The sequence below is a fragment of the Dendropsophus ebraccatus genome, chromosome 4 (genome assembly GCF_027789765.1).
Source record: "Dendropsophus ebraccatus isolate aDenEbr1 chromosome 4, aDenEbr1.pat, whole genome shotgun sequence".
In the NCBI taxonomy this organism is placed as follows: Eukaryota; Metazoa; Chordata; class Amphibia; order Anura; family Hylidae; genus Dendropsophus; species Dendropsophus ebraccatus.
This window is the reverse complement of record NC_091457.1, coordinates 55,776,022-55,848,110: the sequence shown is the minus strand read 5'-3', so window position 1 is coordinate 55,848,110 and position 72,089 is coordinate 55,776,022. Positions and strand designations below refer to the sequence as shown.

Sequence of the window (72,089 nt, the reverse complement as noted above, 5' to 3'; positions counted from 1 at the left end):
GGGTTCGTACGAACCTGAACTTTCGGCTTCTGATTCCCGCTGTCTGCCTGCTCTGTGGAGAGGGTGGATACAGCCTGAGGACCGCCTAGAAAACTGGGATACAGCCTATGGCTATGGCTTTATCCCAGTTTTCCAGGCGGTCCTCAGGCTGTATCTACCCTCTCCACGGAGTGGGCATACAGCGGGAATCAGAAGCCAAGAGTTCAGGTTCATACGAACCCGAACCTCGGCCGTTTCGCTCATCTCTACTCCTGCAGCGTCCCCCACTAAATGCTGCCACCACCACTTCTGAGACAAACTGGTCTTGGCAGTCACAGCATGCTTAACCAATCACTGGCCCTGCCCTGTCCCATCTCGGTCAATCTTTGGCTGAGCAAGCTGTCACTGCTGAGATGAGTGCATCACAGAGGTGGTGGAAGCAGCAGTTACCGGGGGACCCAAAGAGGAACACAAGGAGGAACCCAGGGGAGTTTAGTAAGGTTAGAATAAGATGTCTGTTATGTTTTATATAAAGGCACTGTATAAAAAGTTTTTAAGTGTCGGACTACCCGTCTAAATAACAGATCTATTACACACACAGATTTATCTAGCAGATTATTGAAACCAAAGCCAGAAACAGACTATATACAGAGAACAGTTTATAAAGGAAAGACTGATTTCACGGAACGATTATCGTTCATACACTCGCTCCAATGACCACTCCAACTATAACACATAATACGTGTGGGAACGTGAACGATATCTGTAGTGTAACGATTTTTTTGAGGTCGTTACATCGTTACATGGTCGTTTAAAACGTGGGGAAATGTAGGTAGACATTTCAAGAACGACTGAAAGATTTTTTATTCAACGAAAAGATTAGCAAATTATTGTTGAAAGACCAACGATTTTTTTTCGACATGTTGAAAAAAAATAGTGAACGACTCAACGACGATTTCGCTGTTGTCGTTCGCTCATTTACAGCTATTCCACAGAACGAACATCGTTAACGAGCGGTCGTTTGAACGATTTTATAAACGATAATCGTTCGAAAAAGTTCCGTGGAATAGGGCCTTGAGATTTCTCCTCTTTTCAGATCCATTCCTGACCTGTCAGATAGAACTCTAAGCTATAGTGATATTTGATCTCCGAGAATAGACTGACTCAACCTATGGAGTAAAACATTTTCCACTTCTTACACCCACTGAAATCAGCTGGTATGTTCAGGGGAAGTGCCATGTGACCACTGCAGGGGAATATCAGTATTACATGGTGCACATTTAAATAAATAGTTGTCATGCAAAGATTGCTTAGTTATATTCTGCCAGAAACAGAGATAATCTTTGCAGCATCTTTCTACTGTACTTTGGTTTGAACAGGGGGGGATGTGAAGCACACATTGAATGGAGATATTCATACCTACGCCTAATGCATAAGATATAGTCCTGACTTTGAGAAGCAGTGACCTTGTCTTTTCCTGAATTATCATGTGACCAGTTTTTTGCTAAATATAATTTCATATAGAATAAAATACCTTCAGTATATAAAAACATTTGAAGAATTTTTGTTAAGGCAATAGCTATCATGCCATGTGGACACTTTTTGAACGCTAGGGGTGCTGTGTCAAAGCATGTAGTGTCTATGTTTCTCTTGAGATGCCTGTTACCAGGATACATTATGTTACATCGATATAGTCATCCATCCATGAGATTACCTTTCCCATGACTATAAATAGCTCTGTATCCAGCACAGCATAGAAATGCTTTCTACATGTGACTAGAAACTACTGACTGCCAGAACTGTGTTATATGCTGTGGTGTGGAAACATCCTTATTTTTCCCTATTGGTTTATAGCTCAACTTACCATAACCTTTTAGGCTATGTTCACACTACGTAAGTTTCCGGCCGTAGCGCGTTCCGTGAATAAGCGGCCGGAGACTTACGTAGTTTGCGTACAATGAAAAGTATACGATGTACGGCTGCACAGTTCGCACTACGTACGAACTTACGCCCGGATCATACGCGGCGCCATAAAAAATTAACCAGACCATTGTTTGCGGACGAAAATGCCGTAATTTACGCCCGTAGCGTTACATGCGGTCCCGTACGTAGTGGTGATTTCTTCATTTTTGCAGCTTTTTGTGCCGATCCAAAAGGTTCTGTGGTATGTCCGGGGCTAGGCGAAGATTTCCAAGTAAAAGACCGCTGTCAGATCGCTACGTAGGGCGCTCAAGAAGCGTAAGTAAACTACGGGCGTAAGTCTGCTTTCTTCCAGAAACAGCACCACTCATGTCCTCAATTTCGGTGTAGTTTTGCAGCTGACTTCCATTGAACCTTAAAACCCCTCCCACCTTCCCAGCAACATCCAAAGCCTTTTGAGGCCCCTCCAGGCCGGGTTCATCTGCCTCTCTTTACAGGGATTTGTAAGTGCAGCCTCTAGTAAGGACACCAGGGGGATGGTGTGTTGGCAGAGTGAGCTCCCTGCGGTGCGGTCAGTGGGCCCACCTCCGAATCCTGTCAATTTTACTCTGCGTGAACTGGCCCTTACAAGAGAGGATGAACAGAGGAGTGAATTGCTCATGGCTCCTTTGTCTGTCAGAGTCAGTGTTTTACAGTTAGTTGAGAGCGCAGAGGGGCCCCCTCTATGAGTCGACTACACTCCTAATGGGAATTATGGTTCTGGTAATAAAATAGTTATATGTTTTTACAATTCTTGTGGAACCGTGTACAATTCCTCTCTGCAATGTAATCTGGACTTTCTAGTTTTGTGTTGTCATTTGTAAATGCAGAATGGAGGACGAGGCATCACAGTAAGGTCAGTGCAAATTATTCAGATTCCAAAGTAAAACTGCATCTAAGGTATAGGGTAAATGTATGAGGGTAGCAGAGTCAACAAATGACATACTAAAAAACTAGTATGGTGTCGGAAAAGCATTATTTTTATGCTTTATATAACTGTATTTAGGTAAGATATGCCACTCTGCAGATGCTATTTGACACTATACACACTAGACACAACAACATCATATCGGAAAAAGAGGGAATAGTCTAGTAATTGGTTGTCAATAGGTGGCATCAGTTAGGCTCCTTGGTTGAATGCTTCTGTGGTGTCCCACAGTTAAGTGCTTTAGAAAGTTATCCCTTCAGTGGTAATGAAGGTGCATTCTCAGGTTTTACCACACGATGTCACTGTATATATTTATGTATGTCGCTGTTATGTTTATGTATGTAAACACTTAAAGGAGGACAAGTCAGAGAACACCTTAACCCACGCCGTGAACTTCTCTATACAGTGCAGGACAGTATCCTAAGCAGAGTAACTGATCTGGAAAGAGCAAAGCAGCCATATTTAAGGCCTACGTACTCTATCTCGCAGCATAGGTGACACCGGGACAGATTCGGACATTCTGCTCAACGCAGGTAATCAGGACTGGGGCTTGTGTCACCCATGTAGGACGGGTACCACGACACTACAGGGCATAAGGTGGTCTATAGCGACAAAGATTGAAACACAGGCACAAGTATTCTTCTTTCAAGTATTCCTTCTTCAAATTTTTCTCTTCACAAGTTACGGCAGAGCACACTACTAAATTGGGTTGGGGCTCTCCCGACAAACTCCTCTCCACTCTTCTCTACTCTACTCAGCCCTCAACTAAACCAGCACTACAATTCTACCTCAGCACTTCAGCATCTCTCAGCACAGATTGCCACAAATACGCCGGACGTAGGTAGGGAACAGAACGAGACAGTGAGCCCTAACCACTAGAACCCACCTTCTGACCCTACCTACTTGCCTCAACGGCCCTAAACGGCCGTTGACAACCACAGTGTCAGTCCCTGTCCTACACCAGGTGATACACAAAACAAGACAGACGAAACAAACACAATAATGCAAAGTCTACGGTCCGGGTCAGCAACGGCGGTCAGCGAGGTACAAAAACGTAAGGCAGAAGAAGAGTCAGGGACAGGCAAGGAGGTCAGGGCAGGCAGCAGACAAAGCAGGTTGGGAGATCAAGCAATAGGTCAGGCAACAGAAGTAACAGAACCAGGAGAGATGAAGCGCTTAGCTGAGTAACACTCAATAGCCAGCAGGGAAATGAAGAGGCTGCTGCTTTTTATCTGGAATCAGGGACTGGGTCCAGCACTTGATTCTATCAGCCCTGATCCCAGCACCCAGCTCAGCTGGACAGGTCTTATAAGGAGTAACCCCTGCACTGCCAGAGTGTAACAGGCAATGCGGGTTTGGCTGGGAAACTAAGACAGCATTCAGACAGAACTGCAAACAAAAAACAACCAGAGACTCAGCGCTTCCTCGGTCGCCCAGCACGGACCGAGGAGCGCAAAGTCACATTCCTGACACAGATTCAGTGAAAACTGTCTGTACCAGTTATCTCTTATCCTATCATCCTATATTACCACAGACTTGTAAGTAAAGATCAGTTGATAATTGCACCAGCACCCATATACACCGGCTACACCGTCCTTGGTTCACTTCCCCTTTCTGTGGGTGTCAGTACCGACAGTCTGGGTGGGTCATCTCCACTCCGGACCACTGTGATAAGAGCCCAAGGGATCCATCACAACCCGGCAGGTTACCGACCATTAGGGGTCAATACAGCCAGCCACAAAAAACTAAAAGCAGGTACAACACCAAACCTGTGTGCTGATTTAGCACTGGCGTCACAACTATACAACCATTAACTGAGCTGTATTCCACCCACTGACATAACATCATCCTGGTGGTTGAGCACCTGGTGCACACAACAAACATGTGCACATGTTGGCACACTATGGTATGCCTGTCATTCCGTTAAATGACTTTAAAGGTAGTGTGGTACCTTCTAAACACTTTTTGCTCCAAGTGGGTACTGTTTTGAAATATTGGGTCACTGTATGGACAAAATATGTCATTTTATCATTTGATCTAGTTGTGCACTTCACTTCATTGGTGTCAGTCTTTCCTTACTCGTCCCAGAAACTTTAGAGGTATTCATCTAATCCTATTCAGAAAGTGAGTGAAAGCAGAAGCCTAGCTTCTGTAGAAGAGGCATATAAATGCAGCTGCAACTTCCCCAGAAGGAGAAGGGACCCATCTTTAGACAGCTGTTTCTAGGCTCCTGCCCCTCCTCAGTGCAGAGCAGGGTGCTGCAGAGAGACCTGTGCCATTTACTGAAGCTTCTTAAAGGAACATAAACATTGACCTAAAGGGAAAGCTACCTCTAAAGACTGGAGATCTGCTTTGCATATGCTTCACAGAATTCTTAGTGGAGTATGGATGGCCTATAATAATAATAATATTATGCCTTTATTTGTATAGTGCCAATTGATTCTGCAGCACTTTACATAGCTTGACAATTTTGGTCCCTATCCCCATTAGGGCTCACAATCTAAATTCGCCTATCAGCCCCATAGGCTGAAAAATAAAGTTATAGTGGTCAGAATAGAACAATTTTAAGTAATGATTTTTTTTTGTATTGTAATAATACAATTTTAGGCAATTTTATTTTTTGTAATGTACTAACTCACAGACTACAGTTAACATGTCCTTTGTAGTTTGAAGTGCACCACAAAGAAATGAAAACCCAAAAGTAAAAAAAAAAAAGAAGTTGGTAATAAATTAAAAGCAGTATTGGAAAAAAGTTGGAAAAAAAAGGAAAAGCAGAAAACAAAATTGGCTGTGACATTAGGATGACCCCTTGGGTCCCTAGTTTCTGTAGAACACAAGGTTATATACTTCACTTTCTAATATGGAGACATAGACAGTCCATTTCAATCACTTATAAAATACACAACATAATTGGTAGACATCTCTGTTCATGACTCTGTTGGACACTACGGCCACGGAGCAAGGTTCAGCAACTCATATTCTACTTGCTGCATGCTAAAGGACAACTTACTAAAAATAACCTCCACATTTCATAGATGCCCAGGGCCTCAGGTAAGTAAATCTTTTACAGCTGTATATCATTGCAAATTGTACCTTCAAAACTTACTGTGTCTGAGGGGGTAATGTGTTTCCTTCAGGAGACCACCAATCTGGTGTGGGGAGTGATGACGCCTGGGAAATGAAGCAGGGAAAGGTGCTCTCCTTTGGAGGAAAGCTACTTTGCAAACCTAGCAGTAGAAATCATTGTGTATGCTTGTGTCTACACTAGTATGCAGACAGGTAACGGAATAAAGGGAGAATAGTGACTCCTGCAGGCAGCCCTGAGACAGTACAGCAGAGAGAAGTAAATAATATTAATAACCAGGATTTATTCCCATGTTAGCAATTATATGAATTATGCTGCTACATCATATAGGAATACACATTGGCAACTAGATAATAATAATAATAATGTCACATGATATATGGCAGTATTTCCTAACCAGTATTCCCTGAAATATTTGGTTTCCTGGAGCACAAGACCTTTCACATTTACAAACATGACACAAAAGAGATTAAAGCATGCCAAAAGAAAGAAATATATCCTAGCCACCATGCAAAAATTATAGTAATATTGTCATTTTTAATGTTGTTTGTGGATTATCCATTGACTACAGCAATGCTGCGTTTACACGGAACACTAATTTGCCCAATCGAACGATTAACGATTTCGAAATAACGATTTTTTTTTTTATATAACGATCAGCTATTAGACGAAACGATATATCGTTTGGAAAAAATCATTATTGCGATCGTTTTAAGATCGCTTAAGCCTGTCTCACGCATAGGGTAAAATGGTGAAAGACTGTTTACATGAAGCAATCTGCGAATTTTTAGCAAACGACCAACGATGATTTGAGAACATGTTGAAAGATCAAAATGAACAAATTCTCGCTCGTCGCTTGATTGTTCGCTGTGTTTACACGAACCGATTATTGCTCAAAAGCACTTGTAAATCCTCACATGTAGTGTACATAATATCCTGAACCTGCGGTTGATACTACATAGGGAACTCTATTCACCAAATGAATGTTTGATTCAGGGGGCACTGTAGTTCCATTAGGATGGGTAAAAGGACACCCACATTCATCAGCCATGTGAGAAAAGTCCATAATAGTGATGTGGTGTCCCACCATGGGTGTTTCTACTTTAAACACCCCAAAAACAGAAGGTGCAACAGCAATCATAGATGTGCTGCCAAAATTTCCCTTTTTTTTTTTTTTCCTTTAAAGAGGACCTGTCACCCCCCGCGACGGGGTGACAGGCTCCCCACCCCCCAGATAGATCCCCTTATACTTACCTCATGTCGCCGAGTCCCGCTGCCGGAGCCGGTCCCGGGACGGAGATATCCCGGTGAGAAGCCGGCGCGCACGCTGTGGAGATGAGTCCAGCGTCCATAGAGAATGAATGGAGCCGTACTCATCTCTGCTTCTCACCGGGATATCTCCGTCCCGGGACCGGCTCCGGCAGCGGGACTCAGCGACATGAGGTAAGTATAAAGGGATCTATCTGGGGGTCGGGAGCCTGTTACCCCGGCGTGGGGGGTGACAGGTCTCCTTTAAAACCCCTCGCAAAAGCCTGGTACTTCAAGAGTAAAGTGGTGATGACATCATGTATAAGTTTTGCCACTAGATGTCAGTATTATGTATATGTATGTATACATGTTGCACAGCTGTAGTAATGTAAGGGTTACTGTATTGTATCTTATGATCCTGTACACCAATGAGAGAGACTCTTTTCTTCTACCTATCTCTATCCTCCTTTCTTCTCGCACTCTCTTCACCACTCACAGGAGCTCTTACATACACCCTAAAGGAAGTGGTCACATGGGGAGAGGAAGTGTGAGTTCAATTCTTCTTTGTTTCTCATTGGAGCAAGACACACAGATCAGGCATCCCTGCTGAGCTTAGCCAGGAGCCTGGCTCTGCCAGGTTCCCTGTCCGGGACAGGCCAGCTGTAGTGTAAACATATAGAGAACACAGAGACTCTTCTTCTTAAAGCAACACTTCTACCTACAATGCAGTGCTAAACACCTAAAGAGAGGACAAGTCAGGGATCACCCCAACTCACGCCGTGAACATCTCTAAAAGTGCAGGACAGTATCCTAATGCAGAGGAACTGATCCGGATAGAGCAAAGCAGCCAAAAGCCTACGTACTCTATCTCGTAGTGCAGGTGACACCGGAATATTTTGGACAACTAGCTCAACTCAGGTAACTAGGACTGGGGCTTGTGTCAACCTGATAAGAAGTTTACCCCGACACTGCAGGGCAAAAGGTGGTATAGTGACAAAGGTCGAAACACGGGCCTTCTTTTTTCTTCTTTTTTTTTCAAGTATTCTTCTCACGTATTCTTCTTCTTCTTTTAAAGTTCCGGCAAAGCACAGTACTACATTGGGTTGGAACTCTCAAGACAAACTCCACTCCACTACTCTGAACTCTCTACTCTTCTCACCACGCAACCAAGTCAGCACTGCTATTTCATTCTCTACCTCGGTATCTCTCAGCACAGATCTGGTGAACACAAGCCTGAATCACAACAGTCACTATTTATCTTGTATCTCAGATGACTTGCTAGTAAAGAAAGTTTATTTATTTTACTGGGACTCAGTGATCATTGCACCAGCACCTACACACAAACGACACCGTCCTTGGGTCATTTCCCCTTTCTGTGGGTGGCGGTACCGACAGTCCGGGTGGGTCATCTCTCCACTCCGGACCATAGTGATAAGCGCCCATCACAACCCGGCAGGTCACCGACCATTGGGGATCAATATAGCCAGCCACAAAAAAACTAAAAGCAGGTATACCACACCACACTCGTGTGCTTAGTTAGCACTGGTGTCACAACAACCTCCTAAGCGGCTGAGCTTTATTCCACCGACCATCCACCATAGAAGTGGCATCACACATTACCGCCTAGAAAGTGACGGGTCACAGCTGCAAGGCAGCTACCACAGTGATATCAGTGCTTTAAAGTTTGCTGGACTAGAAATGGTTAAACTATGGTGGTGATGATAGACATAAAATTCTACTACAAAGAGAAGCCGCTTTAATTTCCCATTTTGAAGCATTAAAGGGGTATTCCCCCCAAGAGCAAAAAAAATAAAATGCTCCCAAACCTAGCTGGTCTTACTTTCCAAGTCCCCCTGAGTATTTTGAGCCGTCTCCCGTCTTTCTAGCTGCTTCCGTTCCATAGTTACAAGTTTTTTAAAAAGCTGATCTATATCCAACATGGCGTCGGCCAGAAAACTACATCTCCCATCATGCAATGCTAATGTCTGATTGGTACATGATGTAGCAGAGCTGATATCCACCAGATATAGCAGTTGAGCCAGTGATACAGAGGTGATTGTGTGATGCAGCAGAGTTGATTGTGTTATATAGTAGAGTTGATTGTGTGATGCAGCAGAGTTGATTGTGTGATGCAGCAGAGTTGATTGTGTTATATAGCAGAGTTGATTGTGTTATATAGCAGAGTTGATTGTGTTATATAGCAGAGTTGATTGTGTGATGCAGCAGAGTTGACTGTGTGATGCAGCAAAGTTGATTGTGTGATGCAGCAGAGTTGATTGTGTGATATAGTAGAGTTGATTGTGTGATGCAGCAGAGTTGATTGTGTGATGCAGCAGAGTTGATTGTGTGATGCAGCAGAGTTGATTGTGTGATGCAGCAGAGTTGATTGTGTTATATAGCAGAGCTGATTGTGTTATATAGCAGAGTTGATTGTGTGATGCAGCAGAGTTGATTGTGTGATGCAGCAAAGTTGATTGTGTGATGCAGCAAAGTCGATTGTGTGATGCAGCAGAGGCGATTGTGTGATGCAGCAGAGTTGATTGTGTGATGCAGCAGAGGTGATTGTGTGATGCAGCAGAGGCGATTGTGTGATGCAGCAAAGGCGATTGTGTGATGCAGCAAAGGCGATTGTGTGATGCAGCAAAGGCGATTGTGTGATGCAGCAAAGTTGATTGTGTGATGCAGCAGAGGCGATTGTGTGATGCAGCAGAGGCGATTGTGTGATGCAGCAGAGTTGATTGTGTGATGCAGCAGAGGCGATTGTGTGATGCAGCAGAGGCGATTGTGTGATGCAGCAGAGTTGATTGTGTGATGCAGCAGAGGCGATTGTGTGATGCAGCAGAGGCGATTGTGTGATGCAGCAGAGGCGATTGTGTGATGCAGCAGAGGCGATTGCTGCATCACACAATCAACTCTGCTGCATCAAACATAGGTGATTGTGTGATGCAGCAGGTGAATCACGGGCGGGGTGGGTTGTATCTGGGGGTGCTTGCCGCTGGGGGTGAGTCACAGGTTGGGAGGGTGTTGGGGGTGCCTACTGCGGGCCGGGAGAGGTAAGCCAGTATGCGCCGACGCGAGTGAGGGGGGCACAGTCAGGGGGTGAGCTCTGGGGCTGGGGCCACACGGTGTGGGTGACGGGTGGCTTCTGTTAGAAAGGGAGACAGTGACAGCTACACTGATCACTGTCTCCCTCTCTTACAGAAGCCATCCCCTGTCAGTGTCCTCCATCACTTCAGATTGGCTGGGTTAGAAGCGCTAACCCAGCCCATTGAAGAGATGCAGGACATGTGATGCCGTCTCGGAGGGTCGGGGCCAGGAGCAGGGAGCGTGTCGGAGTGGACTGAGAGCTGATGATTCTATGCAATCCGTGGGGCTGGGGGCACCTAGATAACAGCAAAACTGTGCAGAATCCGTTATAACTTTATAATGGAAAGATTGAAAGCTACGGGTGGGCAACGTATTAATGCAAAAATAATTTTGGGGGGAATACCCCTTTAAGACCTCTGGGTCTTAATGAATAAATGAGTACAGGATTTTGCGGAGTGTGTGAAAAAACTTCTTCTGACAGAGAAACCCTGTAAGCAGCTGACAGGGAGCCAGTACTGTATACAGTGTGAAAACCATCATGTGCCGCCTGGTGGCGAAGAAGAAGAATTGCAGCCAGAAACTGAACATGAGCAAAGTGACGCGTCAGTCAGTCTACAATGATAATGCGTAAAACAACAACTCCCAGCATTTCTTTTCAGATTTAGGCTAGGTTCAGACTATGTAACTGTGCGGCTGTATTTGCGGCTGTAATTGCGCGGCGGTATTTTTGGTGGTTCATGCGTATGCTGGAAAGTATACGATATACGGCTGCACAGTGCACACTATGTATGAATCTACGGCCCTATCGTAAACGGACCCGTAAAAAATGAACAAGACCATTGTTTGCGGCTGGAAATGCGGCCGTGGAATGACAGGCCGTCCGTACGGAGTACTTCAAAAATAGCCGGCAATGATGCCGAATCCTGATGCCTCTAATAGTTAATATATTAAATTAATAAAACACATTTTCTTTGTAATAAAGTCCCTTTCGTTGTTCAATAATTTAATTCTAACAAATCCATCATTGTGCAATTAAATATACTGTTAAAATAAATATATATAAATAAATGTATATTTATATATATATTTATTTTTTGACAGTATATTTAATTGCACAATGATGGATTCGTTAGAATTAAATTATTGCACAACGAAACTGATTTTATTTCAACGAAAATGTGTTTTGTTAATTAAATATTAATTAGTACAGGAAGCTCCAGTAAGCCGTTAATTCATATTGCCGGCAAAAGAGCTTTCTGTACTAATCATCACTTTACTTTAATGAAAACATCAAATGTTTCTTCTAATTATGTTATCACAATAGCATTATTAGAAGAAACATTTAGAATTATATGTGCGCTCAGCTGATTGGCTGATCGGCTGAGCGCACATATAATTAGCGGGTCTGCAGCACAGTGACTTCATTGTGCTGCGGACCAGCGAAGAGGACACATGGGGGTGAGTATAGAGCTCTCCCCACCCCCTCCCCAGCACTGCACCCCTCCCAGCAAGGAAGGGGGGTCACTTAACCCCTTCCTTGCGGGGATGGGTGCAGTCTGACATCAGTCTGGCCCCCAAGGGGTTAAGGGGGATGCAATACATCCTCCCTTAACCCCTTGGGGGCCAGACTGTAAGCAGCGATCTGTAAAGATGCTGCATACTGTAAGGTGCACAACACCGCTCACAATGATGGGTGTTGTGCTCCTGTTTGTGTGTTTTTTGTGTGTTTCTCCCTTTTTGTTTTTCAGATATCGGTATCCTGGGGATTACGTCGGATTCCGTGGACTACGTCGATGACCAGCGGTTGTTTGTTGTTTTTTTTTTATAAAATGGTCAATGAGGGGTGTGGGGGTGTTTTTATTTGAATAAAAAATTTTTTTTAACTTGTGTCTTGTCTTTATTTCTTTATTTTATAGACTTAGTAGTGGAAGCCGTCTAATAGACGGAATCCATTACTAATTCGGGGCCTAGTGTTAGCCGGTATAAAATGGCTAACACTAACCCCCTATTATTACCCCAGTACCCAATGCCACCAGGGGAACTGGGAAGAGCCGGGTGCCAGTGGTCCCGGAGCGTCAAAATTGGCGCTCCTGGACCGGGCGGCAGCAGGCTGGTAAGATTTAGGCTGGGGAGGACCTAAACCAATGGCTCTTCCCACCCTGGTGTTACCAGGCTGCTGTCGTTTGGTTTTTAACCCGGCTGGTTATAAAAATAGGGGGGACCCTATGCGTTTTTTTTAATTATTTATTTATTTTAAAAAAAAAATACCAGATCTATGGTTTGCCGAGTCAGGATCAGCATCAGTGCGATGCTGAGCCCCAGCCTGGTAAGCAGAAAGGATCTCCCCCGTGAGCAGACCAGGGATAGGGGCACAGAAGACATACCATACTGAATACAAGAAGGTGGAAAAGCTGGGTGACCTCTATCATGCTGAGCATAAGACGCTCAACTGAGCATCTGGAAAATCTACAAAACCTCTATCATGCTGAGTATAAGATGCCGGGAAAGCTGGGTGACCTCCACCATACTGAATACAAGATGCTGGTTGACCTCCACCATACTGAGTACAAGAAGTTTGAAAAAGCTGGGTAACCTCTGTCATACAGAATATAAGATGCTGGGAGAACTGGATGACCTCCATCATACTGAATACAAGATGGTGGGAAAGCTGGGTGACCTAAATCATGCTGAGTATAAGATGCTGGAAAAGCTGGGTGACCTCTATCATGCTGAGTATAAGATGCCTGATGACCTCCATCATACTGAGTATAAGATGCTGGAAAAGCTGGATGACCTCCATCATACTGAGTATATAATGCTGGGAATCTGGGTGACCTCCATCATACTAGTAGGCTGTATTACCACGTTCCCACGGATGAGGAATGCCTGTAACAGAGTCTCACCCGCCCAGACAGTATCTGTAATTAAATGCTGAGAGCGGGGGACCTCCATCATACTGAGTACAAGATACTGGAAAAGTTGGGTGACCTTCATAATACTGAGTGCAGGATACTGGGAAAGCTGGGTGACCTCCATCATACTGAGTACAAGATACTGGAAAAGATGGGTGACCTCCATAATACCGAGTGCAGGATACTGGGAAAGCTGGGTGACCTCCATCATACTGAGTATAAGATGCTGGGAAAGCTGGGTGACCTCCATTATACTGAGTATAAGATGCTGGGAAAACTGGGTGACCTCCATAATACTGAGTATAAGATGCTGGGAAAACTGGGTGACCTCCATAATACTGAGTATAAGATGCTGGGAAAGCTGGGTGACCACTTGTGGAGGCAGAATACTACCTTTGGCTACAAGGCTGACCATCAGAGTGGGAGGACAATGGTTCCTTGCTCTGTTTGTGCTCTGCTTCTCAATGACAGCTTCCAGATAAAATGTCTCTATGAGCACTGACTAGTAGTGCTTAGTCATGGGAAGACGGGACATATTTTGCCGGGAATTTGTCCTTTCGAAATCAGGGCAGTCCCGTTTGGGTTAACAGTGATCGACGTGAAGGAAGCGCATGACCAGAGGATCGCTCATGTTGTCAGTGCGCATGCCCCCTCCATTTGACGCTCACATTGTTTCTATGGACCCCGCCAGCGACCAATGAAAGAACTCTATGCAAATAAAGAGGTGGGACAGCAAGACCAAGTAATTTTTTTACTAAGTCGCTTGCGCATGCGCAGACCGAGAGCGACATCTTTCTTCCACGGCGGCGGCGGCGGTGTACGGCTATTTGTGCGCCTGACTCCGGCAGTGACAGGTATATGCGGGAGGGCAGAGGCGGGTGACCGGGGAGCACGGGACGTGCGGGGGGTGCTGGTGAGTTACCTAAGCCCGCACACGTTCCTGTCGGGGCACGGTGCTGCTCCCATTATGTGCCCGAGGGCTCACAGCTCTTGTTATGCAACATTGCATGTGTACAGAGCCCGAACCTGCAGGGTACCGTGTAAGAGACCGTGTACCCCATAACCTGCTGCATTACATCATGTGCCCCACCCTATGAGAAGCCCATGTTACTGTATGAGATGCCCTGTGCCCCCATGAGAAGCCCATGTTACTGTATGAGATGCCCTGTGCCCCCCATGGGAAGCCCATGTTACTGTATGAGATGCCCTGTGCCCCCCATGGGAAGCCCATGTTACTGTATGAGATGCCCTGTGCCCCCCATGGGAAGCCCATGTTACTGTATGAGATGCCCTGTGCCCCCCATGAGAAGCCCCTTTTACTGCATGAGATGCCCTGTGCCCCCCATGGGAAGCCCATGTTACTGTATGAGATGCCCTGTGCCCCCCATGGGAAGCCCATGTTACTGTATGAGATGCCCTGTGCCCCCCATGAGAAGCCCATGTTACTGTATGAGATGCCCTGTGCCCCCCATGGGAAGCCCATGTTACTGTATGAGATGCCCTGTGCCCCCCATGAGAAGCCCCTTTTACTGCATGAGATGCCCTGTGCCCCCCATGGGAAGCCCATGTTACTGTATGAGATGCCCTGTGCCCCCCATGAGAAGCCCATGTTACTGTATGAGATGCCCTGTGCCCCCCATGGGAAGCCCATGTTACTGTATGAGATGCCCTGTGCCCCCCATGGGAAGCCCATGTTACTGTATGAGATGCCCTGTGCCCCCCATGAGAAGCCCATGTTACTGCATGAGATGCCCTGTGCCCCCCATGGGAAGCCCATGTTACTGTATGAGATGCCCTGTGCCCCCATGAGAAGCCCATGTTACTGTATGAGACGCCGTGTGCCCCCCATGAGAAGCCCCTGTTACTGCATGAGATGCCCTGTGCCCCCCATGGGAAGCCCATGTTACTGCATGAGATGCCCTGTGCCCCCCATGAGAAGCCCATGTTACTGCATGAGATGCCCTGTGCCCCCCCATGAGAAGCCCATGTTACTGCATGAGATGCCCTGTGCCCCCCATGAGAAGCCCCTGTTACTGCATGAGATGCCCTGTGCCCCCCATGAGAAGCCCCTGTTACTGCATGAGATGCCCTGTGCCCCCATGGGAAGCCCATGTTACTGCATGAGAAGCCCTGTGCCCCCCATGAGAAGCCCCTGTTACTGTATGAGATGCCCTGTGCCCCCCATGAGAAGCCCCTGTTACTGCATGAGATGCCCTGTGCCCCCATGGGAAGCCCATGTTACTGCATGCCCCCCATGAGATACCTGCTGCATTACATGAGATGCCCTGTGCCCCCCATGGGAAGCCCATGTTACTGCATGAGATGCCCTGTGCCCCCCATGAGAAGCCCATGTTACTGCATGAGAAGCCCTGTGCCCCCCATGAGAAGCCCCTGTTACTGCATGAGATGCCCTGTGCCCCCGTGAGAAGCCCATGTTACTGCATGAGAAGCCCATGTTACTGCATGAGATGCCCTGTGCCCCCCATGAGAAGCCCATGTTACTGCATGAGATGCCCTGTGCCCCCATGAGATGCCCTATGCCCCCATGAGATGCCCTATGCCCACCACTGAAAAGCCTGCAGCAGTACATAAGAAGAGCATTGCCCCCACCAGAAGTGGCTCATGTATTATGCGCCCTGTTATATTACAATGTGGTATTGATATACAGGGAATCCACAGGGGTTGGACTCGTCCCTGTCTTGACAATAAGAAATAATTGCAGATGATTCCTTTCTCGTCCCATTGTTTTTATTGAGGAAAGTGATGCTAGACATAGCCATCAGCTCTCTATCTCCTGTACCCACAGATATTACTTAGTGACGTCAGTGCCAGCAGCGGGCATAGAGGACCACTAGGTATATACTGTATGTTGTTTATTTTCATGCATGAGTCCTGACTTGTCATTGCTTTTTCCTACAGCTGACTGCACACAGCAAAGGGGAGAATTGCCACCTCTACAAGCCATTTAAAGGGGTATTCCTAGCATATCACTAGGATTTGCTATCATCTTGTGATTGCAGTGGTCTGACCTCTGGGGGCCCCATGGATCCTGAGAATGAATGGGATGTAAAATTGACTTAGCATTGTGTCTCCCGGAGTCTTTCCCTGTTACCTGCTGTGTAGGGGAACTGCAGCCGCCCCCTTTCTCTGGAACAGTTCCCCTTACACAACAGGTGGCCTGGTGTCACTGTGCAGGAGACAAAGGGGGGAGATTTATCAAAGGTGGTATAAAGTGAAACTGGCTCAGTTGCCCCTAGCAACCAATCAGATTACGTTTTTCATTCCTCGCAGACTCTTTGGAAAATAAAAGGTGGAATCTGACTAGTTGCTAGGGGCAACTGAGCCAGTTTTACTTTACACCATGTTTTATAAATCTCCCCCAAAGTGTTCAAGCAGCACCGCAGGCCCTTCACTCTCAGGATTTCCATTTCTGAATCTCTGTCATAGGCTTGATGTTTGAACCTCTAGGTCCTCATATCCCCTCCTGAGACTTTACGGGATCCCGTTCCTCCCATGTACTGTATATTTCTTATATAGCGTACCCGGGGAGTGGTGATTGCCGTTACCGCTTGCTGTGCAGAGGCTGCCAGGCACAGCGATTGTGTTGGGCAGCCTCTCCCTGGGTATAATGTATAAAAAATATACAGTACATGGGGCGGAACAGCTGTGTGACAGGACTGCGGATCAAGTCTTGCAGGGCTTAGATAGCCCTGCAGTACCCAAAACAAACAGTAGCAGCAGAGGAGATCATGTCACCCCTTACAGCTGCCAATCAATGGAGGTATATGGGTAAAAAAAGAAAATATGCATTTATTTTAATAAAGCCATATAACAAAGTAATATAACTTTATTAAAACAATGTATTAGGAAGGAAAAAAAATTCTGGAGTACCCCTTTAATTTAACTTGTGTGACTGCAAGTGCTCAGGGGCTGCATCTTTAGAGGGGTCCAGAAGCTGCCAAGTTTGTATAGTGTTTTATGTGTGCTTTTAACCACACCTCGAATAAATTTTTGCACTGTTTGAAAATTTACATTGTAATGAATTTCCCTTTAAAATGGAACTCTTTAGAAAAAACTGCTCTGGAGGTACAGCTGGATATATGTAAGGCACTATGTGTCTCCTTGACCTAACAGCTATCTAACAGCATTAGCAGTTTGTAACATGAATTGCAGCTGACAGCTTTACAAAGAATGAGACAACTTTACTCTGCTAGCGTTAGATCTTCACTATCACATATTTTTGGCACTATTTTAAAGATTCTAAGTACTTAGGGCACAACTATTAAACCTAAATTGTTTTTTTGACCCCCCTAGATGCGTCCCAAAAAGTCAGATCAAGGAAAAAAGACACCCGGGTCATCCTCCCAGAAAAAGGAGCTGGAAGAACAGCCCCCAGGGAAGAGAAAACGAGAGCCGGACCCAAGTATCGAAAAACCACTCAAAAAATCTTATAGGAAGAAAAATGTTTCACAAGGCTCACAGGACACACCAGGGTGCAGCAAAGGTAATCCTGGCCAGTGTTGTCACTACAAATGCAGAAAAACTTAAAGAGGATGTACCATCAGGTACATCCTCTTTAACCTGACACAGGGATAGAAAGGCGCAGTCATGGGCAAGCTGGTGCCGCGGTCCATTTTTTCGAACTGCGGCCCTGTTCCGGTGTACGGCGCCGTTCTATTCACGGTTACCGGCTGATGCTCAAGCACTGGAGGTAGGCTGGCCTGCCCCCAGTGGGAGTGAAATCCCTCCCCTCTATGACGCGGCTCCATTAGAATTACTGGTGGCGGCCGGCCTCCAGTGCTTGAGCACCGGCCGGTAACCGTGGATAGAACGGGCCGCAGTTGGAAAAACGGACCGTGGCACCGGCTTGCCCGTGGCGGCGCCGTTCTATCCCTGTGTCAAGTTAAAGAGGATATACCTGATGGTACATCCTCTTTAAAACCTGTTCAATTATTGGCCAGTACAGTGGTATCTTGGTTTAAAGGGGTTATCCAGCGCTACAAAAACATGGCCACTTTCCCCCTACTGTTGTCTCCAGTTTGGGTGGGGTTTTGAAATGGAGCTTAATTGCAAACCGCACCTGAACTGGAGACAACAGTAGGGGGAAAAGTGGCCATGTGTTTGTAGCGCTGGATTACCCCTTTAGGGTGCCTTCACACCTACCGTATCGCAGCAGAAAATCCGCTGCGGATCCGCAGCAGATTTAACTAAATGAATGAACACAGCATCAAATCCGCACTTACAAATCTGCTGCGGATCCGCAGCGGATTTGACAGTGCGTATTTAATGCTGTGTTCATTCAGTTAAATCTGCTGCGGATCCGCAGCAGATTTTCTGCTGCGATACGGTAGGTGTGAAGGCACCCTTAAGAGTAACTTGGATTGAGAGCGTTTTTCAAGAAGAGCTTACAGTTTTTCAAAATTGTAACTTGGTTTAAGAGCATTGCTTTGGTTTAAGAGCTCCCTGTACTAGGTGGGAGGGTGCAGCAGGGAAGGGGCATGGTCTACAGCACTGTACTCTGACCCAAGAAGTCTCCCTCACCTTCCAAATCATAGCAGATCCACTTCAGGCTGAAGCTTGCATCAGGGGACAGGACTGAGGAGGGAATCTCTTCATAGCTGTAACCCCTCTCTCCCCGGACAATGCTGCTATACTGTGCCCACATCTGCTCTGCTCATTCCTTCATGCTCCTTGCAGTCTGTCAGCCCTGGTGTTTCTCATCCTCTCCATTCATTCTATACTGTGCTTACACTCAGCAATATACACTGCTGCTATAATGTGCCTGTACTCACACTCCGCTATACAAACTGCTGCTATAATGTGCCTGTTCTTACACTTAGCCATTCACACTGTTGTATAGAAAGTTTCTGTCTTTGTCCTCCTGCACTTCCTGATTTGTCCATGCTGAACACCCCCCCCCCCTTCCCCATCGCTGTCATGTGACCACACAGACCTCTGACAGCAGCCTTGCTTCCCTATTCTCGCCTGTTGTACTACGCTACTGCATTATGGGGATCTGCAGTCCCATCCTGTATCTACAAACTGCTGTTTTTTTCATTCTTATGTCTTTACTATACATTATGCACCACATGCTGCCTAGCTATACGGTACAGTAACTTATAATACGACATACCCAGCTTTCTAAATGTTTGTTTCATTGGTTTTACCTGTCATTAAGAATTAAAAAAATCATTATTTTTGGGGTGTGGAACCATTTGTCTGCATTTCAATGATTCCTTATGGGAAAATTTGCTTTGGTATAACAGTGAATTTGGATTACAAGCACGGCCCCGGAACAAATTATGCTCGTAATCCAAGGGACCACTGTATTGCCAAAATTACATTTATGGAATGTTAATTCTCTTAAGGAGTAGAGAGATGCCTGAGTTGTGCATGTGAGATGTGGACAGTACCTCGCCTGGGTGGCCACTCCTGTACTACTACATATAGTACAAATGATCAGCTGGTAGCTTTAATGGAAAACACGGCACTTCCTCTGTTTAGTCTCTTTGGGGGGAAAAAAGAGCCTAAACACGAAGTCCCGGTCATCTGATCACTCGTAGAGAAGGCAGTCGTGACTGATGAACACATTAAGCCGTGTGCAGGTCAGACTTTGTGTTTAGTCACTTTTTTTTACAACCAGCACTAAAAATCTGCCTTCAGGAGACTGGACCTGGATACAAGTTAGTATTGCTGTGTTTTAAAGTATAACTAAAAAAAAAAAAAAAAAAAAAAAAGTGATTTGCAAACTTGCTTTATTTCACATCCCTTGCTGATTTAGATTTTGAAAGGTATGACTATAGTGACAATATGGTTGCATCTAGCCTGACAACTGCAGGTGCCAGAGAGGTGTATGTATATGTGTGTGTATATATATGTGTAAAATATATATATATAATATGCATTTGACGTGTTTCTTTTTTTTGACTATGCAGGCCTACACAATGAGAAGAAATTCCAGAAACCACGAGATGGAGAGACAAGCATTGTGCATTACCTCTACCGGAGCACACTTGGTGGGAATGTTAGGGCAAAAGTAAGTTAGATGTGTGATCTCTATGCATCATCTATCCATCAATGTATGTATTGCAGCAGTCCTGCAGATTGTCATTGATTTTTTTTTTTTTTTTTGTCTCTTTCCAGTACCTGCAGACACCATTCTTGCGGTCACTGGCATCATATATTCTGTATCGAACCAACAGTCCTTTTGACAGGAGAGTAACTACACTGGAATGGCATCCAACTCACCCAAAAACTGTGGCCGTTGGCTCAAAAGGCGGGGATATTATTTTGTGGGACTATGAGGAACTAAATAACACAATGATCCCTGGGGTAAGTGTGGCGAAGCAGTGCTGCTGTGGCAGTGATAGTACTGATGGGTAGCTGCTTTTTTTATCAGCTTTTTCTTGACTTGCAGATTGGAGCTGGAGGCTGTATTACAGCAATGAAATTTGACCCATTTAATCCCAATCAGCTATACACGTCATCGGTTGCAGGCAGCACCATCCTGCAGGACTTCACTGGACGGACTGTACAGATGTTTACCAACACTGAAGACTGGGCGTAAGTATGGATTTATTCATGAAAGGGATTTGCCTGTGAATAAAAGTACAGTTGTAAGAGCTCTACACTTGTACAAAAATATAATGTCAAATGTTTAGGATCATTGACTGTAATTGCACCCTCTGTAAGGGTATGTCCACACTTAATACACTGTAGATTTCGATGGTGTGACTTATTGATTAAGTCTGCTACATAAAATCTACAGCAGATTAAAGAAGTCAGAGAAAAGAAAAAATATTGAGTGTGGGCAGGGGGTGGGGTGGAGGGACATAATAAAGAACCTGTATTTACGGCTATTTCCCGCTGGGTCATGACATACCAAGAAGTATAGGTTTTTTTTGACGACGCAGGACGAGTATTGAGTATTCTATGAGAGATCAGTGCAGTAATAATAAAAGTCCCCCAGGGGGACTAAAAGATATAGTATGCATGTTTATTAATTAAAAAAAAAATCCCCTCCCCTAATAAAAGTTTAAATCACCCCCTTTTCCCATTTTTAGAAATAAAAATAAACAAACACCAGAACTATTAACCCCTTAAGGACAGAGCCTGAAATGGCCTTAATGACAGAGACAAATTTTATGAATATGACCTGTGTCACTTTAGTCATTAATAACTTCGGGATGCTTTTACCTATCCGGCTGATTCTGAGATTGTTTTCTCGTGACATATTGTACTTTACATTTCTGGTAAATTGGAGTCGATACTCATAACAAATCTTTATGAAAAAAAAACAAATAATGTGAAAAAATGCATTTTTCCAACTTTGAAACTTTTTTGCGTATACAGAAAGTGGTTATACCACATAAATTATATATTAAATAGCATTAGCAACATGTCTACTTTATGTTGGCGGCATTTATTAAACGATCTTTCATTTTTTTTAGACAATAGGAAGCTTAAAACATTAGCAGCAAATTTCCAAATTTTCAGTAAAATTTCAAAATCAGATATTTTTAGGGACCTGTTCAGGTTTAAAGTGTATTTGAGGGGACTGTATGTTAGAAAGCCCCACAAAGCACCCCATTTCAGAAACTGCACCCCCCAAACTCTGCAAAAGCATATCCAGAAAGTGTTTTAACCCTTTAGGGGAGTCACAGAAATAAAAGCTAAGTGTGTAAGGAATTTGAAAATTTTAATTTTCTGTGCGGAGATTTTATTGTAATCCAATATTTTTCATAATTATAAACCTATTACCAGAGAAATGCACCCCAATAATTATTGTCCCATTTCTGCAGTTTATAGAAATACCCCATATGTGACCCTATTGCGCTATTTGACGCAACCACAAGCCTCAGATATAAAGGAGTGCCTAGTGAATTTCAACGCCTCCGTTATATTTGGTAATTTTTGACTGTACCACTTCAGGTTGGCAGAGGCTCTGGGGTGCCAAAACCTAAAAAACACCCCTAAAGGGACACCATTTAGAAAACTACACCCCTCAAGGAATGTAACAAGGGGTGCGGTGAGCATCTGGACCCCACAGGTGCTTCACAGATTTTCCGAACAATATGGCGTGAAAAAAGAAAAATTTATTTTTTACACTAAAACGTTGTTCTAGCCTTCAATTTTTCATTTTCTTAAAGGTATAAGAGGAAAAAAAAGACACAAAATGTGTAGTGCAAGGGGGCGCAGGAAGAGCCTCCAAAGGGAAGGAGCGCCAATTGGCTTTTACAGAGCCCTTGTGCTGCCAAGACACTGGAAACCCCCCACAAGTGACCCCATTCTGGAAACTACACCCCTCAAGGAATCTTAACAAGGGGGGCAGTGAGCATATGGACCCCACTGGTGACGGGCACAAATGTGGAACAATGTGACGTAAAAGGGAAAAATTTAATTTTTTCACTTTCATGGCACAAATGTGCCCGTCATCAAGGGGTCCATATCCTCACTGCACCCCTTGTTAGATTCCTTGAGGGGTGCAGTTTCCAGAATGGGGTCACTTGTGGGGGGTTTCCAGTGTTTTGGCAGCACGAGGGCTCTGTAAATGCGACATGGCGTTCATCATCCATTCTAGCCAAATCCAACCTCCAAAATCCAAATGGCGCTCCTTCCCTTCGGAGGCTTGCCCTGCGCCCACATGGCGCTTTATGTCCACATGTGGGGTATTTACGGACTCGGGGGAAATTGCTCTACACATTTTGTTTTTTTTTCCTCTTTTAACCCCTTGTGAAAATAATAAATTCAAGGCTAAACCAACATTATAGTGTAAAAAATGTAATATTTCATTTTCACGCCACATTGTTCCACATTTGTGCCAGTCACCAGTGGGGTCCATATGCTCACTACACCCCTTGTTACATTCCTTGAGGGGTGCAGTTTCCATAATGGGGTCACTTGTGGGGGGGTTCAACTGTCTTGGCAACACAGGGGCCTTTTGAATGCAACATGGCCCCTCGAAATCCATTCCATCCAAATCCAGCCTTCAAAAACCAAATGGCGCTCCGTCCCTTCGGAGGCTTACCCTGCACCCGCATGGCGCTTTATGTACACATGTGAGGTATTTCCGTACTCAGGGGAAATTGCGCTACACATTAAATGTTTTTTTTTATCTTTTAACCCCTTGTGAAAATGAAAAAATCATGACAAGATTAATGATTTAGAGTAAAAATTTTACAAAAATTACACTAAATGTTGGTCTAGCCTTGATTTTTTTCCATTTCCACAAGGGGTTAAAAAAGAAAATGAACACAAAACGTGTAGGGTAGTTTCCCCTGAGTACGAAATTACCCCACATGTGGGCATAATGTGCCATATGGGCACAGGGCAAGTCACCAAAGGGACAGAGCGTTATTTAGAGGCTGGAATGGAGGATGGAGGCCATGTCGCAATTACAAAGCTCCTGTGCTGCCAGGACAGTAGAAACCCCCCTACAAGTGACCCCATTCTGGAAACTACACCCCATAAGGAATCTAACAAGGGGTGCAGTGAGCATATGGACCCCACTGGTGACGGGCACTTACGTAGAACATGTGCCGAGAAAATAAAAATACAATTTTTTTCATTTTCACGTCCCAAATGTGGCCGTCACCAGGGGGCCATATCCCCACTGCCCCCCTTGTTAGATTCCTTATCGGGTGTAGTTTCCAGAATGGGGTCACTTGTGGGGGGTTTCTACTGTCCTGGCCGCACAGAGGCTTTGTAATTGCATCATGGCCTCCTCTAATGGGAATGGCGGCCATACCTACTTAGCTGGGAAAAAGGGACAATTCTAATTTATTTGGGGGTATTAGGCCAATTATTAGTTATAAGGTTGGAAATGACAGGTGTCCATCAAACTCAACCTGTGTTGATCCAGAGGAAGGCAAAAACCCCTTGTGAGGCAGACAACAGTAGCCTCATCACTGGGATAAAATTCCTTCCCGACTCCATATTGGCGATCAGAATAATCCCCGGATCAACGTAACCCCTGAAATAGGAATAATGGACAGAATTTAGATAATGTAGAACCCCAATGACGTGTAGTGCGCCTTGAAGCGATCCAGTATGCAGAGGCCGGGGTGATCAGGACAGGTGTCACACTGGAAAATGGTGTCCTTCCTGATCCCCCTGTTACGCCACACTCTGCACTTCTTCTGGGGTCTCCCTTTCTCCAGTGTGGGGGACGTCACCTGGAAAATGTTGTCCTGGTGCGATACGGGGTCCTTCATATCCAGAAGCGCTGGGTCCGCTATATAGCTGCTAAATATTAGGGTGCTATTACTGCTTCTGAGATGTTCGGATCGTGCCGCAAGCTACAGTAGCTCGGGCAGCGAGGGAGCGGAAGAGGGGGTGCTGGTATAAAAGTTATCCCCGTACAGGTGGTAACCTTTTATCCAGCAGTGGGAAGATCAGTTCCCGGACGATCTTCCCACTTGTTCCGAGGATGGGGGGGGGGGCGGGGGCATCTGGGGGCTGGATTCGGGTGTCCCTTCCTACATACACTCTAAGGGTACGTGCACACTGCGGAATCGCGACAGATAACCCTTCGTGCATTCCACAGCTGGCACCCACCGGCGGAGTGATGCAGGCGCACGTCTCCACACGTGTCATAGGCTCCATTCTATGCACGGGCGGATTCCGCTCTCCGTCCAACGTGTTCATTCTTTGGATGGATGACGGATTCCGCCCGTGCATAGAATGGAGTCTATGACACGGGTAGAGACATGCGCCCGCATCAGTCCGCCGGCGGATGCCAGCTGCGGAATGCACAAAGAGTTATCCTTTGCCATTCCGCAGTGTGCACGTACCCTAAATCTGTAAGAGTACCCTGAGGTACTCTCACAGAGTTTGTAGAATTTCACGCCATACCGTCATCTCTTATTGGGACGGTACTGGCGGAAAAGACGTGTCTGGGGGGCAGCGTACGCTACGCTACCCCCAGACACGTCACAGGATGATGAGGATGAATGGAGAAAAGAAGGATCCCCCCCCCATTCATCCTCACTGGCTGTTTCGGTGTCAGAGGCAATAATAACATATTCCTCTGACACCGAAAACACCCTGGGGGTCATCTTTATAAGAGGACTAGTATATGGGGTATGTAGTGGTGTAGTGTCAAACTTTATTCAATGTAGTGTGGTGTAATGTAGTGTTTTTTACGTGTTTTTTTTACAGTAAGTATAAAAAAAAACCTACGCCAACAAAGGAGTTGCTGATAAATGCCGCACTTATGTGCGGCACTTATAAGCAGACCGTGGCAGTAGAATATAGAAAAAAAACACCCTACGCCAAAAAGGAGGAGTTGCTGATTAGCAGCGCACTTTCGTGCGATGCTGACCAACACTCAGCGGCGATAGGGTGCGGAAAATAGAAAGAAAAAAAATTTGAAAAAAAAAAAAAAAACTTTTTCTACATTCTGAACATCCCTGTAGCTGCTGATAAGTGTATTACACATATCAGCCGCTAGAGGGCAGCAGAGCGCAAAATACGGAAAAAGCCGACGCTGGAGCCGAAAATAGCCGAGAGAAGCGGAACGTGACGTCACGGAGGAAGCCGAAGACCCGAACGAACACGAGGACGCCGCGAACCCGGAAGACGCCGATCAGGAGCCCGGGACAGGTGAGTAATGTACAAATACCTGCTCTGGACCCCTCGGCTACCTAGCTGAGGGGTCCAGGGCAGGTATTTACTATTTTGTGGGACTCTGATCGCTGTGCCACTGGCCCGATCGCCGTGAACGGCCGGCCGGTACCGGACAGCCGTTCACGGCGATCGGGCCGGTGGCAAGGTGACCACCATTACTTTTTACAGTAATGGCGGTCGGTGCCGTCCTCGGACAGCACCGACCGCCATTTTGATCTGAATTGATCAGCCTATAGCGGCGATCGTAAGCACGGGGGGTGTTAACCACCCCCCGTGCCGTTAAGCGAAGATGGCCTGCTATGATTTATAGCAGGCCATCTTCCCCGATCGCTGTGTGCGAACACGCAGCGATCGGGGAAACATCGGGCGTAAATTTACCCCCCCCCCCCCCCCCCCCCCCAAATAAATAGATTTGTTTTGTTTTTTTCAAATACACTGTATACATTTTATTCCCGTTTTCGCAGCATATTTTATGGAAAAGTTAAGTCTGTAATTGCAAAGTATAATTGGTGTCCCAAAACATAAGGGCTCATGTGGGTCTGTAGGTGAAAAATTGAAGCACTATGGCCTTTCAAACATAAGGAGAACAAAATGAAAGTTGGCTTGGTCCTTAAGGGGTTAAGTATGTGTGAATATACCCCAACAATTTTGTACAGTTGGTGTCTTCCAGAAGCAATTGTAAAACTACAACCCAGCATTCTCTGACACAGAGGTCAAACAATAACCATGTTTTTTTTTTTTTTTTTATTTATTAGTGATAATTATATGTGGTACTGCAGTCTGGATGTCTCTGCCAGCCAACAGTGTGTGGTAACTGGGGATAACGTGGGCAATGTGGTGCTACTGGAGACATGTGGAAAAGAGGTGGGTTTAGATTGTTTATTTAACTTGGTTTTCCAGAAAAAAAATTGACTGGTCCATCCACAGGATAGGTCCTTATTAGCTGATTGATGGAGTGCTGATACTTGGCACCTCTGCCAGTCAGCTGTACAGAGCTACAGTGTCTAGATGTAAGCACAGAGTATGGCGATGGAAATTTAAAGTGTCACTGTCACTTCACAAAACGTTTGACGTCATAGAGACATGTCAAAAGTTTTGATTGGTAACGATTGGAAGATAGAGCTGGGAGATGATGGGCTGCATCACATACTCTCCCGGCTCTGAGTCACATGATCAGTCGGACTTCTAATGGAGCCCGACTGATCAGTTGCCCAGACCCAGACCAATCAAAACTTTTGACATGTCTCTATGACATCCAGAAAAGATGTATTCCGGCAGCATCCAGTGATCAGAATCAGAAAAAGTTTTGTGAACTGTCAGTGACACTTTAAGCTCTCTATTTTATGTAGTTTCTGTTACAAGTTACCGCAGCTCTGCTCCCATTCACTTTAACAGGAACTGATCTACAGAAGATCAACTAGGTCACTGTACAATGAATAGGGCTGAGATGACTGGCTCCGTACAGTGGCCCAGTTAAATCAAGCTGTCTAGACAAAAAATCTAAGGGTCCATTTACACAGATTATCTGACCGATTTATCTGCCAAAGATTTGAAGCCAAATTCAGGAATGGATTTGAAAAGAGGAGAAAGCTCAGGCTTTCCTTTATGACCTGATCTCTGTTTATAGTATGTTTCTGGCTTTGGCTTTAAATCTTTGACAGATAATCTGTCAGATAATCTTTCTGTGTAAATGGACCCTTAGCCATTGTGTTTACAATTGGGCACTACAGAACAGCTGATTGGTATGTTTGCCTAGTTAGACACCCTCCCCCTTACCCTCCAATCAGTTGATTTTTACCTATATTTGAATAGGTCATCGATCAATTTTACTTGGAAATCTTTTGACTACTACTATAGCATATGTTAACTTGCTGATTATAAATAAATATCTTTTTATTTATTTTTTCCCCAAGATCTTTAAGCTGAGGCTTCACAAGAAAAAAGTGACACATGTGGAATTTAACCCACGATGTGACTGGCTTCTGGCGACTGCCTCTGTGGATCAAACAGTGAAATTGTGGGATCTGAGGAACATCAAGGATAAGTCCAGTTGCCTGTACACTTTGCCTCATGCCCGTGGTGTGAACTCTGGTAATGTTACATTTCCATTTTCCCCTCCCTCTCTTTTTATACCCTAACCTATAGAACTGCATGTAAGGCTTTGTGTTTTGCTTGTTGTAGCTTACTTCAGTCCTTGGGATGGAGCCAAGCTTCTCACCACTGACCAGCACAGTGAGATCCGGGTTTATTCTGCATATGATTGGTCCACACCACAGCGCATTATTCCACATCCGCACCGCCAGTTCCAGCACCTGACTGCCATAAAGGTTGGTTGTGCCTGCATAATTTATTCTGTATACACTTTGGCCTTTATCCCTACTAATATATATATTACATTTTGTACAGGCCACATGGCATCCCCGGTATGACCTTATTGTTGCTGGGCGATACCCGGATCCTCAGTTCCCAGGTTACACTGCAGATGAATTGCGTACAGTGGACGTGTTTGATGGACAGAATGGCAATATAGTGTGTCAGCTATATGACCCCTATGCATCTGGGATTGTCTCGGTGAGGCACTTGTTTCTTTCATCTGTAGAATACTGTAATATATAGCGTCACCAACCATCTACTCTTCTGGATTTGTGGTATCTAATACAGTGCTTCTCAAACTGTGAAGTGTAGGGTCCCTGCCTGTGCTTGACATCAGCACACAGCAGAGATTACACTGATAACACCCCTGCATCATGAGTGTAGGTTCCCTACAAACAGGAGATTTAAAGTGTCACTGTCGTGAATTTTTATTTTTATTTTTTGCAGAAATCAATAGTCCAGGCGATTTTAAGAAACTTTGTAATTAGGTTTATTAGCCAAAAAAATGCATTTTTATCATGAAAAAGCAGTTTGAAGCTCTCCCCCCTGTCTTCATTGTTCTCCTATGGAGAGAGCTAAAGAAAAGACCAAAACAGGACAACAAAGAGTTAATCTACAAATACCTCACCTGTTATCTCCTGGGACAGTCACCACTGACCTGTCTGAGCTCAGATTACAGCTGTCACCCAGCTCCGTGCCTGTAATCCTCTGTTATCTGCTTTCTGCTGTCGGCTAACTCCCTCCTTCCTCCTCCCCCCTCCCCTCTCCCTAGAGCAGACAGGGTACGACTCCTGCAACAAGTCACAATTTTCAGATTTTTTGCAGTGGATGGAAAAGAGGAAGGAGGGGGGGACCTGGGAAAAGGTTTTTTAAATGCAGATAATGGCATAGTTGGCTAATAAACCCAATTACAAAGTTTCTTAAAATCGCCTGGACTATTGATTTCTGCAAAAAAAATAAAAAATACGACAGTGACTCTTTAAGGACCTGGATGATATCACGTATGTATTGGTGCAGCGTGGTGGTGGGTTATACAGGTGGACCAGTATTTATTTCTGTACTATAGTGCTGTTCTGGGAGATGTGCACTATATTGCGGTATCTGATGCCGCATAGTAGTATTTCTTCGTTGGTGAGACCCCAGCATCAACATGGATCCCCTGGTGAGGCCTGAGAACAAAAAGTTTGAGAAGTCCTGATCTAATATAGTTAACGTTAACATTCCTTTAGGCTATATTCACACACTTTACTTTCTATGAAAAGAACAACTGTTTTCAATTAAAACAACGGCTGTTCTTTTCATAATGCAACAATTTGCATTGAAGGCAATGCAAACAATGGTCGTTGTTTTACACAATGTATTGAACAACGACTGTTTGGCTACGGCCATCAAAATAATGTTCATGTTTATTTCCGTCCATTGTCCATAGACTTCAATGCAATTTTCACGTAAAAGAACATCCGTTGTTTGATACTCAGTGTAAAAAAATTTAAGTGTCTCAATTTGACCCTACTACCACTGTCTACCCTTCTCCTGCTGATCTTCTTTTTATAGTGCAGCACTGTTTGCAGTCCTCACATAACCAGGGGCGAGGATGCTCCCATGTTGGTTTGCCACCACTATACTTGCTGGACTAGTGTCCACACTTGTCTTTTAGTACCACACCACCTTCCCTCCCTGTGAGTAGCAATCCTGCAATGAGCTGAGCACACCTTTCTCCTCTACTAGTAATTGCTGTCGTCCGTGTTAGATACATTAATATATTGTTATAAAAATAAGGAGTTACGGCATTCATAGTTACTACACAGATAAAACACGTTGTTATTGCCAATTCTTTGTGCGGATGGCGGAATCTGCATGAGCAAAGAATGGAGCCTATGGGATGGGCGGAACTTCAAGCAGGGGCGCGTGACGGCCTGCACAGAATTACAGTCACAAGATTGCTAGATTGTGGGAAATTCCTGATTACAATCCATCACCTGTCTAATCTCATTGATGCAAATTTAAAGTCATTTTACATTCTACAACATAATATACTGTATTAACTCTGTTTTTTGTGTATTTATAGCTCAATAAGTTCAATCCAATGGGAGACCTTTTGGCATCAGGAATGGGTAAGCCTACTATTTCATTAGTTTCTAACATTTTTTACAAAGCATCATGGGGGGAGATTCATTAAGCAGTCTAGAATTAGTGCAGGTAAACTACAAAGCTATATAACGTTTATATTTAAATATACTAAGTAAAATGAAAGCTGAGCTGTGATTGGATCTATGTTTCTCTTCAACAGTCTCTAGTGTAGATTGCTGTGTCTAGTTCAGAGGGAAGTCATCAGAGAAGTTGGTTTGATGGCTCATGGTTGAGCCTTCATATCTCCTACCATGAACAATCTTCTAAGGTGATATAACTACATGATTTTCTCATAAATCGGCTTAGAAGAATGCTCAAGAGAGGAGAGATGAAGTCTGGAATGAAATTTGGTGGAGAAATCGACTAAGGCTAGCTTCACACATACTGGATCTCAGCAGATTTCCTGCTGCATGTTCGGTAATGTCATTTTGTAAGGGCACTGATTGGCTGAGGTAGAAGATATATCAGAACATCAAAAATTCACAAACCTAGCAAAGGCTCAGGGATCTGGGAGCCACAGAAGTAGTCCAGAGTGCGGACAGGTAAAGTATTAAACAGGCAGCGGTGGGTTAAGGGGAAAAGGGCTTTACATACTCGCAGTTGAATGAAAAATCAGCTGTGTGTAACCCTATCCAAAATGACAGTACCCGGAATCGCAGCCGATTTTGCTACAGAACTCTCAGCGGGAAACCCTAAGACACAAAAACCAACCAGTTTATGTGGCTGTGGAAGAGAAACCAAGCAAAATGGTTTAAGTGTCACTGTCATTATAACTTTCAAAATCTAAATCAACAGTAATGTGATATAAAGCAAGTTTTCAATTTAAATTCATTATTTTATTAATATCATGCTGTAAAACAAAGCCGAACTGCCAGAAATCAAGGTCCAGTCTCCTGCATGCAGATTTTCTGACTTGTGTTGGTTGAAGAAAACAGACTAAATACAGGAATTCCGGCCAGTACAGGGAGTCACTGCTCAATGTGTCCATCAGTCACATGACTGCCTTCTCTCTGTGAGTGCTTAGATAGCCTGGGGTAAATTGCAAACTTGCTTTATATCACAGCATTTGATTTCGATTTTGTAAGTAAAAACAACAGTGACACTTTAATGAAGACCGTTGGAGAACCTTTCTTTTTTTTAACCTAATGCAAAGCTAGAATTAAAAAAAAGCTTATCAGATGTAGACCTAATTTAAGGTGAATTTTCCCTAGATGAAAAGGGCATAAATTAAAGAATACTTTGGGAGGTCTAAATATATACAGTGATCCCTCAACTTACAATGGTCTGTGGCACATGTGAATAACTAGATGATCAACCAATGAAACTGGGCATTTTACTGATAAAACCCCAGTATTACTGAAATGCATGCACTGGCTGGCTGTCTGGTAGTGACAGACACAGGAGGATGCTGTCTGTGCGGGCTCCTTCCCCACCAGAGTGGCGCACATCTTTTTTCATGCGGGCCGCACGCAATGTCGTCATTTCATCACGTGCCTTCTGCAGGAGAAGACCGGCACAGACCAGAGGAGAGAGAAGAGGACCTGGGAAGCGTGGGAGCGGAGGAAAGGTAAGTGGGATGTTTATTTTTTTATTTGGGACAGACACTTGGGGTTAACTAGACTACCAGGGGCATCACTGGAGGGGTTAACTATGACTACCAGGCACATGACTCGGGGGTTAACTAGACTACCAGGGACATGACTCGGGGGTTAACTAGACTACCAGGGACATGACTCGGGGGTTAACTAGACTACCAGGGACATGACTCGGGGGTTAACTAGACTACCGGGCATTACTACGGATTCACATCAGGTACAAGGGGCATCATAGAGGGTTAACTACAATAGCAGGAGCACTAGGGGAACAATACTTTGCCTTGCCCGTGTGCTGCGAACTCACGCTACTAACTGCCTTGCACAGTATAACATTGAGTGCAGCGGCCCTCGAATGATTTTATTAATGCCCTAATGGCCCTCGTTGGGGAAAATGTTCCCCATCCCTGCTCTAGAGTATTGTGTGATACTACGTGTCCTGTGCTGCATAGAATTTTGGTCTCAACTTATAATGGTTTCAACATACAATGGTCGTCCTGGAACCAATTAATATTGTATGTTGAGGGACCACTGTAATTCTTTGTAAAGGGACATAGGAGGAGTTCCCATATCCCAGTGTTTAACATGGGATAGATGTAAATCTTTATTATGTAAATTGTACATTAATTGACTAATCCATATGTTGATGTTGAATCCTTTTAACCCCTAGACGACCCAGGATGTAGAGTTAAGTCATGGAAGTCTGTCACCAGACGACCCTGGACGTAACTGTACGTCCTGGGTGGTTCTCCCGCTATGAAGCGCGCTTCATAGGAGGTGGGGGCCGGGTGCAGTGAGCAGCCGGGACCTCACCGGTAATGACAAGCTGCAGCGATCGCGCTGCAGTGTGTCATTAACCCCTTTAAACGCCGCGATTGCAGAAGTGTAAGTGACAGGGGGAGTCCCCTATCACTTACCGATCGGGACCCCCGGAGGTCTCTCACCTGCCTCCGTGCGGTCCGATCGGCGATCTGCTACACTGAGCCTGCACAGGCAGGCTCAATGAGCAGATCGCCGATAACACTGATCAATGCTATGCCTATGGCATAGCAATCATCAGTGTAGAAATCAAACTAGTGTATGTAAAAGTCCCCCAAAGGGACTTCAAATGTGTAGAAAAAAAAAAAAAAAAAGTTCAAAACACTATTACACTACCCCAAAACCCCTCCCCCAATAAAAGTTAAAATAACCCCCCCCATCCCATTATATAAATAAAACATATAAAAATAAATAAACATATAATATACCGTAGCGTGCGTAATTGTCCGATCTATTAAAATATAACAAGCGTCATTGTGATCGGTGAACTGCGTACACGAAAAGAGGGAAAAAAGTGCGCGGATTACCGATTTTATGTTACATTATATATTAAAAAAAAATCTATAAAAAGTGATCAAAACGTCCGATCTTCACAAATATGGTATTAATGAAAACTAGAGAACATGGCGGAAAAAATGACACCCCATACAGCCCCATAGGTGAAAAAATAAAACTGTTATAAGTGTCACAATAGGCCCATTTTATTAATATTTAATTGCCAAAAAAAAGGATTTCATAAAAAAAAAAAATATATATATATATATAACGTTAGAGAATCTGTGTAACCTGCATATGGTCATGTTCGGACTGACCTATAGAGTAATGGTATCATGTCGCGGTTACCATATAGTGTATTACGTAGACACAGAAACCCCCCAAACTTTACCATATTGCATTCTTTTTTACGATTTCACCTATTTATATCTTCATAAATAATATATTTGGAATTCCATCATATATGCTATGGTAAAGTGAATGACGCCATTACAAAGTACAACTATTCCTGTAAAAAAACAAGCACTTACATGGCTTGTAGATAGAAAACTGAGAGTGCTAGAGCTCTTAGAAGAGGAGGAGGGAAAAACAAAAACACTAATATCAAAATTTGCGCGGTCCACTGGGTCATTTTGGGCCTGGTCCTCAAAGGGTTAAAGAGTCACTGTCGTATTATTATTATTTTTTTTTGCAGAAATCGATAGTCAAGGCGATTTTAAGAAACTTTGTAATTGGGTTTATTAGGCAAATATGCCTAAGGTCCCCCCCTCCCTCCTCTTTTCCATTCACTGGAAAATATCAGGAAATTGTGACTTGTTGCATCAGACACAACCCTGTCTGTTCTATAAAGAGGGAGGGGGGAGGAGGGACATGAGTCGTCAGCGAGAGCGGAGAACGCACCGAGCTAGGTGAAGCTGTATTCAAAGGTCAGAGAGGTCAGTGCTGACTGTCAGAGGAGATAACTGGGTCATGTCGTTGTAAATTAACTCTTTGTTGTCCTGTTTTGGTGTCTCATTTCCCTCTTAAAACACAACAATCACTGAACTCAGGGAGAACAGCGAAAAAATCCAATGGAGTACTCATTTACGAGTCTCCACTGATTGCCCCCTACAAAATTTGAAAATGCAAAGAAGGGGTCTGTGGAGCCTCAGTTACAAGTCTCAAAACACGGGAATAGCCAGATATCCCTCTCTCCAGAGAAGGAAGCCCGTTGCCAAGGGGTGCCTCCTAGTGGGGAGAGCACCAAACCACTCTGATACGTAGTCCCTCAGGTCCTCACTCTGTTGCGAGCTTTGGAACCTAAATATGGAAACACCAGGGTGGCCCCTATAAGTCAGTCTAACTCTGTGGCATAACGACATAAGACAGGGGTTACCCCTCTCTCCATAGGAGAACAATGCAGACAAGGGGAGAGGTTCAAACTGCTTTTTCATTATAAAAATTCATTTTTCGGCTAATAAACCCAATTACAAAGTTTCTTAAAATCGCCTAGAATATTGATTTATGCAAAAAAAAAAAATTTATGACTGACACTTTAAAGAGAACCTATCATCTAAATTTCACTGTCCCTAATATTAAAGTATATCTTTCCCTAAGTCTATCTATGAAGATACAGACTGCCTTTGCAGTCTGTATCTTATGCCTTACCTACTCTTTCGTATCTGTGTAAGCAAGGCCGGGGGCCGCCATCTTGATGACGTCATTTGCGTTCCACCGTTGGAACGCAAGTTGCGTCATCAAGATGGCGGCGCCTGGCCTTGCTTGCACAGAAACAGAGGATTAGGTAAAGTAGAAGATACAGACTGTAAAGACAGTCTGTATCTTCATAAATAGACTTCATGAAGATACAGACTGTAGTCTGTATCTTCATGAAGTCTATTTATGAAGATACAGACTGCCTTTGCAGTCTGTATCTTATGCCTTACCTACTACTTCGTGCCGGTGCAGCAGGGCCGGCGCCGCCATCTTGATTACGTCTTTGCGTTCCACCGCTGGGACGCAAGTTACGTCATCAAGATGGCGGCGCCGGCCTTGCTGCACAGAACAGAGTAAGTAAAGTAGAAGATACAGACTGTAAAGGCAGTCTGAAGACGTGACTTGCGTTCCAGCGGTGGAACGCAAGTGACGTCATCAAGATGGCGGGCCCCCACCGGCCTTGCTGCCGCTCTGCATGACGGGAGTTTCCTGTCTCGCGCCGACTCTTTTGAAAAGAGCCGGCGCGAGGCAGGAAAGTAAAACAGAAATATTTAAAAAACGCAGCTTTAAAATTAATTAATTATATTTACAAATATTGTTAAAATTAGAATTTACATCTAATTAGGGAATAAAAAAAAAAATTCATTTTCGCCCGTGATTGGTTCTCTTTAACCTCTTAAGGACATAGGACGTATGCGTACGTCATATGTCCTCACTTGCACTTCAAAGCGGGGCCGCGCGGCGGCCCCGCTTTGAAGTGCCGCGATCCCGGGTGCCGCGTGTAGCCCGGGACCGCTGCTATTAGCGGGCACGGTCTGATCGCCGTGCCCGCTAATTAGCTAATCGGAGGCAGCTGTCAAAGTTGACAGCTGCCTCCGATTACCGGAGGCAACGTTTCCCTGGGGTCTAGTGGGGGAGATCGCTCCTCCGGGACCTTGTCCCGGAGGAGCGATCTCCGTTACTGATGCCGGCCGGGGACGCGTCCAAGATGGCGCCTTCCTCGGCTCGGCACTCGTTCGTTTTCGGCTGCAGCAGCCGAAAGCAAACGAGTGCCGATCTCATGGATCTCTGCAGCATATCTATGCTGCAGAGATCTCAATGAGAGATCCAAGTGTATATACTAGAAGTCCCCCAGGGGGGCTTCTAGTATATGTGTAAAAAAAAAAAAAAAAAAAAAAAAAAAGTGTTGTTAATAGTAAAAAGCCCCCTCCCCTAATAAAAGTCTGAATCACCCCCCTTTTCCCAGGTTTTAAATAAAAGTAAACAAATAAATAAATAAATAAACATGTTTGCTATCGCCGCGTGCGTAATCGCCCGAACTATTAATTAATCACATTCCTGATCTCGTACGGTAAACGGCGTCAGCGCAAAAAAATCCCAGAGTGCAAAATTGAGCATTTTTGGTCGCATCAAATCCAGAAAAAATGTAATAAAAAGCGATCAAAAAGTCGCATATGCGCAATCAAGGTACCGATAGAAAGATCACATCATGGCGCAAAAAATGACACCTCGCACAGCCCCATAGACCAAAGGATAAAAGCGCTATAAGCCTGGGAATGGAGCGATTTTAAGGAACGTATATTGGTTAACAACGGTTTGAATTTTTTACAGGCCATCAGATACAATATAAGTTATACATGTTATATATCGTTTTAATCGTAACGACTTGAGGAACATGCATAACAAGTCAGTTTTACCCCAGGGAGAATGGCGTAAAAACACATTTCCCCCAAATAAAAGAAATGCGTTTTTTTTTTTCAATTTCACCACACTTTGAATTTTTTTCTGGTTTCGCAGTGTACTTTATGCAAAAATTCAGCCTGTAATTGCAAAGTACAATTAGTGACGCAAAAAATAAGGGCTCATGTGGGTCTCTAGGTGGAAAAATGCAAGTGCTATGACCTTTTAAACACAAGGAGGAAAAACCGAAAACGTAAAAACGAAAATGGGCCATGTCCTTAAAGGGTAAAGGTGTGGAGGAAGGTGGGTGGGTGGGGGGGAGGAGAGAACGGTCAGAATTCCTCTCTTCCCAGTACACATCCCATGGACACCAGTTTTCTTTAACAGGTCCATTTTATTGTCTAACATGGCCGTTAGGTGCTCCATGTTCCTCACATCAAGGATTCGAGTGTATAAATCTTCCCTTGTAGGAGGGGCTGTTTTCTTCCAATATTTTGCTATGAGGCATCTAGCTGCTGTAAGGAGATGGAGAAGCAATTTTAGGATGGTACGTCCTATCTTAATCTGTGTCACGTTAGAGATAGATAGTGGGCCTGGATATCCCGCATTCTCTTTAAGGAGGTCCTTCACTGCACACCAGTAAGGGACAATGAGAGGGCAGAGCCAGTAGATATGCGGGAGAGAGCCCATAGCCTGCTGGCACTTCCAACAGTGATCTGGGATAGCTGGGTTCATTGCATGCAAGATCTTCGGAGTATAATACCAAAATAGCATTATCTTATATTGATTCTCCTTATATGTTACACATATTGAGGTCTTGGCCGCCCTATCCCATATTATTTTCCAGACGTTCTGGGGTAACTGTCTCCCAAAGAGTCCCTCCCATTTATCCATGTATGGATAGCGAATTTATCTAGCAGAGCCCGTATATCTGAGAAAGAGCTTAGGAAAATTGAGTGTACAGTGCAGAGTATGAATTAGTAATCTGAACCCCTAAATATTTAAGGGAAAGATCCTTCCAGTTGTATTTATAATTAGACTTGAGATTAGCTAATAAAGGCTCCGCTATATTAATGGCCAGGGCCTCTGTTTGGGACGTGTTTATTTTATAACCTGAGAGTCGGCTAAAATGTGTCAGAAGTTCATGCAAATTAGGTTGGTAGATATGTGATTGTGTTATTGTCAGCAGGACGTCATCAGCAAATAAGGAAAGCTTAAAATCTATCCCCCTAATCTGTATGCCATGTATAGCAGAGTGGTGCCGTATAGCTGCCGCCAGGGCAACCTTGCCTCGTACCATTATGTATATTTATGGTATTAGATTGGGCATGGGGGAATTTAACCCTTTAAGGACAGAGCAAATTTCGATTTTTGCGTTTTCGGTTTTTCCTCCTTGTGCATAAAAGGCCATAGCACTTGCATTTTTCCACCTAGAGACCCACATGAGCTCTTATTTTTTGCGTCGCTAATTGTACTTTGCAATTACAGGCTGAATTTTTGCATAAAGTACACTGCGAAACCAGAAAAAAATTCAAAGTGTGGTGAAATTGAAAAAAAAAACGCATTTTGTTTATTTGGGGGAAATGTGTTTTTACGCCATTCGCCCTGGGGTAAAACTGACTTGTTATATATGTTCCTCAAGTCGTTACGATTAAAACGATATGTAACATGTATAACTTATATTGTATCTGATGGCCTGTAAAAAATTTAAACCATTGTCAACAAATATACGACACTTAAAACCGCTCCATTCCCAGGCTTATAGCCCTTTTGGAGCGGTCCCCGGCCGGCTTCATTTACGGAGATCGCTCCTCCGGGATAACATCCCGGAGGAGCGATCTCCCCACTAGACACCAGGGATGACGCTGCGTCCGGTAATCGGATGCAGCTGTCATGTTTGACAGCTGCATCTGATTACTGTATTAGCGGGCACGGCGATCGGACCGTTCCCCCTAATACCTACGGTCCCGGGCTACACGCGGCACCCGGGACCGGCGCGGTTCAGAGCGGGGCCGCGCGGCGGCCCCGCTCTGAACTCCCTTACCGGCATCAGGGCGTAAATTTACGCCCGATGTCGTTAAGGGGTTAATGGTTGCCGTCGGAGATGTATACAGGCCCATGACCGCCATGAGGAAAGCACCCGCCACTCCGAAGGTGTCTGAGACTCTCAGCATAAACGGCTACCCCAGGCGGTCAAAGGCCTTTTCTGCGTCAAGGCTCAAAAGTAACGCCGAATCTTTTTCTTTATTGACAGCGTCAACAAGATCAATTACATGTCTAGTGTTATCTCCCCACTGACGACAGGGGACAAACCCCACCTGATCCTTATCAATTAGTTGTGGGAGCCATAGCGACAACCTATTAGCAAGAATTTTAGTAAACTGTTTTAAATCTGCATTAAGGAGTGCGATAGGGCGATAGCTCCCACAATCCAATGGGTCTTTTCCTGGTTTGGGTATCAAAGAAATGTAGGCATGTGACATAGTGGTCGGGATGAGTTCACCTTGGAGAAGGGCAATAAACACTTTAAGTGGGGGGAGAGGATAGGGGCAAATGTTTTATAATATAAGTATGTCAGTCCATCCGGGCCAGGAGATTTACCGTTAGGTAATTCTTTCAGTATATCTCCTAGCTCTTCAGTTGTGACTGCAGCATTTAAGGTATCGTGGGCATCCAAGGGTAGTCTAGGGAGTTTACAAGTATCTAGAAAAGCGTCAAATAATCGTGCTCGGTCCACTGGGGCCCTCGGGAGCGTATCCGGGAGGTTATATAGTTGAGCAAAACAATCCCTGAACTCCTCTGCAATGGCAGAAGGGTCATGGACCATAGCGCCAGTTTTGCTTCTGATCGTATGAGGTGTTTTTTGCTCAGTGCGATCCCATAACTGTTTGGCAAGCAGGGTATGGGCCTTGTTTTTTCAAAGTACCTTTGTTTAGTGTACATTAGAAGCTTTTCCACTTTATGTAAAGCTAGGTTTTTCACTTTGGCTCTTGTGCTCGGAACCTTCTGCAACAGTGCCACAGAAGGTGAGGTAGTCAATTTGGCCTCTAAGGAACGCAATTGAGCAGAAAACTTCTCTATCATATGGTTCCTATCTTTGTAAAGTTTTGCATTTAAAGATATACAATAGCCTCTCATTACTGCTTTATGTGCTTCCCATAGCGTCACCGGGGATCCCACGGAGCCCGTATTTACAGTGAAATATTCTTTCAGAGAGGATATCAGAGGATATCAGACTATCTCAAGTGTGGGGTTTTAAGTAGTGAGTCATTGAGTTGCCAGTGACACTGTCTAGTGAAGAGCGCGGTGTCCTTAAGGTCAAGTGTGAGCGGGGCATGGTCTGACCATGTAATAAGGTCCATGTGAGCATCTTTCATTATCCGCACAGCGGGGATGTTCCCAAAGAAATAGTCTATGCGTGTGAACGTCCCATGTGGTGTGGAGTAAAAAGAGTACAACCTGTCAGAGGGGTGGTTAATTCTCCACAGGTCATATAGCGAGTATTTACGAATGACTTTGCGGAATTCCCTGGCCAGAGTAACCGTGGAAGTGGGAGGTCGTACAATGGTAGGGGAGAAACGATCAATACGGTCTGACATAATGGCGTTGAAGTCACCCCCTAAGATCAAAGTGGCAGGGGGTAAGCGAGAGATATGGAGCAATAGCTTATTCAGGAACCGTATCTGATGGGAATTAGGGACATAGACATTGCAAAGTACGATAGGGAGCCCCGAAGTATGATGTATCTACAGCCTACATCTAATGTTGTGGAGTGAATTTGGATGGGACAAGTTCGCGAGAGAAGTATTGCCGCTCCCGCTCGTTTGCGATCGCAATGGGCCGAATAGGCAATAGGAAATTTTTGTTTGGCAAAATTAAAATTGCCATTGGTATCAGTGTTTCCACATGCGATTTAGAGAGCTCCGTGAGCGCAAGCCTGCACTTAGTATTAGAGTTTAGGCCATGGACGTTAAGGGATAAGAGTCTGACCATCGTAAAGTAGCACAGTATCCCCCTTAGCAAGAAAGCACCAAATTACTCACCGGCCGGATGATAACTAATCAGCTCAGGGAGGAGGGGTGGGTCACACACGAGGATTGGGGTAGACACAGACAAAGAGACTGCTATAAAAAAGAAGAAATCAATACAATAACTAAAGAACAACCAAAATAGTCAAAACCAAGGGACACCCAGTGCGTCCCAAGAACACCCTGTGCAACCTTGGAGTGGGGTCGCAGGAGCCTTTCACTGATTGACAGCTGGGCTTTGTGAAATCTGTTACCTTCTGTGTATTCCATTGGATGCTGCAGTCAGTAGTTACGTGGGACATCTAGATTGTTGGGTCGAGGGAGTCCTAGTTCATAGGCATACAGCCATAGCTTGTCTATTAGACTTAATAGATTTGTTGTCAGTTTGTTAGGGACAGACAATAATGTTTTAAAACACTAAGTAATTGGTATTCCTTGTCTAGAAAAAGGTATAGAATTTTCCAGTTTACACATGGTTATCAGGGATGAGTCTCTTCATATGACTCTTGTTGCAACCAATCTGCCACTTGTTGGTTTTGCATCATTGACATCATAATTGTTGCTTTTTCGTTTTTCATGTTTGTTTCAGGTTTCAACATATTAATCTGGAGCCGAGAGATTCTTCTTATGATGAAGCAGAAGGAGATGATAAAGGCTTTGAAAGACAAAGGGATTCCAGTGGGGAGAAAACAGGATCCCACAAGAGGCCCTTCTCATAAGGAAAAGACTAAAGCATCACAGTCAGTGAAGATCTCTGTGAAAGAGAAAACAAGCACGCGAAGCAGAATGAGAGAGAAGTGAGCCTGAGAACTGTCGACCCAACCTCTACAGCTTGTCTGACTGCTGTAACCAAACTCCATGAGTGCCTTATCGCACTGGTTGTAATAGGCTAAGTATGTTTGGTTACATCAGATGCTGCTTCTTGGTTATTTTTTTGCATAAGGCAAGAAATGTCCATTGAACTTGTGCTTCCTTGGCCCATGTCTAGATAGTATGAATCTTCTGACTGTCTTTAAAGGGAATCCTCAAGAGATTTACTGCCATTTGACAGAAAGGGTTTAAAAGAGAAGAGTCCTGTGGGACATGTTATATGAAGGAGGAGTGCATTATATGGTTAGATACAGCCATCTAATGAAAAAAAAAAATTCTCAGAACTGCCAAGATGGCCTTGTACTTATCAGCTACCTGGATGGCGGCAGACAGAAACAAGGCGGAAGAAGTGACAGTGGCTAGATGTTCAAAGTAGTATGTCAAAGTAAGACAAAGTATCCTTTTTAGGAAATTTTTCAGTCTGGTAAAAAAAAAATGAATGCCTATAGCAGTCTGCTTTGGCGAGTGAATGTACGGAGCTGGCTCACAGCTTGTTGCGACGGTTTATCATGTTTTATGAGAAATTGTGCGTGGTCATATTTGTGTTCTGTAGCCACATCAAATGTTTGGATGGCCGTCGTTTTAATGACAGCCGTATTATGCAAAAGGCAAAAAAACAACATGAAAACATAGCCTTATGTTGAACATGGACAACAAATATGGCTGTGTGAATACGGCTTAGCATGTATTGGAAGCTACATTGCTGTAGGTCTTTTTGTGTGTAAAAACTTCATACATAGTGACTTGATGTGGCTCTTGGATGGTACTAGTCCTCTTTCAGACACTGCCAACCGGTGTAAGGAGTCTTATAGACAATGCCACCTAGAAAAAAAAAGGTATGCAAGGTAGTCCCCTCCAATAGGGAGAATACTCTCAAAATCATGTTTTTAGGTTCTTTTATGGGTCAGACACGGAATTAGTGTTTCTACCTGTAGATCATGCTAAAGACGGTTTCAACATTAAAAGGTGTATGGCCACCTTAAGGACTTAAACAATTTGATTTGTCAATATACCACAGCTAGAGTACGGTCCCAACACTGCACACCTGCAGCAGGCAGAAGACCTGACAGCTTTATTTTGTCCCTAAAAAAAAAAAAAAATATATATGACATGGACTTGCCACTCTGTAGAAGTACTTACATATGCTTTGCAGAAAGGGAGGGCCTCTTGGTTACACAGGAGCATAGTTAATTAAAGTTAAAGTAAAGACAAGAGTTTATCAAGTTCAACCTACAGAAACCCTACTGTGTTGATCCAGAGAAAGGCCCCAAACCCTTATGAGGCAGATGCCAGTTGCCCCATCACTGGTAGAAACACTCCAAAATAGCAATCCAAATAAATCCCTGGATCAGTGTCCTAGCACATAAAATCTGATTATTAGGATCATTTTTACATGTGGTGATTTCTCGCACACTGGTCACTGCAAACAAGCATCAAGATCGGCGCTCGGTTGCAGTTCCTTGTACATGGCAAGAGAAATTGGGTGGCCACACTGCACAAACGATTCATGTATGGTTTGTGCAGCCACTGAAACTGAAAGCACTGATATATGAATATCCATGCTGTCAGTTTGTCTTTATCGTTACTGGCCTCACATCTCCTTATTACACAGGAAGATGTGTGGCTTATGACAAGATGTTTTGAAACCCACGAAGAGTCAGCTTAGGATTGGATGTGTTTTCCCCCGTCCTCAGCTGATCGTTGTCACTTTTACACAGGCCCATTATTGGCAGTAGGAGCGTTTCTAGCAGCGCTTCTGGACGATAATCGTCCTTTGTACAGGGCCTTTTAGAGGGAGCGAGCACTTTACACTTATTTGCTGTCACTCATGTTATTTAGGGAGCTGTGTCCTGGATTCGCTACCAACTAGGGTGTGCCCACTTGTCCTTCTTTAAACCCCTGAGTAGAGCTACACTTTATATTTTTGCAATTTTCCCAACCACCTTTAAGTTGGTACTAAATTAGCTAATTGTTATACATCTGTTTTAGGTTCAGACTGTTACAATAATGTTGCCTAATGCTACGTTTACACAGAGCGATAATTCGCCCGATCATATGATTAACGATTTCGAAGTAACAATTTTTTTTTATAACGATCAGCGTTTAGATGGAACGATATATCGTACAGAAAATTAGTTTTGCGATCGCTTAAGCCTATCTCGCACATAGGTAAAATCAGTGAACGACTGTTTACACGGAACAATCTGCGAATTTTTTGCGAACGATCAATGACTATTTATTAACATGTTCAATGATACGTTCAAACGTAGCATAAGAAGTTGTCAGTCCGCTACCTGGTACCCAAGCTTAAGATATATGTATAATTCCACTCATTAAAGGGGTTATCCTGCAAAAATCTTTTTCTTTCAAAAAGTTGTAGATTTGTAATTTACTTCTATTTAAAAATCTCAAGTGTTTCCACACTTAGGCTAGGTTCACACTGCGTTTTCAGCATCCGTTTAACGGATCCGTTTTTTTTAACGTCCAGAAAAATAGGGTCAGCAACGTTTTTTGGTCCGCCCAAAAAAAACGGATCCGTTTTTTTTTATAATGGAAGTCAATGGAAAAACGGATGCACACAAATGAATCCGTTTTTTGCAATCCGTTTTTCATGCGTTTTTTGCAAAAAACGGATGCGTTAAACGTATGCTGAAAACGCAGTGTGAACCAGCTGCTGTATGTCCTGTAGGAAATGTTTTCTTTTCAGTCTGATAGTGCTCTCTGATGATATCTCTGTCCCAGACCTGTACTGTCCAGAGCAGGAGAGGTTTTCTATAGAATTGTAGCTGATTTGAACAGTTCCTGTCTCGGCCAGAGATCTCAGCAGAGAGCACTGTGTCATACGGAAAATAAAACATTTCCTGCAGGACATACAGCAGCTGATAAGTATGGGAAGACTTGAGCTTTTTAAATATAATTAAATTACAAATCTATATAACTTTCTGACTCCAGTTGATTTGAAAGAAAAAGATTTTCGCCAAGGTGATGGCTTTTGGAGTTACAATGGTTCTCAGCTTACCTCACAATCATTTATGTAACTTTGTCCTTGGAACAACATGTGGGATTGGTGTTATGCAATGGATGGGTACACACAGCCATATTTTTAAAATGTATTTTTTTATATTAATACACACCATTGACTTCTCTCTTGTTCCATTTATAGAGACTGAGTTATGCTGGTGTTTGTTGTAGAGCTCAATGCTAAATCATATTAGGTTGATATCAGCAAGAAAAACCTCAATCAAGATGTAAATATGAATATTTTTCCCAGTGTTCATCCAGATGTGTAATTCCAGGCAAAAATGGATTTAGCCATTAGCCAGACCTAGCCTATAGGTTTAATTTATCTGAGAAGAGCCACTGGGAAGACTTACCTCTAGCAGGCTGCAGTCTGAGCCGCATATGACAGTAGAAACTAGTTGATTTGTAAATATTTCTGCAACAGCCCTTGCACCATGTAACCACAGACTATGTTCACACGTTTTTTTTCAGCTCAGTTTAAAATGACATGTTATTTTGAGTCTAAAATAATGGACGTCATTTAGCTGTCTGGCCTCCCCTTAGTGCAATGACGGGTGTTTGTACATTATTCTAGTTTGGGTTACTAATTGCTCTTTGGGTGTGGCTAAATTGAAAAGTCCATTGAATTCAATAGTAAAAACAGTGGAAAAAGAAAAACTGTGTGTGAACAACTAATAAAAAATGTCTGCTATTTGCAAAAGATGTCTGAAAATAATGATCATGTTCATTGTTTTGACGTCCACGGCAAAAATGTCTGTTATTCAATACACTGTGCGCATTTGACGTTTGTCTTCCCATTGACTTTAATACATTGCCATTGCAGTCAGTTAAATTGCGGCAAAAATGACGTTTTTTAAAATATGAAAATCTGCCACCTTTTCAAAATTTTTGACATTGTGTGAACATAGCCATACTGTGCCCATTACAGGTCAGCAATAGTATTTGAAATAAAATATAAGACAGTGCTCCATAGCGTAACTCAGACAGGGCTGAAGTGGTGAAAGTAAGCACATAGAACTCTCACCTGAGTAGGTTGTGCTGATGTAAGGTACAACTCAGTAGATAGCATGTGAATGAACCGCAGCCACTCCCGACTAATCCCCACAGGGATTAAAGACAGCCAGTATCCTCCTCCACTCCAAGGCGGGTAAAACAGGCGCAGGTCCAAGGGGTAATAGTGATATAAAATTTATTAAAGAATTATGCCAGCGACAAAACACGTTTCGAGACTGGTCCGGTCTCTTTAGACACTTGATAAAGAGACCGGACCGGTCTCGAAACGTGTTTTGTCGCTGGCATAATTCTTTTAATAAATTTTATGATATTTTATATTGCTATTACCTCTTGGACCTGCGCCTGTTTTACCCGCCTTGGAGTGGAGGAGGATACTGACAGCAATAGTATTTATCAGACTGCTGAACTGTTCGGGTTCGGCATCCAACTTCTCCGTACGCTGGCAAGCGTTTTGGTTTGGAGAACGTTGCCGAACCTGAACAGTTTGGCAAGTCTGCTCAATACTAGTCATTAATTCAGGCTCTTTTGAACAGCTGCTGCAAAGGGAGTATCAGAGCATAGAGAAGGGGAATGAAGTGGTAAATGCCAAGGGACTTTATTCTTGTTAGATCACTGGCTTATAAATTCACCACACCCCAGGCCTAAACATCTGTGGCACAATCGGTGATCTGGATTTACACTAGTGAGGTTATAACACACGAATATGGGCATTCTGTAATGGGTATAAATACATTGCAGACCCAGCTATGTAAATATTGTATGCTTGTTAAATTACGCTAAAATAAACAGGACTTTTTTTTTTACAGTTTGTGTGTTCTTTGAGATTCTTGCGTTTTTCTTTTTTTGCATTGGTTTTCTTGCAACTGTTCTAAAACAAATCTGTCCGAATACAAAGGTTGATTATTAACATGATCTTATTTTCCTTAGTCCTAACAGCAGTTCAATGACTTGCCATTTCCCTGGGACAGGGGGGATTTTTTAAGCGAAAAATTTTAACTTTAGAAATCAACACTTCTCTTATGTTCTAGCCAGCAGTACAATGATGGGGATTTACCAAGAAGTAACCCCATAGGGAGGGTTCTCTTATCTGACAGAACTCACTACAGGCAAAGCAATCGCAGTGTAAAATAACCAGAGGGGCCGAGTTTTGACAGCTTTTCTAGCTCTAATCTCCTCCGTTGTCTGTGAGAGATCAGACCCCGGAGTCCTGAACCGCCCACGCCTCAATGTAAGAACAAAAAACTGAATAAAGACAAATGACCCACTTCCTGCATTCACCCTCTTGATGTACGCAAATGTTGCCCTGTTCCTGTACCTTCTTGTCCCTGTTACTGTTTAGTTTGCATCTAAACTTCTATGAATTCACAGTATTAAAGTGAAGCGCTTAGTTCCGCTCGGCCATCAGTTTGTCAGCCAGCTGCCTTTGTACTTCACTCTGGGTGCTTGAAAAAGCTGAATCCAGTCCTGGCAAACTTCTCCCAGGACTGCATCCTGCTTTGGCAAGCACCCGGAGCAGAGTTCAAATGCAACTGGCTGACAAACTGATGGTCTAGTGCAGGGGTGTTAAACTCAGGCCCTCCAGCTGTTTCAGAACTACAATTCCCATCATGCCTGGACAGCCAAAGCTAAAGCTTTGGCTGTCCAGGCATGATGGGAATTGTACTTTTGTAACAGCTGGAGGGCCTGAGTTTAACTTGTCTGGTCTAGTGCAACGTTTAGATTTGCTCATCTCTACTTAGAAATTTAGCTGCAAACTAAACAGTAACAGACCTTTTTACTAGCCTCCTTGCCTGTCAATCATCCTGCAAAGCACAGTCACAGCCCAGATGACTAGTTCAACGCTCTCTTCCTGCCTTGTGTGTGGGATTAAAATGCATTTTACCGCACTTTGAGTCCAAAGAGCCGACTGCCAGATGCGTGCAACCGTTCTGGGAGCCCAGTCTGCAAAAAATGTGGTTCTCTTTAGAGATGAGTGAACCTTGAGCATGCTCGAGTCTATCCGAACCTGAGCATTTGGCATAGCGGGGGCTGCTATGTTTTCCACATAGCCTTAGGGCTTTATCCAACTTCAGCAGCCCCCGCTATGCCGAATGCTTGGGTTCGGATAGACTCGAGCATGCTCGAGGTTCGCTCATCTATAGTGCTCTTTAAAGGCCATGTGCCACCAAGATTTACTTTCACTGATTTAGAGATGAGCGAACTTCGAGCATGCTCGAGTTAATCCGAACCCGAACTTTCGGCATTTGATTAGCGGTGGCTGCTGAAGTTGGATAAAGCCCTAAGGCTTTGTGGAAATCATGGATATAGTCATTGGCTGTATCCATGTTTTCCAGACAACCTTAGAGCTTTATCCAAGTTCAGCAGCCCCAGCTAATCAAATACCGAATGTTCGGGTTAGGATCGACTCGAACCAGGTTCGCTCATCTCTATTGCTGATTAAAAGACAAACTTTTAGTATCTGACTAGTCTAAACGAACTCTATTTTATAACCAAGTTTTTTTTTTTATTTCACTTTTTGTACATTGTTATGAGGGTTGCCATCTTACCTGAGCTATTTTTTACAGTATTTAGTGACATGTTTTACAGCCAGACTCATGGACATAGATGACAATAGACAAACCCTGTCCCCTTGAGATGACACTGAAACTGTACTGAGCATACTCTGTGACCTTTGAATAGGTCATTCCATAGGAAGTGTACATTATTACCCTTTGGCATCACAATTTATGGAATGAAGGAATGTTTTAATTAAACACAAAAATTAAGAAATTGACCTCTCCTTCAGGAAGTATATAAGGAAGCTATACTATGACCTCAGTAGTGTAATTATAAAGTGATAAGGGAGGAAGCCTTGTGATGCCAATGAATCTCAGGGAAAAACACATTAACGTTATAATGTACACTTCCCTTACATCCCTTTGGCATCACAATGTATGGAAGATTGGCAAGTAGCATCCCCCATGGGAGGGCTTTCCTGCACCGCAGCATTAAGAACTGACCTAGCCAAGGTCAGTCGGTCGGGTAGACTGAATAGAACTAAGACTATAATGTGTGCTTATTGACAGATTCGTTTCAAAAGAACCAGACTGCTTTCCACCCAACTAGTAGCAACAGCCCTAGTTAAATGTGCCTTCGTAAAATCCAGAGACTGCAGGCCTGCAGAAGAATAACCAAGTCCTATACATTCACAAATTCATCAAGAAATGGACAGTTTAGAGGCTTTCTTCCCATGGAAAAGCACTAAAGGTTTTCTTCCATTTTGAAGTCTTTGACTCTCTGTAGGCAGATCCGAAGTGCTCTGGACACATCAAGGGATGAAAGGTTTCGGGCATCCTGGCTAGGATCATCAGGAAAGAACACGGGTAACACAATAGCTTGATTGATATTATCGAAGGTAGGACACTTTGGAAGAAACACAAGACAAAAGTGTAGTAAAAGTTTAGGCCGGAACATACATGCCAAAGAACAAGGCAAAATGCAAGGCAAACACCTAAGCCACCTTCTGGAACATAGGAAAACGCTACCAGACTGTTCCTGGCACCATTACCAGCCAGATATACACCCTGGGCTCGCCAAAGCTGGGCATCTGCAAACTAATATCTAGCTACCACCGGCCAGAGGAGAGACACACATAGTCTGCCGGCGAACGCTGCATGGCCTGCCCCTCAGTGATCGAGATAAGGTAAGGCCGCCCAATCGCAGCCCCGGCCGCCCGATCGCACGCCCCCCCGCCCGATCGCACGCCCCCCCGCAGCTCCGATCGCACACAAACCTATAAACATATAATTGCTTTTGCAGTCTGTATCTAATACTTAATGTAATCATTTGTCCGCTGCCTGTGCCATCAGATGCTGCTTTCTTGGTGAGGTCACTGTTCGTCCAGCAGTGATGTCACAAGATGGTGACACAAAAACACAGAAAAATGAAACAGCTCACCGCAATGGCAAGATACAGACTCACTACAGACGTATAAATAGTTAAAAGCAGCCCCCCCCAACAGCTAAAAAAAATGGGAGGGGGGGGGGCTGCTTTTAACTATTCTCATGTCTGTGGTGGGTCTGTATCTTGCCATTGCAGTGAGCTGTTGCATTTTTCTTCGTTTTTGTGTTTGCAATTTCAGCCATAGCAACGTGCTCCTGCCTAGTGTGAATGGTGTTCTAGGGGAGCTGACAAAACTTGTCTTTTTTTTCACAAGATGGTGATGCCTGGGGGTACAACCAGGGGACAGATGATTAAGTGAGGTATTAGATACAGACTGCAAAGGCAGCCTATATCTTTATAATTAGATTTAGGGACACAAATGCTGCCATAATAGACACTTATAGCCCTATTTCACGAAACGATTATCGTTCATAGACTCGCTCAAACGACCGCTCGTTAACGAGCATTTAACGATTTTTTTAAGCGAACGATAACACAATACATGTGGGAACGTGAACGATATCTGTAGTGTAACAATTTTTTTGCGGTCATTACATGGTCGTTTAAAACGTGGGGAAATGTAGGTAGACATTTCAAAAACGACTGAAAGATTTTTTATTCAACGAAAAGATTAGCAAATTATTATTGAAAGACCAACGATTTTTTTTCGACATGTTGAAAAAAGATAGTGAACGACTCAACGACGATTTCGCTGTTGTCGTTCGCTTGTTTATAGCTATTCCACTGAACGAATATCGTTAACGAGCGGTCGTTTGAACGATTTTATGAACGATAATCGTTCGAAAAAGTTCCGTGGAATAGGGCCTTTAGTAATACACCGTGATCTCGCACTGAATAGCACAAGAGTATGGATGGAGTGGCAGGCAAAAGATCATGGGATCCCATCCTGTCGCTTTGCATGCTGGGAAGTTCTGGGCTTGAAAAAGAAAAAGCCCATAAAGAAAAATAGCTATAGCAATTAAATGTGGGTGCAAAAAAAAAGTTAATATTTAGAAAAAAAGCGAGAATTATTACTCACCGATTATTCGTTTTTCATGAGTCCATCATGACAGCACCACCTGGAGATTGAATGCCATTAGTCCTAATAGGAACAGGAAGCACGAGAGGTTAAAAAAGGGCCCCTCCCCATCTCACCCTCAGTGTTTATCAATTACTATCAACATAGCATATCTTAACACAAGTATCATAATAGAATAATAAGGGCGGGTAATAAACGGGTGCTGTCATGATGGACTCATGAAAAACGAATTATCGGTGAGTAATAATTCTCGCTTTTCAGACCGTCCAGTCATGACAGCACCACCTGGAGACATACCAGATCACCAATTAGGGGGGGACCACAGCCTGTAGCACTTTCCGTCCGAACGCTAGATCTTGGGACGTGGCCACGTTCAGCTTGTAGTGTCGATAGAAGGTATGAGGGGATGACCATGTAGCTGCTCTGCAAATCTGTTCAAGTGAAGCTGCAGATTTCTCTGCCCAGGAGACAGACATAGATCGAGTAGAATGCGCTTTTAAGGCTTTTGGTACTTCTCTATTTGAGGCTTTATAGGCTTCTGCAATTGCCGATTTCATCCATCTTGCTATAGATGCCTTTGAAGCCTTCTTGCCCCTGTTGGGGCCTTGAAATTGGAGAAACAGATTAGCATCCGTTCTCCAGGCTTTGGTATTTTGAAGATAAGTGAGAACTGCCCTGCGAACATCTAAGGTATGGAAACAAATTTCCTTGTCGTTTTTAGGAGGATCACAAAAGGACGGCAAGATGATATCTTGTGACCTGTGGAAATTTGAAACCACCTTAGGAAGAAAAGACGGGTTCAGCTTGAGGACAATTCTATCGTCTAGAACCGTAAGGTACGGTTCTTCCGTGGAGAGTGCCTGGATTTCGCAGACTCTTTTCGCCGATGTTATGGCAACTAAATAAAACGGTCTTTAGTGTCAAAAATCTTGTAGATAGTTCCTGGATAGGTTCAAAAGGTTTTTGGGTTAGAGCCTGTAGGACTAGGTTTAAGTCCCAGGGGGGAGTAAGGTTTGAGATTTTCGGTTTTAATCTCGAAACTGCTTTGAAAAATCTTTTAATCCACCTGTGCTCCGCAATTGGTGAATCGAAGAAGCAACCTAACGCAGACACCTGGACCTTAAGTGTACTAAGCGAAAGTCCTTTATCTAGACCTTGTTGCAGGAAATCCAGAATTTGCGGCATGTCCGGTTTACAGGGATCAGGGGAAATGTCGCCACACCATGTGCAGAATTTTTTCCAGTATTTTAAGTAAATGGAGGATGTAACATCTTTTTTGCTACTTAGCATGGTGTCGATAAATTTTGGCGAAAGGCCCCTGCGAGCTAGGAGGGACTTTTCAGTAGCCAGGCCGCTAAGTGGAGTTGTTGAATCCCTTGGTGATTTAGCGGACCCTGGACGAGAAGATCTTCCCTTTGAGGTAGTAGGAGGGGACCTTCTATTGTCAGCTTTTTTAGGAGACAAAACCAACTTCTTTTTGGCCATACTGGAGCTATGAAGATTACCTGAGTATGAGCAACTAGGATTTTCTGTAGAGCTCTTCCTAACAGGGGAAATGGAGGGAACGCGTAGGCTAGATGGAAATTCCATGGCTGGATTAGAGCATCCACCGCCTCCGGATTGTCTTTTGGGTTTAGGGAGTAAAACTTTTCCACTTTCTTGTTTTTCTTTGTGGCGAATAGGTCCACCTCCGGAGTTCCCCATCTTTCTGTTAGGTTCAGGAACTCTTGTTGATTTAGACTCCATTCTCCTGGTAACATCTTTTCTCGACTCAAGAAGTCCGCTTTTGTGTTGTTTGTCCCTTTTAGGTGGACTGCTGACAATGACTGAAGGTGTACTTCCGCCCAGCTGAAGATTTCTGCTGCCATTTTTTGTAGGAGCGAGTGACGTGTCCCACCTTGGTGATTTATGAACGCCACTGTAGTCGCGTTGTCTGAGTATACCTTGACATCCTTTCCGTGTAGGAGATGTTCTGCACCCTTTAGTGCTTTGTATACTGCCTTCAGTTCTCTTAGATTTGATGAGCACCGGCTTGTCCTTTCCGACCATTGTCCCTGAAGGTATAGGTCTTGAACATGTGCTCCCCACCCCCATTGGCTGGCGTCTGTCGTCAGGGTTACCGTCTGAGGAGGAGACCAGCGAAGACCTTTTGTTAGATTTTTTTCGTTTAACCACCACTTCATCGACAGCTTTATCAGTGTTGACACAGGCATCTTTGCATCTAGGTGCGAGTGAAGACGGTCCCAGGTTTTTAGAATTTGAGTTTGCAGAATGCGTGAGTGACTCTGGCACCACGGTACTGCCGACATGCATGATGTCATGGAGCCGAGAATGGACATTGCCTCCCGGACCGTTGTTGTTGTCTTTCTGGAAAACCTCCTGAATTTGTCCAGAAGAGCTTGCACTTTGTCCTGGAGAAGAAAGGTCATCTGTCTTTCCGTGTCTAGCATCATGCCCAGAAATTTCTTTTTGTGGGCTGGGGTCAGGTCCGATTTTTGAACGTTCACGATCCAGCCTAAATCTTGGAGAGAAGAAATGGTCAAAGCAATGTGTGCATTCAGTTGTTCTTTGGATTGAGCAACAATAAGTAGGTCGTCTAGGTAAGGAACTATCATCACACCTTTTAACCTGAGATAGGCTATCACTTCCACCATCACTTTCGTGAATATCCGGGGGGCAGAGGCTATTCCAAATGGGAGTGCCTTGAATTGGAAGTGATGAGTGGTACTGTTGTGTATCAGAGCGAATCTTAGGTATTTTTGATGGTTTTCGTAGATGGGAATATGAAAGTAAGCGTCTTTCAAGTCTATTGTGGCTAGCCAAGCTCCCTTGGATATTAATGGAATTGCTGTTTTTAGAGTTTCCATTTTGAACCTCTTGTAGGCTATTACTCGGTTTAGAGGCTTGAGATTTATGATTGTCCTGAAAGCTCCATTTGATTTCTGGACCAGAAATAACCGAGAGTAATGGCCTAGACCCTGTTGGGAGAGGGGAACTGGAACAACAGCTTCCAACGAGAGAAGTTCTGATATGCCTAACCACAGACGGTTGTTCAATGAGTCGAGATTGGTTGTGCAGAATTTTGGAGGAGGGAGGTCTGAAAACTATCTTGTAACCCTTCTCTATTGTCCACAATATGAAAGGATTTGATGTTATATTCTCCCACTGGTGAAAAAATTGGGAGAGCCTTCCACCTACCGGGATCGAGTCATTGTTTTTTGTCTGCGGGTTTGGGATTGAGCATGAACTCTCTCCCTCTGCCGCCCTTGGGATAGCTCCATCTCCCAGATTTCCCTTTTCCTCTATAAGAGGTGGTGGTGTTCTGCTTATAGGGACGAAAATTTTGTTTACCTTTAGATGTCTTCTCCTTAGGGAAATCCTTTTTCCTGTCCGCAGCTTTCTCCAGGATGGAATCGAGAACTGATCCGAACACTAGAGATCCTTCGAAGGGAATGGCACACAATTTAGTTTTAGAGAGGTTATCACCTTCCCAGCTTTTTAGCCAGAGTGCCCTTCTAACAGAGTTGGTGAGGGCTACTGATTTTCCTGCGAAGCGGACAGATTCTGCTGAAACATCCACCAGAAATGCTGTGGCCAGTTTTAGCATAGGTACGGACTTAAGCAAATCTTCTCTAGAGGACTTGTTACGGAGATGATTCTCCAGTTCCTCCAACCAAACAAATAGAGATCGGGCAGCACTGGTTGCGGCTATATTAGGATTTAGTGCAGCAGCAGCAGAATCCCATGCCTTGCGCAGCAAACTATCCATTTTTCTATCTATGGGGTCTTTAAGCTGCGAGGCATCCTCGAAAGGGAGGGAGGTTTTCTTTACCACTTTAGCTACTTGGATATCAATCTTTGGGGACTCCGACCAGAGGTTGATATCTGCTTCATCAAAGGGAAATCTCGCTTTAAATTCCTTAGGTATTTGCAATCTTCTTTCAGGGTCACGCCACTCGTCTAGAATCATATCTTTGATGTTACTATGAATAGGAAAAACACGCTTTTTCTTAGGCTTGAGACCCGCAAACATCTCATCTTGTTTATTTAGTGACTCTTGTATTTCTTTGATATCCATAGTATTTCTGATAGCGTTTAATAAGATATCTGTATCCTCAGCCGAGAAATAGTATCTTTTAGGTTCCTCCAATGTTTCAGGGACAACTACGGTTTGTTCCTCACCGGATTTGTCACCCGAAGACAGAGGCTGTTCATCGGAATCAGAATCAGAAATAATACGTCTATGTTTTTTAGGAGGTGGCTCAGGTGACTCAGACCTGTCTTTGGTCAGGGCAGCAGAAACTGTGGCTTTCACCTCCTGATTAATCATTTTCCGGAGTTCCTCCACCAGGGAAGGGGACTCCTGTCTCACAATATTAGATGTACATCCTGGACAGAGAGGTTTAATGTATCCTTCAGACAACTTGTCTTTGCAGATAACACATCTCCTCGTATGTGGCTCCTTGTCTCCCTAAGGAGAGAAGGAAGCCATTACTCATAGGTACATAAAGTAAGCAAGTGAACCCCCTAAGGGTTAGCTACTCACATTGCTGGCAGAGGCGGCCTGCTCCACAGATTCAGAGCGGAGGGCGTCCATAGTGACAGAGACAAAGAGATCAAATGACTAAGTGTTACCTTATATATGATTTTCAGACCTCAAACCAGCTTGCAATTGGCGCCATGTGGCGCAAGCACGCCCTCCGGAAACCCCACGCCGACCCAGCGATTTTCCGGTGGTCGGCGCCATCTTGGGGGCGGAGCTTCCGGTCCCAGGATGCATTGCGCCCTGCGCGTGACGTCAGACGCCACGCTCGCTCTGGGACCGGAAGAGACCAGGGGAAGACACACTCGTGGTCCCGCGGTCCAGCAATGGAGTCGCAGCACTCCTTCCCCGCTGCTTAGACTCCGAGAGCGCGGCAGTGAGGAAAAGATGGGACCGGGAGGCAAAGATTCCGCACGACCCAGTGCAGACTGTGGAGGAGAACTGGGGACCCGGCCAGATGCCCTTCGTCTGCCTGACCGCCACTTCAGACTCTGATCCCGCTGTCAGCCCCAGGACCAGGAGGAGGTAAGACCTCACGTGCTATGTCCTGATAGGAACAGAAAAACACTGAGGGTGAGATGGGGAGGGGCCCTTTTTTAACCTCTCGTGCTTCCTGTTCCTATTAGGACTAATGGCATTCAATCTCCAGGTGGTGCTGTCATGACTGGACGGTCTGACAAAAACATCTAATTATTAATTCAGTGAAAGAATTTAAAAAAACTTTGATAGGTTCTCTTAAAGGCCAAAAGTGGTTGCAGAGTAAGGCTGATTCAGGTAAAAGCTGTGGGGCCCATTACTTAGTTTTGTAGGTTACAGGATGGTTTATGCCCACAGCCTACAAGTGCTCCTGACTGCCAAAGAAACTTCTGTGTCATTGCATCCTGCTGACTCCTCTCCATGGTAGGAGTGGTGGGAAGGTAGGTTTTCCTTTTTGTTTTAAGAGATTAATTATTGCTGGTTACAGAGGGCATTATAACTTGCTAGAAGGGGAATTATTGCTGGGACATACCGCTCAACCACACAGGGGGGGGGTGGTCTTGATTTGGGACTGGATTGTCGATAGAGACTTTCCAAGAACCAACTTTGCCAGTGTGAGCTTGGCCTTATTTAGTCAACATTTATAGCTGATGCCCTGCTTCTCAGTTGCAGTTGGAACATCTTAATTACTTGAGGGTACTTGGTCTGAAAAGATGAAGAAACACTGAGCAATGTGTCTTCCAGTCCTGTCTACTTATTTGCTGCATGGTTCAACTATTACCATATTTCGCCAAAAATAAAACAGTTTTTGTTATATTAATGTTTGCTTTTAAAGAGGTACTAGGTCTTATACTCTATTTTCGGGGAAACAAGGTAATAAAATCCATATGAGATTAAAGGAGAAGTCTGGTGAAAATTTTTATTAAAGTATTGTATTGCCCCCCCAGAAGTTATACAAATCACCAATATACACTTATTATGGGAAATGCTTATAAAGTGCTTTTTTCCCTGCACTTACTACTGCATCAAGGCTTCACTTCCTGGATAAAATGGTGATGTCACGACCCGACTCCCAGAGCTGTGCGGGCTGTGGCTGCTGGAGAGGATGATGGCAGAGGGGTGCTCAGTGTCCCTCCAGTGCCCTGTGTCCCTCAGTGTCCCCCTTGAAAAGCTCCAGTCATCTACATCGAAAGTGATTTACAACTTCCTTGCTCCTCATTCCCCGCTCACTGCTGGCACAATTACGCACGTCGGTAGCGAGCTAGTGAATTAATTAAATAGAATGTATCATCTAGATTTCTTTTTAGTGATTCTAATCTGTTTCTATTTTCTGATTGTAGATTCATTTAATATGTAATACATCATTAACTTTAACAAAGAGAAAACAGGAACGTTCTGGAATATGGAAGGGATAACTGTCCACTGAACAATTGTTCAGCCATCAGTTATTGAAGGTGAATGGCCAAACATAATTGCATGAATCTGTATTATACAGGGGCCGACCAGCAACCAGCTCCCCACTTTTGTTTCAATCTGTGTGGAATTGCCTATTCATGAATGTTAGAGGGTCACTGTCACCATAAAAAAAAGTTTGGACATGTCATAGAGACATGTCAAAAGTTTTGATCGGTCTGGGTCTGAGCGTTCAGACCCTTACTGATCAGGAGGACTCTCCCAGCTCTGTGTCACATGATCAGTTGGGCTTATAATGCAAGTCTATAGAGCTCGACTGATTATGCTGACACAGCGTGGGGATCGGAATGTGCTGCAGTACGGTCCTCTTCCCGCTCGTTCTGATGATTAGTATGGGTCTGCACACACGCAAACCAATAAAAAAAAAAAAAAAAGTCTTCTATAATTACAGTGGCACTTTGTTTTACATATGAAATAAGTAGAAACTTTGATTGTACAAATGTTCTTGTGTTTATTTTCCTGGGGATCATAAACAAAGTGCAAGCCACAGTACTTGCGTCTTTCTCAGGTTTTAAAAGACACAACATTTTCAGGTGCGCGGCTTCACTTCTCTTCATGTGATGATGGTACACAAGGGTGCACCCCTGTGTTATATGTTTTCCTTCTCTCTTTTTGCTGTGGCTTTAAGAAAAATATACGATGCAAGTGAAATCTTACAGATAAAATACTCAGTTTACCCAATCCTTCATTACTTTATTTGATAAAATTTACATCATTAGACAGATAAAGAAACTAACAAAAACACATTACATACATTAAATCATTGTGCAAAATAAAAAGGGTTATGCGGCACTCCTCTTCTTCCTGATTTGATCTTGTGTGTGGAGACACTGTAGGGCATAGGGCAGGACAGTCAATGAGACAAACAACGAACTATGTGTACTGTGAACATCCCCTACTTTACACTGGCCGAAACATCTGCCCAGCAGAACATGTAAGTCGTGATGAGCAAACAACGGAAAAGTGTCTGGGTTCGGCCGCCTGGTTCAACCCAACCCTTGGCATTTAACTCCTAGCGTCTGGAGGCGTTGGACACCGCCCTAGGGCTGCCAGGAACACATGGCTACAGCCATAGGCCACATGGCCGAACCTGAACACTTTCTGATGTTCACTCATCACTAAATGTAATGGATACTGACCAGGTGTTAGCGAGTTTCTTCTGCAACTGTCCAGTCGAGCCTGCAGCAGTGTCTTTCCACAACAAAGTCAGATCGAGCAGAAAAGAGAGATGCTATATGACCCCTATAAACAGTCCAGCGGCTTTAAAATTCCACATGTATGAGGTCAGAAATAGAGATGTAGACAGCGTACTATTCACGGGCAGTTGTGCTTAGCAGCACATCACAAAGGGTCCATAAGAACTAAACTCCTGTGATTTTTTTTATTTATTTTATTATTATTTCATCCCCAGCAGTTATCAGCATATGCTAAACCCCTGTGCTAGTAATTCCATTTCTGAAACATTTCTTTTTAAGCTACAAGCCCTGAAGGTCTGGCTGCAATATTGCTTGCCCATACAACAGGCTTGCTAAATCCCACAGCCCTATTCATTTTTTTTACTATTAGCATCTCATACAAATGAAAAGTAAGTGAATTACCAGCACTGCAATATCCCAGCAACTGTTAGGGAGTGAAATAATAAAAATTTCTTTTAAGTGCTGATTTACAGTGACAGCAACAACAGCCGTGACAACAAAAACACCAATATGTGAAAGTTTGGACAGCCATCACAAGCAGAGCAGGGTAAGGATTTAAAACATTTTTTTTTTAACTTAAAAGACATGGCATATGTCCTGTGGTATTGCATGGCTATTCAATGAATGGGTGTAGATGGATAGGGTGGAGCTGTTCATGTGTAGTGGGCCCCTGACATCCACATATCCTAACAGGTAGATAGAAAGGTACAACAAATGCACCTTAAGAAAATAGCCCAGACTTATAAAAGTGTGTAAAATTCACACTCGTGTAAACTGTCCACTGTAACCAATCACAGCTCAGCTTTTATTTTACCAGAGCTAACATGTGAGCTGTGATTGGTTGTTGGGGGTAATTTACAACAGTTTCTATTTTAAAAACTTTGATAAATCTGGGCCACTGTGTTTTGGCCACAATTTTTTATGCCAGGATTATTAAATTCCCCAATCTGTGGCTCTCCAGCTATCGCAAAACTACATCCCATTCTCATGGTAACTGTAATTTTACCAGAGCTGGAGAGATTTAGGCTATCATAAGTGCAATGCCATAAATTCTTAGGCAGATTATTTGTATAAAATTTACTGCAGACAGAATAAAAGTTTACTTGTTAAGACATAACTTGCAGAACTGTTCAGGTTCGTCAACATTCTTTGAACCTGAATGCTCAGCACTTGACTCCCAGCGGCTGGAGAAGTTGGATGCTGCCCTAGGGAGTCCTAGAAAATACGGATACAGCCTATGGAAAAATGCTGAGCGTTCAGGTTCTTGTAAAACTTAAACATATTTGGAAAGGGTTACAAAAGAAAACCTCTTTTTCAAATGATTATAAACAGTGCAATGACATTTAACAGTAAAATAATGCTTGCTTACATAGATAGCTCTCAATGTTACTGAAGATATTTTTAGATATGAGGCCAGGATTGTTCTTTATTTTAGGAACTTACCTTTCAAGAGGGTACCTAGTAAAACCAACAGAATGTACTCCTATAAATAAGATGGGTAACACTATAGATATATATACCTTATGAGGACATACATCATTTAGTGTTACAACTGATAGCCCAGTAAGACAGCTAAGACAGTCTCAAAAACAACATTTTCCTACAGAAAACCCAATAAAACACATCAATGATCAGGAAGCAGTGGACATGCTGGACTGTGGCTCCCTTTTTTACTTCTGTGACCAGCACAAAATATTATAATGGAACTGCACATATATATATGTGCTCATTATACACAGTCTATAGGTATAGGGGTATAGGAAGTCAGAGGACTGACCTGCAGCTCTGTGATGGAGTCACAGCAGTCCATAGATACACAGCTACATGACACAAACTCCCTGGACACAGCTGGACATGTGGCTTTAACCAATCACGTGATGGAATCAGATAACTACTGCAGACCCCATAACACATGAATTTATTTCCTCACATTTGCCAAATCCATGAGTTTGCTTGCATTGGTTTGTTCCTATTATAACGTTTAAAATTGCCATCTTTTGCTGAGATTTGGAAATTTAAAAATTAAAAAAATTTAAAATTTTACTTAAAAATTCCTATATGCCTTCTCTAGGATGTCATCGGCTGAGAGGCACCAAGGCCACGGGTATGGAGTCAGAGCTCAGTCATTCAGCTCTGTTCCTCCCCCAGATCTGAGACGTGCTGGTAGCCTTGGGTTTGAGACTTCTGCCGAAAGAGGACTGTTAGCAGCAGGACGATGAGGAGGAAGAGGATACAGCCGCAGGCAACGAGACCCACAATGACTTCTGTGCAATCAAAGCAAGAGAAAGACGTAAGAAACCAGAAAGTATGATAAGTTGCCCATATTATATTAGGACTGGACTGGGGATCTACACCAGTGGCATACTGACTTCCTCCCCCAGTCTTTCTACAAAAGGCAGTCAAAAGGATGTTGAATGCATGTACATCGCATTTTCCTTACCTGTATCATTGACTGGACTGGAGATCTGACACTCTTTCTCCCAGTCTTTTGCGATGACTCGATCCAATAAGCTCTTAAACTTATCTAGGGGGCAGCTGTGCACACAGCCTGGTAAGCTTAAGGGAAAGGGCTGCTGTGTGCTGTCATTTCTAAAATACATCTCAACCGTAAAGTTCCTAATAGGAGGAAACAATAAAAAAATATCAATGATAGACATTAAGTAGAAGTAAGGGGAAGCCATCCGCTCATGCAGTGGTAAACAGTTACATGATTTACTAGGAAAATACTGCAGCCATTACCCACTGAATAAGAGGTTTGTTTTGGCTGCATGTGGCTCTATGCTTATATAGCTTCACCAAGAATGAAAGGATGAATTTTATATGCAATAGATTAGACCATTAGGATTTAATATAGATTTCCAAAGGCCACAGCAGCTGAGACATAATGACAACACATCACCATCCACATATCTAACTATCCATTCAAGGAAAAAGCACATCTGAAATAATAAAAGAGGGAGCTTGCCCGAGCACAGGATTTTGATAAAAAAAAATAAAAATTGTAAATCCAGAAAGAAGCGCAGCACACCAATCCAAAACAAACTCAGTGGTTTACTAAGCATGAACGAGCAGTTCATTACCATTTAGCTACACTGAATAAACCACCTTCATAGTTTTCTTTGGACTGGTGTGCAGTGATTCTCTCGGAATATCTAAACCTATCACACACATGGCTATCACTATTCAAACCGGTTTTGGAGTGGAAATTCACTAAGTGATGGTCTCAAAAGCAAAAATAGCATGAACACCACATGTATAATGATAGGCATAGACCACTTCATAAATCATTTGACTGTAAAGATGTCCTTACAGAAAATAAAAAAGGGACACATGATAGAAGCAGTTTACATTTTATGCTATGTCATACCCTGGAGACTCTTCGTACAGCTCGAATATATGGCAAGAAGCATACGGAGCCTGTTTTCCATTGTAGACATCCAATGCCATTTGCAGAGCGCCCAGTGTGGTGTCGTGCTAAGTAGAAGTAGAAATGTTGGTAAGAGACTCATTGACACCATAGGGAGACATCATTACTACAGTGCCATCTCCTTTTCAAGAAACCATCACTTATATTTACTTACTGTTGAATATGCAATCAATTTCAGGTCATCGGCGGCATTCTGTGCAGCCGCTGTTATGTTCTTCAGGATCTCAGCCACCAGGACACCTGCGCAAAGTATCCAACTTTACTGATCAAATAAGTACCATTATGTCTCCTATATTAATTAATGGCAAATTGAATGTGACAAATCGCTTTCTTTTGTGACACTATCACTGCAAAGCAAGGATGACTGAGAATTTGTCTAACATTTGCTCCAATATGCTGCAGGTTTAACTTCCACTTGGAATGGGTGAAGACCTTTCCATATTCCTCAACTATGGTCCTTTCTCACCTGTCATGTTTTTGATGCAAATGCAGGAAAAGAGCACAAAATGAGGGGAAGTATAAAAAGGTAGATATCCCATGTGTGTATTTTAACCACTAACAGTTTTAGCTTCATGAAAAGCATCAAAACAGCACGAGAGAGCAGTTAGGCGAGTGACTTTACGTGTCTATTCACACTACATTTTTAATGGAGGAAATACTGCTGTAAATAATGATCTTGATCATTATTTATGGCTGTAATCATCAAAATAGAGTTGTATTTTCACTTTATAAATATGTGTGAACATAGCCTTGATGCCCCCTGCTTTGTCACTGTTTCTCTCTTACCTCCTTGCAAACGTGCTTTTTCCTCTTGTTTAGTAATCCCAAAGAGGAACCTGAAGCTAAAATCCTTTAAACCTCTCAGTCGTTCCAAAACTTCGTCTGTTGCCCAGGATGGGAGGCTCAGGTTATGTTTAGACTAAGGCAAAAAAAAGTAAGTTTCAACTAATGAATGTAAATTTCAAAAAAAAAAAAAAAAAAAAAAGTGTAGTTACACCTTAAAGTGTAACATCATTATCAACCTTTGCTGGCTGCAGGATACAGTCTCTCCTGCTGCACTCCCTGTTCAGGAGAGCGCACTGGATGCGGAATTCCATCTCTGACTCAGGGAGCGTAGCAGCAGAATTTTAACTGTGTATCCTGCTGCCAGCGAAGAATGATAGTTACACTTTAAGGTTATCTCCAAAAATATAAATTGCATTCGATTTTTCAGCTAGTAAAAAAAAAAAAAAAAGTTTAAAAAAAATATCTGCCTTCTTTAACTGCCTTTGCACAAGAAATGGCTTAAAGGGGTAGTGCGGCAGTAAATAATTATTCACAGAATAACACACATTACAAAGTTATACAACTTTGTAATATATGTTATGTCTGTGAATGGCCCCCTTCCCCGTGTCCCACCACCCCCACCCGTGTACTCGGAAGTGTGGTGCACTATACATACCTGTCACGTGCCGACCCCCATCTCCGATCTTCATTCTGTGACGTCTTCTTCTGCCGGCCGGCGAACAGCTCTGACTGTTCCGAATGCCGGCCGCCCTCTGCAGCGTCATCCGATGCTCAGCCGCGATTGGCTGAGCATAACTGTGCTCAGCCAATCGCGGCTGAGCACAGTTGTGACGCGGCGGAGGGGGGGACGGGCGGCAGCGACTCGGCCGTCCGTCCGAAGATGACGTTTAGCACAAAATGGCGGACGGCCCTTGACACGGATCAGGTAATGTATAATGCACCAACACTTCCGGGTACACGGGTGGGGGTGGTGGGACACGGGGAACGGGGCGATTCACAGACATAACATACATTACAAAGTTGTATAACTTTGTAATGTGTGTTATTCTGTAAATAATTTTTTAGCGCCGCACTACCCCTTTAATTAATTGATTGCTAGAAATACCGGGGTTGCTCATCAGCTGATCATGCATTTTAAAACTGTCCACAAAAAGGTGCCATCCTATTATATGTAGAGAAGTGGTAAGCTAATTAATGCTAATTGGCTCTGTACTGATCTAACAGATCGTGGTTCCTTCACAGTGCGTTTCACTGCATTTGAATTTGGGGCCCTCTTAAACCTTTTTCAAAAACAAGGAAACTTGTCTAAGAAAACCAGCCACTGTTTTAAACAGAGTTTGTCACTGTGCCCCACTCCCCTGCTACATCTATTCTGCACAGACCTTCCTACCGCTGCCTGATTAATCAGCTTCATCCCCGAAGTGGAACTAATATCAAATTCATGATTCTGCCAAACATCATAATCATGTATGACTAAAATGTGCAAACAATCAAATTAGTTTAATTGCTCAGTGACTACTTTTAGGGCCCTATTCCACAGTAACGATAATCGGCCGGATTGGCCCCATTTGGCCCGATTCGTCCGATTATCTTTCGGTGAAATAGAAAGAACGATCAGCCGATGATCGTGTCATCGGCTGATCATTCATTTAGGGCCAGACCTAAAATCATCGTTCCCCCACCGCGCATCGCTACGGTTGAATAGCGCTGTGCGGCGGGCGACCGACGATTTGAGAAGAAACAGCAGCAGCATCATCATACATTACCTGGCTGCAGGGCTTCTTCTCTGCGCGGTCTTCATCCCCGACTCCTGCGCGCTCTATCTTCTGAATGGCCAGTCAGCTGACGGAGCGCTCAGCCAATCACAGGCCAGGACCGCCACGGCCTGTGATTGGCTGAGTGTGGCCTGTCAGCTGACCGGCCATTCAGAAGATAGAGCGCGGGGGACCCGGGGAGGAGACGGAGCGGAGGATAAGCCCTGCAGCCAGGTAATGTATGATGCTGCAAGGACATCGGTAACGATGTCCTTGCAGCCCTCGCTCAACGATCATCGGGCCGTGGAATAGGCCCAGTAAACGAGCGGCGATCTAGCAGATCGCCGCTCGTTTACATCGTTGATCGGGCCCTCCTCGGCCCGTGGAATAGGACCCTTAGACTTTAACAATGATTCCCAAGATTCCCAATACCGCTCCCATCATGGAACACCAGAAAAACTACCATTGTGCAAGTGATATCATGAGCAGATGCTAGAGAGAACTGACCTCACAGAAAAAGATGTCATAGATGGTCCATACTGATTCTAGTGAACAGTCCGTTAGTCCAGTCTTATTGGCAACCATATGCAAAAACGCCTATGGAATATAAAGAAGCTGTAAGTATAAAAAATTTGATTTTTTTTTTCCACTTAATTACACAGTTAAAAAAGAACTCCAGACAAAACTTAAAAATCCAGTGCTAGTAGGGCAGGGTGGGAACATAATAAAGTCACACTTACCGGTCCCTGTGCCCACATTGCATAGCAGCTTCACTCACGGCTCCCTATCGGGCTCCTGTAACTCCCAATGCAGTGAAGTTATTACTCAGCTGAGAAATGCCCACTCAGTTGATCAGTGACCGGACATCACTGCAGTGACTGACTGGCTGAGCGAGTAGTTCCTGTATGTGGGTAGTGGATCGTGATGAACTGGTGGAAAACAATACCAGAGGTTGTCAGTCTGGAAGGGTAAGTTTAACTACTCTATTATCTTCCTGCCCTGCCAGCACTGGATTTTTAAGTTTCGGATTCTCCTTTAAGGTTTATTCACAAATTGCAGTCATGACCACTGTGTTTTCTTCATCACTTCAAAAGAACACAATCATCTCATGGTTTTTGCCGTAACATGTAAACAAACCCTTAGTCTGTTTCCTTTACCATATTCTCTCTGGTCTTGTTGACATATTCAGGAGAGTGCCGCGTCTCCTCTTGCAACTTGAGATATTTTGGACAAGGGAGAATTGGAAACTTTAAGAGCTAAAATAAAGAAAAATAACATTAACAGCTGAGACATAAAGCAGTGGTGCATACAACTTTCTTTTGGTCTGTGGGCTGCATTGCCATATTGTTATAATTCAAGGGAGCACAACAGATCATTTGCCTCAAAGTCATAATTCCCCCCCCCCAATTTACATACACACACACTCGTTCTTTACAGAAGTTGCATTATTTATTAACACCATTTAGAGCTAAAGTACATATCATAGCATTTAACTTTTATTACTAGCTTAAATGGAGTAATGCAAAAAAAAAAAATAATAATTTGTACCGTAGTATTTTTTTATTCACTATCTACTGTGCAGAATAAGAGACAGGAGGATAAAAGACGTCCCTTCTTTATCTTGAACAATTACAATGCAGCTTTACATAGTGCCTGTAGCAACTAAGGAGTAAAATGGCTGAGATCTCAGTTGTCTGTCGGGGAAGGCAAGCTTTCCTTTAAAGCTTTCACTTTAAAGAGGTTTTTCTGCCAATAACTATTGATGGTCTGTCCACAGGATAGGAGATCTCGTACTCCAATAGCATCAAGGAGCATGGGCCTACAAGGCAACTGTATTTCACAAAAACAAATACATCCTTATATACCTGTGAATGGTCTGTTAACACCATTACGTACCTGTTCTTCAGAATCTGGCACTGTGTGCACCGGGATTGGCTGCCAGGTGATATTTGGATTGAAGATCTGAACACCTTCTGGTGGGTATAGGCCGGCCAGGTTTGCCTCTGCACTCATCAGTGTACGGTCCACATCTGTGCTCCTCACATAGATCTGGGCAGGAAGAGGAAACTAATATAAGGACCTGTTATATCATGCCTTATGTTGTAAATGGGTTGTGTAGGAACAGATTATAAAAGGTCATGCAGTAAAGTCTTCCTTATAGGGGTAGTTCCCAGAAAAAAAATTCTAACTAGTGCAAGAAAGTGCCAGAGATTTGTAATTTACTTCTATTAAAAAATTTCCAGTCTTCCAGTACTTATCAGATGCTGTTTGTCCTGCAGGAAGTGGTGTATTTTTTCCATTCTGGAGAGTAGGAGAGGTTTTCTATGGTAATTTGCTACCTCTCTGGACAGTTCCTGACATGGACAGAAGTGGCAGCAGAGAGCACCGTGAGGAAAGAATACACTTACTTCCTGTAGGACATACAGCAGCTAATAAGTACTGGAGTACTTGAGATTTTTTAATAGAAGTAAATACAAATCCCACTTACCTCATGCCTATCATATGACTCGTTCAGGAATCCTTTGTAGCGTGCCCGCAGTGCCTGTCCCAAGTCCCAGTGCTGTTTCATTCCAATCTGGAAAGAAAAAAAGCTTTACTTATAAGGAGTAGTGTAGATAATAAAACTAAAAGAATATTTTCATGTACTGTTCTCAAGCCACTGACTCTCACAGCTTTAAGGGCAATATGGGGGTTATAGTTTAGCATCTGTAGAGCCAGTGGTTGGAAAACACAGCACAGACTTTTGGATCTTAACATGACATGATACAGCAGGGGTGGGGAACCTTTGCTCTCCAGCGGTTGCAAAACAATAACTCCCATCATGGCTGGACAGAGCTTTACCTTTAAGTGTCCGTGCATGATGGGAGTTGTAGTTTTGCAACATCTGGAAAGCTGAGGTTCCCAACCCATGTGATAACATCACAATTAACTATAAAGTTGCTCCAACAGTGGAGTGAATATTACCTGTGTAAGCTGCCCAAATCCTTGAGGCCAGGCGCTCTCCTGATGCACATCATTAGGATATGTCCTCACAGGAGATCGGTCACCATGTCGATATACCTGGAAAAAGTAAACCATCAAATCTTATGGGCCGATTATACTGTACTTTTATCACTTCAGAAAATTAACACCCGGAAAAAAATGCAAGGCTCATCAGATTAAGTTGTTGAGATCAGTCATTTCATACAGCGAATGGAACTGGAAAGGATGAAATATTAGTCTCAAAATCAGTGCACCAATCTGCAATGTAAGGTTCTCCTATATGGGCCGATATTCAGCATTATTAATAGCGCAATCGAACCTTACGGCCATTACCATGCATTGTTATTGGCTGCACATCTCCTGTTTAGACAGAAAGATGTGCGGCCATTAAAAGGGTATTCCACTCAAACATAACTTTTCATATGTTGCTGCCAATAGTGAGACTAATAATTAATTGTGTACTTGTTAGTAACTATTCTGTCTACTTCCCCCACTTCTGAGCTGCTGCTTGATGCTGAATACACACAAAAAAATAAAAAAATAAAAATTTGTGTGAGAGCTTTTCACTCTGTCTCCCCCTCCTCGCTTGGGAGACAGCTAACGTAAACAAGTCCCTATCTGCAACTTTGTAATGCTGGGAGGATTAATCACATTGAGTTCAACAGCAACTGGACCTCAAATTAACCCTCCCATGTTATAACCATTTCTCAAGACAGTTTACCATCAAAAGGGATGAACAATCTCGTTTGCGATCGTTTATCGTAAAAATCGCTCAGTGTAATAGGACCCTAAGTGTGTCCGTCTGACAGTCATCCCACTGATGACAGGATGCAGCCATATACAGTGGTGGGCAGCAGCAGGTGCCATCCATTTCAAAGGCCAAAACAGAGTTGCCTAGCGTGGGCTGTATATGCTAATACAATAGGACTTAATAGCGCAGCACTTCATTATCCAGTCCTATTAAATTACCAGGTGACTCACTGAACCGAATAGGACGCATAAAATGCAGTGTAAACCTTGCCAAAGTCATAAAACACTAGTGACAAGCCCACAATTTATCCATTAAATCAGCGCTTCTAAAAACGTTTTCTACTGGAACTTCATCCAGCAGAGCAAAGTGATGCCCGGGGCCGCACCAGACTGACCAAGAGGATGCCCGGGGCCGCACCAGACTGACCAAGAGGATGCCCGGGGCCGCACCAGACTGACCAAGAGGATGCCCGGGGCCGCACCAGACTGACCAAGAGGATGCCCGGGGCCGCACCAGACTGACCAAGAGGATGCCCGGGGCCGCACCAGACTGACCAAGAGGATGCCCGGGGCCGCACCAGACTGACCGACTGACCAAGAGGGTGCCTGGGGCCACACCATCTGTTGTGGAGGTCCATACAAAAATAAAAACTATTGCTCAGCCTCCCCTCCATTTGTCTCTTAATCTCTGTAGAACAATAAATAAATCCAAAATAAGTCAATAATGTTCCTAAACCAGAGATTGTTGCAGTCAGGGAAAGAACTGTGCAAAAGTTGTCACTTTTGTGACTACTGCCTTCCTAGCAACTAGGAGGTGCCTCACAGTTTGAGAAGTAATGCATTAAAAGGGGATGGGGTGGTTATGGACGGCGGAGGTCACTTACCTACCCCCATTCCAGCAGCCGCTTCCTGGTGTGAGCTGCCGCATGAGAAGTGACGTGTAAAGGCAGCTAAGCCATTCAGCGGCCGAGGCGGGACTTTTCTACGGCCGCAGAATGGCTGAGCTGCCTTGAGACGTCACATCTCATGCGGCAGCTCACACCAGGAAGCGGCCGCAGGACGGGTGTACCAGGCGGCGCTGGAACAGGGTAGGTGAGTGACCTCCGCTGTCCATAACTGAAAAATACCCCCGGGCCAGAGTACCCTTTTAAACAAATGTCACATGTTGGCACTGTCACCCATGGGTTAATATGCAATCCAGTAAACAGTAAGATTTTCTTTTGTTGCCCACAGCAATCAATCACAGCTCAGCTTCCATTTTACCAGAGCAATAGTATATGATAGCTGCGCTGTGATTGGTCGCTATGGGCAACAGACAGATCTGATGATCTCCCCCATAGGTGCCAGGTATAGCAGACGGATAGATTCATCTGAAGCCTCTCGCTGCTGCTAAGCTCCTTCTATGTGCAGTGACTGCAGTGATTGCATAACTAGCAGCTGAACGCTGTGCTGCACAGTAACCTGGGGGCCATAGCCCGGCTGTGAGACCAGAAATCGCCTCCTCCCCACCGCTCACCAGGGACTTATTCCAGTAATAGCACAATGGGAAGAAGACAATGTCCTCAGCTGTCTGCCAGGACTACTTGCACCCAGTGAGGTCCCTTTGCGGTATGGGATTTAGACACTACCCAAGTCCCAGACCCCAACCAGGACTCACTTCCGGGTTCTTGACAATACACCGGTAATGGCCGACAGGCGCCCCCTCCCTTACTCACCAGAGTGACGAAGCGAAGCTGGTGAGCCTGTGCCAAGATCTGTCCCGATATTAGGACCACCAACCCCAACGGTGATATTAACTTCCACCCGCTCCTGGAAGCCATAATCCTTCAAAATGTCCGACCCCGGAACTCCTTGTGCAGAGCCGCACTTCCTGTGAGGAACGGTATCGCGGTAACACGAGAGTAGTAACATGGCTGCCGTTTCAATTGCGGAGTGCAAAGATGATTACACATAACTTCAACACCCTACTTCCTCTTTTTATGCCCCTGGTGGTCAAGACGGGAAAAGCAATTAGGAATATAGTATCATAGTCAACCAAAATATTGTGAGGATCCCTCTAGTGGCGAGATGCGGTATGGCACTATTACAGGCAGGATAAAAATACTAGAGGTTTAAACGGTTCATTTACACAATGAAGCCAGAAACAGATTATAAACAGAGATCAGGTCATAAAGGAAAGACTGAGATTTCTCCTCTTTTCAAGTCCATTCCTGGTTTTGGCTTCAAATCTTTGGCAGATAATCTGTCAGATAATTTTTCTGTGTAAATGGACCCTTATGCTGGGTTTACATGGAAAGATTATCGTGCGAATTTGCACGATAAAGATCGAATTCGAATGATAATCGTACGTGTAAATGCAGCGAACGATCGAACGACGAGCGAAAAATCGTTCATTTTGATCCTTTAACTTGTTCTTAAATCATTGTTCGTCGTTCGCAAAAAAAATCGCCGATCGTTCCGTGTAAACAGTTGTTCACTGATTTTACCTATGTGCGAGATAGGCTTAAGCGATCGCAAAACAATCAGAAAACGAATTTTCGGTACGATATATCGTTCTATCTAAATGCTGATCGTTATAAAAGAAAAATCGCTACTTAGAAATCGTTAATCGTACAATTGGGCGAATTATCACTCCGTGTAAACCCAGCATAAGTCTTAGGGACATTCTGGCTTTACCTTGGCTTGTTTTTTGGCACAATTGTTTTCCGAATCACAATCACACAAGCACAATCATAGGGGGTCTCAGGGCTGGATTGGGAATATAAACCTTGGTGTATATTAGACAAGTACATAAAATGGCATTCAGCATCAATTACATGTTTTAAGTACAATGTGTGATCATGAGCATGCATGTGCTTGAAACATGTCAGTGATGCTGCAGGCGGATTGCCCTGTGAGATGTGACGTCTGAACATTATTGGAATATAAAATAAAACGTATTGATTTTACTGACATGCTGGATCCACTATTTTTTCTTCATTGGATGTCTACAGTGCACCTGGCCAAGTGCAGGATCTGCGCACCAGGACTTACACAAAGGGGATCTGGCCAATACATATCTTTGTTTGATCTTGTTACAATTTCATCCACTGTGTTTCTACTGCATACCAAGACCAATATTACCAATAATACAACAGACAAATAATACCATCATACCATGGTCACTGTTATTACCACCATACTGATACTGAATAAAATCTATATACTATATAAAGACCAATATTCCTCTCAAAAAATGTTTGCGCAAATCTCCATTTGCGACAAATATTCACATAGAATCCAGAATTGTGTGACATCAGGCATTCCAGAGTTGGGTGACCTCACACATTCCGGAATTGTGTGACTCACGCATTTTGGAATTGTGTGAACTGGGCCAGGAATTTCACAATGGCGCACTTTAGACGCATTCACCTTGACCTGCTATTTTAACACACTTCTAATACAGAATTAAGTTTTATTACTAAGGAGTTTGTGAGTGCAGCTATTTCCTCTTTTTCTGTACTTTGGTTATGTGTTACATCACAAGGGCAGAATGAGCCTTTGTAATGTCAGAATCTGGAATTAAGATGTCACAGTAGGGCATTATGATGTTACCATGAAAGCCCTGAGATGGCACAACGGGGCTTTGGGATATTATAATACAAAATTGTAATGTCACAACAGGGCTCATGGATTCAAAGCAGGGGTTACCAACAGCACACTGTGTACATGAACAAACAATTGCAAATGTTATACACATTCACCAGATTTGGGATCCTTAATACCCTATCAACATTGTAGGGTTCCAAAAAAAGGTGTTTTAAAAGGGTTGGATCTAGAGATGAGCGAACCTGGAGCATGCTCGAGTCCATCCGAACCCGAACTTTCGACATTTGATTAGCGGTGGCTGCTGAAGTTGGATAAAGCCCTAAGGCTATGTGAAAATCATTGATACAGTCATTGGCTGCATCCATGTTTTCCAGACAACCTTAGAGCTTTATCCAAGTTCAGCAGCCACCTCTAAACGAATGGCGATCGTTCGGGTTCGGATGGACTTGAACCCGAACTCGGTTCGCTCATCTCTAGTTGGATCGTGTTGCCATAACAATGGGCTATCATTATGACACAATCTGAAATTGCGATGTGAAGTATCCAGTGCAAAACAGCTGTTGACTGTGCAGCTCCTCTGGCATTCATTCGACCTGCAAGCTTTTTAAAGG

General features: G+C 43.8%; 2 protein-coding genes across 3 annotated transcripts; one reads left to right on the top strand and one right to left on the bottom strand.

Moving 5' to 3' along the window:
- Positions 1-13,966: 13,966 nt before the first annotated feature.
- DDB2 (damage specific DNA binding protein 2) lies at positions 13,967-42,350 on the top strand. 2 transcript variants are annotated; one of them, XM_069968412.1, is made up of 11 exons: positions 13,967-14,052; positions 17,513-17,702; positions 20,134-20,234; positions 20,342-20,530; positions 20,616-20,761; positions 26,581-26,689; positions 27,739-27,916; positions 28,007-28,152; positions 28,232-28,396; positions 30,267-30,312; positions 41,227-42,350. In XM_069968412.1, the coding sequence occupies exons 2-11, from the start codon at positions 17,513-17,515 to the stop codon at positions 41,436-41,438; spliced, it is 1,482 nt and encodes a 493-aa protein (XP_069824513.1). In that variant the 5' UTR covers positions 13,967-14,052; the 3' UTR covers positions 41,439-42,350. The 2 variants fall into 2 exon arrangements, with proteins under 2 accessions (XP_069824513.1, XP_069824514.1); XM_069968413.1 differs by lacking the exon at positions 13,967-14,052 and adding an exon at positions 14,063-14,111.
- A 17,888-nt stretch (positions 42,351-60,238) lies between these two features.
- On the bottom strand, positions 60,239-69,846 carry ACP2 (acid phosphatase 2, lysosomal). The gene is made up of 11 exons (XM_069965853.1): positions 69,606-69,846; positions 67,123-67,218; positions 66,647-66,733; positions 66,055-66,207; positions 65,316-65,414; positions 64,666-64,755; positions 62,405-62,537; positions 61,773-61,858; positions 61,559-61,665; positions 60,632-60,807; positions 60,239-60,455 (listed from the first exon to the last, which is right to left on the bottom strand). Exons 1-11 carry the CDS (start codon positions 69,708-69,710, stop codon positions 60,319-60,321), a joined length of 1,269 nt encoding a protein of 422 aa, XP_069821954.1. The 5' UTR covers positions 69,711-69,846; the 3' UTR covers positions 60,239-60,318.
- Between the last annotated feature and the right edge of the window lie 2,243 nt (positions 69,847-72,089).

Coding starts and splice junctions, on each gene's coding strand:
- ACP2 (XM_069965853.1), bottom strand. CDS start 69,710: ATGGCTTCCAGGAGCGGGTGGAAGTTAATATCACCGTTGGGGTTGGTG. Junction 61,666..61,772: donor AATTGATTGCATATTCAACA/GTAAGTAAATAT, acceptor ACTTCTACTTAG/CACGACACCACACTGGGCGC. Junction 60,456..60,631: donor CAGTCCAGTCAATGATACAG/GTAAGGAAAATG, acceptor TTGATTGCACAG/AAGTCATTGTGGGTCTCGTT.
- DDB2 (XM_069968412.1), top strand. CDS start 17,513: ATGCGTCCCAAAAAGTCAGATCAAGGAAAAAAGACACCCGGGTCATCC. Junction 17,703..20,133: donor CACACCAGGGTGCAGCAAAG/GTAATCCTGGCC, acceptor TTGACTATGCAG/GCCTACACAATGAGAAGAAA. Junction 20,531..20,615: donor ATAACACAATGATCCCTGGG/GTAAGTGTGGCG, acceptor CTTGACTTGCAG/ATTGGAGCTGGAGGCTGTAT.